General features: G+C 43.7%; 1 protein-coding gene across 1 annotated transcript; it reads left to right on the top strand.

Annotated features, from left to right (window-relative positions):
• Positions 1–23,901: 23,901 nt before the first annotated feature.
• On the top strand, positions 23,902–55,292 carry LOC130120516 (solute carrier family 4 member 11-like). The gene is made up of 18 exons (XM_056289088.1): positions 23,902–23,978; positions 37,973–38,016; positions 38,190–38,409; positions 38,657–38,738; positions 41,904–42,027; positions 42,265–42,474; positions 43,417–43,501; positions 43,742–43,867; positions 44,278–44,391; positions 49,583–49,715; positions 50,069–50,142; positions 50,889–51,168; positions 52,128–52,234; positions 52,389–52,554; positions 52,804–52,977; positions 53,196–53,391; positions 53,987–54,156; positions 55,211–55,292. Exons 3-18 carry the CDS (start codon positions 38,202–38,204, stop codon positions 55,275–55,277), a joined length of 2,316 nt encoding a protein of 771 aa, XP_056145063.1. The 5' UTR covers positions 23,902–23,978; positions 37,973–38,016; positions 38,190–38,201; the 3' UTR covers positions 55,278–55,292.
• Positions 55,293–72,089: the final 16,797 nt, after the last annotated feature.

Here is a 72,089-nt window from a genome sequence, read left to right as displayed (position 1 = left end):
ATGTCAGACAATTGAGATATTGATGTAAGAGATTATTTTTGATATAAAAAAGAAAAGAAATAAGAAGATGAGATGAATAAAGAAAAGATTAGTTTATGATTTTATGAGTAAATAAAGACATCACCAGCCTGCTCAACAAGTCAACCATGTCTCCTGTTGTATGCTTTCTTTCTGTTTAAAACAGACCCACTTTCCTGTTACTGGCCCCGCCCCTTACCTGGGACCTGTAACATAGACTCTCTGGAAGTCTGCAGAAAGTCTGCTTGAGGACTCTTGTGAATTGGATGAATTGTGGATTTGGACAGTCTTCAGCACTCACAGACTTCCCAGGAACACAACTGCAAAGTCCATGAGTCTGCAAGTGCAGTGACGCCCTGACATTCAGCCACTGTCTGAGTGATCAGTTTGACATGGTTGGGCTGCTGGATCAGGTGACCAACAATGTCACTGAAGTTACACAATTAGTCGACCAAGCACCGAGAGGCATGAGGGAGAGTGCATCGTTGTTTTAAAGTTAAAAAATACTGAGATGATTAAATATGTTGTTCAACATGGGTTTCCTACATAAAAAGTAAAAAAAAATTTTTTTTTTTTAAAAACTGAAAAGGAGCTGGAAGCACATCTACTTTTTCTCCCTCATTTCACCTTTTTTTTCTTTCTCGAACATAGCTTAACCATGTCACATGATATGCTACTTTAGTACACTTAACAAATATTACTGGTACTGCTACAGAACATTGCAGATGAACATTTAATATCCAGGGATTCACATTATAGACACTACCACTGACTTTCCCTGTAACAAATTGGCCACATTTTGGAACACTGACCACACATGGTCCAGCCATATACTAGGTTTTGACCTAGTGTTGTTTTGTGTGATGTTCTCTGGGGTTTAAACGAGATTGATGTGGTGCAGATGCATCCTATTCAGTTGTCTCACCCTGCTAAAGGTGTGATACCACATGGGTAAACAAAAGTGTAAGCTTGTGGTTCAGGAGCCAGGGACCTCTCCACAGAGATCTTCAAGAAATGAACCAGAAAAAGTGGACAACAGTTCTCTCATTGATGTGACGCATGCCGTTTCAAAGGATATGAAAAGCTTAGGAAACAAAAAGCTTGACAATCTCTTGTACAGTCAATGCAATGGTTTATATACACTACATGTACAAAAGTATTGGGACACCTGGCCATTACACCTACTGGAGCTTTTATGACATCGCATTCTAAATCCATAGGCATTCATATGGAGTTGGTCCCCCCCCCCTTTGCAGCTATAACAGCTTCCGCTCTTCTGGGAAGGCTTTCCACAAGATTTTGGAGTGTGTCTGGGAATTTTTGCCCATTCACCCAGAAGAGCATTTGTGAGGTCAGGCACTGATGTTGGATGGGAAGACCTGGCTCACAATCTCCATTCTAGTTCATCCCAAAGGTGTTCGATAGGATTGAGGTCAGGGCTCTGTGCGGGCCAGTCAAGTTCTTCCACACCAAACTCACCCAAACATGTCTTAATGGACCTCGCTTTGCGCACTGGGGCACAGTCATGCTGGAACAGAAAAGGGTCCTTCCCCAAACTGTTCCCACAAAGTTAGAAGAATAGAACTGTCCAAAATATCTTGGTATGCTGAAGCATTAAGATTTCCCTTCACTGGAACGAAGGGGCCTAGCCCAACCCCTGAAAAACAGCCCCGTACCATTATCCCTCCTCCACCAAACTTTACAGTTGGCACAATGCAGTCAGGCAGGTAACGGTCTCCTGGCATCCGCCAAACCCAGACTTGTCCATCAGACTGCCAGACAGAGACGCGTGATTCGTCACGCCACAGAACACGTTTCCACTGCTCCAGAGTCCAGTGGCAGTGTGCTTTACACCATTCCATCCAACGCTTGGCATTGTGCTTGGTGATGTAAGACTTGCATGCAGCTGCTTGGCCATGGAAACCCATTCCATGAAACTCCCGGAGCACAGTTTTTGTGCTAATGTTAATGCCAGAGGAAGTTATTGAGTCAACAGAGTGTTGGCGACTTTTACGCACTATGCGCCTCAGCACTCGTTCACCCCGCTGTGTGACTTTACGTGGTCTGCCACTTCGTGGCTGAGTTGCTGTTGTTTCTAAACACTTCCACTTTTCAATAATACCACTTACAGTTGACTGTGGAATATCTAGCAGGGAAGAAATTTCACAAACTGACTTATTGCAAGGGTGGCATCCTATGACAGTACCGCACTTGAATTCACTGAGCTCTTCAGAATGACCCATTCTTTCAAAATGTTTGTAAATGCAGCCTGCATGGCTAGCTGCTTGATTGTATATACCTGTGGCAATGGGTCTGAATGAAACACCTGAATTCAATGATTAAGAGGTGTGTCCCAATACTTTTGTACATATAGTGTATGTCTTGCATTGCACTGGTCGACAAGGCTACTGTATAACCACATATGGCTCCAGTCAAGTTTTAACATAACAGTTAGGTGGAAAACCGCTGGGAGAGGGATTAACATATGAAAGGCACTATAGGTTTAAAAAGTTTCCTTTTACCGCTACTTCCATCTCCTACCCCTCCCCCACCCTATTACCATCCACCTCCCCCAAATACCCAACTTCCTAATTACCTTTGAAAGCACAACTCAGCTACATTCTGATTGGTAGGGAAGCCATTAAGGTGTTACTCATTGGTAGTGACCCTGTCCCTGCTACCTATGGGCCTTCATCCAGAACCTCATGCACAGCTGCAGGAGTCACACTGCCTCACCATCTCAGCGCTACATAGTGGTGTGGCCAGTCTGTTTCCAAAACACCCTTTATATTTATTTTCCAGTTTTTTGGGATTTTTTTCTCTCTTTTAATTCTGTTGATCAAGCAATGAACCCCATGGCGAGATGAAGACTGAAAAGGAGGCCCCGGAGATGTCGCAAGTGACAGTGAATCGTTTTTCTGAAGGTAAAGGTGATGACACTACTGCAAATATAAAGTTGAGGCAAACAGTATTTTCAAATATCAGCGCTCACTCTTTTGTGCTTTTGCTGCTCTGAGTATGAAAAGGGTTAGGGTTGGTACATCAGGTTAGTTTGACTATTTATACAGCGAATTAAATCCCATCTGTACTGCATGGTCTGGTTCGATATTGTGGTAGCAATCATGTGTTTTTCCATACATTTTCCTTCTATGTGGTTTGATATGATGATGAGTGTTGATGTGTGTTGGGTTTAGAGACAAAGACAAAGTGTCCACAGACAAAAGTCAGAGCATTTGATAATTAGTTTGTGTGTGTTGCCATGTGGTGTGAGTGATATTTCTGCATCTGCTTCACAAGACAATCACAGAGATTATACAAGCTCCAAATGTTTATTGTCCTCCGTGAACAAAAAAAAGCAATTTTTTTCTTGTTTTCTTTCATTTTGAGATGTCATTTTACAGCAAATCAAATCTGTAAAGATCTGGAGACATTTATGGACAGAATCAGAACAATATAAGTGAAACAAATGTGCCAAGGAGAGTGTGCTGTGATATGTCAAGTTAAGACAAATTGATTGTGAATACTTCCACTTTTTGTTTCTCAATAAATTGATATCTTTTAGCATTAAAACAATATGGCCCCAAGCTATCTTTGATATAGAATCTGAGTTAATGATTCTATTAATGCCTTTCTTTCTGTCTGGTAATGGGTCATATTTGAGAGTGCTTGTTCAACTCAAAAAGTCCAGTAAATGTGGTTTGATTGAAACTTCTCTTAGTTATCACACAGTTGGTGTTCACATTTGCCTTCATTTAATGTGTGACTGTAAATAAGCCTCCTGTAAGCGTCACCATGCATCCTGTTACACATTAATAGTGCAGTCAGTAAAATATTTTCAGTTGCATCCCTTTGATGGTTATGGTATATTTATAGTCAAATAATGCATTGGCTTCACTATTGCTTGGTTACAGATGGAGTTTAATGTTTCACTTGTTATTTTATGAATATTTTCTCAGGAAATCAAGTTTTGATTGTTTTTATAGAGAAGTAGAGCAAACAGCTATTTTGTATTTCCCTCAATCATGCCCCTTGGGTTCTCCTGGGTTTGGATTAATGTTTCACAGTAGACAAAGAGAAACACATTGTGCAAGCGCAGTGAAATTCTTGACTACGGACCATTAGATTATTGTGAAACATTTCATTTCTCCAAAGGCTGTCCAGCCTATGTGTCTGTTATTGTTACGTTGCATTCACTATTCTGACTGGTCGTATTCATGGTCTAATAACATGCCTTGCTATTCACAAAGCATATCAATATTGCAGAGGTAGAGCAGGAGAGTCGATGTTTAGGGTAAGCTGTGAATCCATTTCAGATATGAGGAGCCATGCCCTTTAACTGGAGTCACTGGTGGTGAATTAGCTCTGTAAACTCAGACGGGATTACATTGATAGTGGTCATTTTCACTGGATCCAGCAGGAGTCACTCGCTTGAATTTAACACCCTTGTGAATGAGGGAATTTTCACCTATTGCTTTAAGGTCCTATTTGCAACACGTGTCAGAGAGCATCTATTCTTCAGTGGGATAACCAAACAAGAGGCGAAATCAGATAGGAACAGCCTTAACAAGCATGGTTAGAAAGGGAAAGACTGGAAAATGACAAAATGACAAATATTTCAATTACCTTAAGCTTCATTTCTGAGATTATATTGTCCTCTTATCTTTTGAAAAACAACAACAACAACAAACAAACAGGGATATACATGAGCTATGGGGGAAAATACGAGTATAGTTATGCTCCTGAACACAGGACTACGTCGTCATCTAGTGGTAGACACAGGGACAGCCCACTGTTAAAACATCTATTAATTTTCCCTTATTGCTCCTGGCCAGAAAGCTGCTGGCCCCAAACCTCTAACCCCAATAATCACGACGTAGGTTAAGAGATTATTTTTTTTAAACTCGAGACTTGCTTTATTACTTTGTTTATTTATGTTGCATCCTACCTCCCACCCATTCACAAACACAAGCTGCTCTGCCCTGTGTGAAATCAAAATTTACTGAGAGCCCAGGGTGTGCTGTGGAGCCGCTTTTGATGTCAATTACAAAGAGCGAGTCAAGTTTTACAGGGTCTTGTAACCTCTAGAAAAAAAAAATTACAAGCACGTACGTTGTGAGTAATTACATCCTGCAACAAGGACTTCAATAGATAGGGTCCACAAGGAGGAGGGTCCAGCTCCACCCAGGGACAAAACCTCGTTATTTGCCTCAGCAAATACAAGAAACATTTCATTGCACATATTTGTTTTTCACAACTTGCCCTAATATAAGTATTTTGCAGTCCAGATTATGTTTTTTCCATTTGAAGGTACCACAATATGTCTCTCATGTGAACTTGCCAGATATAGTTAAAACAAAAAGTAGTGTCCCCCAAAAAGTTTTTTTTTGGGAGGGGTGGGGGTTCAAAACCACATTTAGTAGCATCTTTTCAGATTCAGTCAAAAACATCGGGGTCTGTATAAACAAGAGACCATCATTTCACTTTGCCTCTTTCCGTTCAGTTCCATTATTTACAGTCAAACCAACTTTTTTTTCTGGGAGCCCATTACTGCTCCTAACTCATACAGTGCATGAGAGAATACACGAAATTAGAATATCGTCTTGAGGCCCAGTCAATGCATTTCTGTCTTCTGTGGTGAGCATTATAGATTCGGAGCTGTAGCTTCCAGACTGCATGCTACCAGGGAAATTCCTAATCGATCTTCAAGAAAAAAACAAAACAAACATAAGCTTTATAACCTCTACAACAGGTTTACAACGAGACCATTTGAAATTGAAACAGAAGGTGCAAAAGTTGCCTGACAACTAAATTTTGACCTCTTCTTAAGTCCTGAAATATCACATTAAATTATATCTTTTTAAAGTAAAATACCTCTCTTTTTCCTTGTGTGTTAGGGCCCAAGGAATGCGTTCAGTGAGATTTTAGTGAATCTGTACTTTTTGAAGCATGAAATGCAAGCCCATTTTATGATGTCCACTGTAATGGACACTGGGTCAAAAAAAACCAAATCCGCTTTGAGCATTTGCACAATGAGCTCAGAGCTCACTCCAGTTGGTTTTAATGAGCCTCGGAATGGATATTCTGTGGGGCAAGGCTGGCTTTCAGTGTGTGTTTCCAGGCTAACAGCTGTAGTGCACCCCGGTGATGGAGGGGAAATACAGCAAATAGTCGAAGATTTATCCTGCTGTCCAATGCAATGGGCATCCTGTATGTCTATGTGTGTGTGTGTTTGTGTGTGTGTTACGGCCCTAGTGCCGTGTGTCTAATTTTCCCTCTCCAGGTAATGCCCCGCCTCCTGTGGAACTGCTGATTGAGCCCAGGTGACCCCAATTCCTCATCAGCTGGGTATATAACTTGGAGAGGGACACCCAACAGTGCCAGTGGGCCATTTTTGGTAGCAGTGTGTGGAGAGAGACGGCCAGTGGGCCATTGGTGTCAACCAGAGAGCAAGCTCTTGTGTCTAGACTCCTTGAGAAGGAGGGTGAAACTTATTAGTGTTCTTGTTTCGGTTTGGTTTGATCTGAGTTTTTGTTAAAGCCTGGTTAGTTAAGAGCCAGCATCTTTAGTTGCCTGTTTATTCTGTAGTTTGACTAAGAGTTCATTTTGTTAATAAATCTGTTCTTACACCTGGTTCCGCCTCCCACCTTTCTTATTCCCCCGGGATACTTTTTATTTTATTTGTTACTTCCCCTCATCCCCTGGACCTTTAACGGGGAACGTAACAATTGGGGGCTCGTCTGGGATTTTGGCGGCTTTGGTCTGGCTAGTTGCTATTTCCTGTTGTGTGCTGTGTTAAGCAGTGTTCATTATTGTTTGGTGTTGGTGTGTTCTTGGTTTGGTGGTGGGTACGGCTGTGGCTGCTGGTCCACTTCCTTTCATCCTCTGCCATGGTGTTGGTTCTGGTGGCAGAGCTTCGTGCCGACACGGACGAGGTCCGATGCTTGGGCGGAGCTGCCGGCCAGGCTGTTGTGGTTCGATCCCTGGTCCCCTGTGTTGCACGCGGCGTGGGTGCTGACGCCCGCCTGAGAGGCGGCTGAGTCAGGCCTCCAGTGGGAGATTTGGGGGGCGGGATTTGTGGCAGAGAGAGACTGGAGGGGAGTTGCAGACGGTAGACCTTTAAAGCTGTGAGTGCGGGGTGCGTTGCGCTTTCTGCTTCCACCACCAGCTGGTCCATGCTGGCACACCTTGTGTTGTGACTGTTTGGTCACGAATTGTAGCTGGTTCACCTGCGGGTCGAACGCAGCTACGTCATTTGGCGTGGGTCGCCATCGTGACTGTGTGGTCACGAGTTGTAGCTGGTTCACCTGCGGGTCAACGCAGCTACGTCATTTTGCGTGGGTTGCCATCGTGACTGTGTGGTCACGAGTTGTAGCTGGTTCACCTGCGGGTTGAACGCAGCTACGTCATTTGGCGTGGGTCGCCACTGTGACGGTGTGTGTGCTACTTGGCGTTGTCTGTCAGTAACTTGTTGTTGTTGACCATGTGTTGGTGGGAAGGTGCTGGCCATATTTGGGTCACGTTTTGGATGTAGCGGAGCTACTTGTTGTGGCTGAGGTGCTGCACCTTTTTGTTTGGTCATATGTTGCTGTTATATAGCACATTGTCAGGTTTTTTTGGTTCTTGTGGGGTTTTCTTTGTTGACAAGCCTGGGGGCTTGTTTTTATGGGTGGGGGTGTTATGGCCACGGGTGTGTCCGTATAGTTTTGTGTTGCCTCCTGTATTTAACTGACTCTACATTCAGGTATCCGCCAGGTGCTCCTAATCAACGGGTCAACGAATCCAATCTTCATCAGCTGTGCAGTCTCCCATTTAAACCCCCACATGTCTTCAGTTCAGCGGCCAGCTAGTTTAGTTTGTGTGTTGTAGCTACTTTGTGTTTGTAACGTCTGGCCTGTTTTTGGTTAAGTTTGCATTTTGACTATTTTGAGTTATGTTCAGTTGTTTAGCTCTTTTGGGCGAGGGGATCAAGGTAAGAGGCCTATGGGCAAACACCCCATCACGTAGCTTACCTCTGTTAGACACACTAGGTTAGCAGCGGTTGCCACTTTTTGTCTTTAGGTTTGGTGCTTTTCAGCACTGTCAAGGGTGGGTTACTTTTGTTAATAGTTTGTTTTGGCAACCGTTCGGTTCCCTTGTCCTGTCATTGTGTTAATAAATATTGATATTTTATTATATTTAAACGTTTGTCTCACTGTGTTGCACCCTCACCTCAGTACACTAATTGTTGCACCCTCTCTAGACCGAGGGTCGTAACAGTGTGTAAATTAAAAAAAAAATGTGTATATACACACAATATCTCCACAGGGGTACAACGCCATCAAACTACAGGCTGATAACCTGCCTCTCCACAACATGGAAGATCCTGTCAGGCATCACAGCAGCTAAGCTAAATGGGCACATGAGTCAATACATGAGCAAAACTCAGAAAGGAATTGGGAACAACAGAGGGTCAAAGCATCAGCTAATGGTTGATCGAACAGTCACCCAAGACTCTAAGACCAAACAGACCAACCTGAGCGCAGCCTGAATGACTACAAGAAAGCCTACGATTAGATGCCTCACAGTTACTGGAGTGCTTGACACCATACAAAGTGAGAGGCTGCCTGAGGAGTGGAGAAGAAGCATACTGGTACTGATTTTCAAGGGCAATGTGCAGAACAGCAACTGCAGAGGTATAAAGTTGATCAGCCACAGCATGAACATATGGTAAAGAGTAATAGAAGCTAGGTTAAGAGGTGAGGTGACAATTAGCAAGCAGCAGTATGGTTTCATGCCACGAAAGAGCACCACAGATGTGATGTTTGCTTTGAGAATGTTGATTGAGAAGTATAGAGAAGGCCAGAAGGAGTTACATTGTGACTTTGTAGATTTAGAGAAAGAATATGACAGGATGCTGAGAGAGGTGGTGTGGTATTGTATGAGGAAGTCGGGAGTTGCAGAGAAGTATGTAGGAGTGGTGCAGGATATGTATGAGGGAAGTGTGACAATGGTGAGGTGTGCAGTTGAAATGACAGATGGGTTCAAGGTGGAGGTGAGATTAGATCAAGGATCGGATCTGAGCCCTTTCTTGTTTGCAATGGTGATGGACAGGTTGAGTGAGAGTAGGATGCAGGTAGAGGGGAGCCTGGAGAGGTGGAGATATGCACTGGAGAAAAGAGGAATGAAAGTCAGTTGGAGCAAGATGGAATACCTATGAGTGAATGAGAGGGAGGACAGCGGAATGGTGATGATGCAAGGAGTAGAGGTGAAGAAGGCATATGAGTTTAAATACTTGGGGTCAAATGTCCAAAGTAACGGGGAGTGCAGGAGAGGTGTAGAAGAGAGTGCAGGCAGGGTGGAGTGGGTGGAGAAGAGTGTCAGGAGTGATTTGCGACAGAAGGGTACCAGCAAGAGTTAAAGGGAAGGTTTACAAGATGGTAGTGAGACCAGCTATGTTGTATGGTTTGAAGACAGTGGCACTGACGAAAAGACAGGAGGCGGAGCTGGAGGCAGCAAAGTTGAAGATGCTAAAATTTTCATTGGGAGTGATGAAGAAGGACAGGATTAGGAACAATTTATATTAGAGGGACCGCTCAGGTTGAGCGGTTTGGAAACAAAGCGAGAGAGGCAAGATTGAGATGGCTTGGACATGTGTGGGGGAGAGATTCTGGGTATATTGGGAGAAGGATGCTGAATATGGAGCTGCCAGGGAAGAGGAAAAGAGGAAGGCCAAAGAAGAGGTTTATGGATGTGGTGAGGGAAGATATGCAGGTGGCTGGTGTGACAGAGGAAGATGCAGAAGACAGGAAGAAATGGAAACGGATGATCTGCTGTGGCGACCCCTAACGGGAGCAGCCGAAAGTAGTAGTGGTAGTAGTAGTAGTAGTACTAGTAGAAGAGTGTCAACAGAGAAGCTTTCCAGAATGTTCCAAATCTGTGGCAAAAGTGAAACTAAGGCATAAGTAGGTAGGTGGAAGAGAAATATGCAAATGAAAGGAGGGAACGTTTAGGAACACTTTGTCTTTTTTTTTTTCATGTACGGAAGTCCATGAAATGAAATGACAAAGTGACAAAATATAATTTCCCCCAGCCCCCAGCAGTGCAACACAAAGACAAAAACACATATAAAAAAAATACCAGAACTTCAAGAACATACAGTGCATCTGGAAAGTATTCACACCCCTTCACTTTCCCCACATTTTGTTATGTTACAGCCTTATTCCAAAATGGATTAAATTCCTTTTTTTTTTCATCAATCTACACACAATACCCCATAATGGCAAAATGAAAAAGGTTTTGTAGAAATTTTTGCAAATTCATTAAAAATAAAAACCTGAAATATTGCATATACATAAGTATTCACACCCTTTGCTATGACACTCAAAATTGAGCTCAGGTTCATCCTGTTTCCACTGATCATCCTTGAGATGTTTCTACATCTTGATTGGAGTCCACCTGTAGTAAATTCAATGGATTGGACATGATTTGGAAAGGCACACACCTGTCTATATAGGGTCCCACTGTTGACAGTGCATGTCAGAGCAGAAACCAAGCCATGAAGTCAAAGGAATTGTCTGTGGACCTCCGAGACAGGATTGTATCGAGGCACAGATCTGGGGAAGGGTACAAAAAAATGTCTACAGCTTTGAAGGTCCCGAAGAGCAGAGTGGTCTCTATCATTCGTAAATGGAAGAAGATTGGATCCATCAGGACTCTTCCTAGAGATGGCCGCCCAGCCAAACTGAGCAATCGGGGGAGAAGGGCCTTGGTCAGGGAGGGGACCAAGAACCCCATGGTCACTCTGACAGAGCTCCAGCATTCTTTTTTGGAGATGGGAGAACCTTCCAGAAGGACAACCATCTCTGCAGCACTCCACCAATCAGGCCTTTATGGTAGACTGGCCAGACGGAAGCCTCTGCTCAGTAAAAGGCACATGACAGCCCGCTTGGAGTTTGCCAGAAAGCACCTAAAGGACTCTCAGACCATGAGAAACAAGATTCTCTGGTCTGATGAAACCAAGATTGAACTCTTTGGCCTGAATGCCAAACGTCACGTCTGGAGGAAACCAGGCACCTCTCATCACCTTGCTAATACCATCCCTACAGTGAAGCATGGTGGTGGCAGCATCATGCTGTGGGGATGTTTTTCCGCGGTAGGAACTGGGAGACTAGTCAGGATCGAGGGAAAGATGAATGGAGCAAAGTACAGAGAGATCCTTGATGAAAACCTGCTCCAGAGTGCTCAGGATCTCAGACTGGGGCGAAGGTTTACCTTTCAACACGACAACAACCCTAAGCACACATCCAAGACAATGAAGGAGTGGCTTCGGGACAAGTCTGTGAATGTCCTTGAGTGGCCCAGCCAGAGCCTAGACTTGAACCCCATTGAACATCTCTGGAAAGACCTGAAAATAGCTGTGCAGTGACACTCCCCATCTAACCTTACAGAGCTCGAGAGGATCTGCAGAGAAGAATGGGAGAAATACCCCAAATATAGGTGTGCCAAGCTTGTAGCTTCATACCCAAGAAGACTGTAATCGCTGCCAAGGGTGCCTCAACCAAGTACTGAGTAAAGGGTGCAAATACTTATTTACAGGCAATATTTCAGTTTTTTATTTTTAATAAATTTGCAAAAATTTCTACAAAACCTTTTTCGCTTTGTCATTATGGGGTATTGTATGTAGATTGATGAGAAAAAAAAGGAATTTAATCCATTTTGGAATAAGGCTGTAACATAACAAAATGTGGGGAAAGTGAAGGGGTGTGAATACTTTCCGGATGCACTGTACATACTAGAAACACATATCTAAACTAACACATACATCCAAACTAAAAAAAAAAATTAGCCTGCCCTGCTTCTGCGTCTTGTCAGATCCCCCCTCGGTGCTTACTCCTAAGGCACAGCTCCAGGCCGGGGCCTTGGTCCTTGGGCCCACCAGATGCAGCAGACAAGACTCCCCCAGCTGATCCAACGCCAACTCTCCCAGCCAGACACCCTCGACACATGTCCCTGCACTCCACACAACAACATCAAAAACAGCAGTCAACGCCAGGCGAGGCTGCCGCCAGACCGCCCTCGGTGTTATCGGAACTCCCGGTCTGCATGGGATAGCAGTTACCTTAGCCTGCCCCACTTCCGTGTCCAGTCAGACTGCCCTCAGTGTTACCACCTCGGTCACAGCTCCGGGTAGGGACGTGGTCCCTGGGCCCACAAGATGCAGCACAGCTCTCCCAGGTGCTCCAGCGTGAGCTCTGCCAGCCATCAAATGAAGACAAATCTTAAAGCAGATGTGGACAAAGACATTGCATGGACAGTACTGGGTGAGGCCGCCACAAACGTGAATTCGCGCTGCCATCTTCCCACATGATACACATGTATTGTTAATTTGGCAAATTCAGGGGGCAACTGGGAAACAAACCCGGGTCACCTGCACCACAGGCGACTTGGCCTGTGGTGCCAGCTCTGGGTATATGTGCTTCCGATGGCCTCACGGTCTCACCATCCCACTTCTGATGCCAATGTAGCAAATTCGGGGGCAGCCGGGAATCGAACCCGGATAGCTCGGCCCACGGGTAACTGCGCTAACCAGTCAACTAAAGGGTCTGACCCGTTAGCTAAGGGCTAGCAAGTCTAGTCATCCATGGTCGTTACCCTACCTGCCCCCCCTCCCCTTTGGGAAGCATATCTCTGTACTTCAGCATATCAGCTCCCTCACGCCTCTGGGCGCATGCACTTCCGATGGTCTCATGGTCTCACCCTGGACGTGTAGAGAATTCAGGGGGCAGCCGGGAATCCGACACAGCCGAGGATCGAACCCAGCTAGCCCAGACCACAGGCGAATGCACCAACCAGTCAACTAAAGGGTCCAACCCGTTAGCCAAGGGCTAGTGAGTTTAGTCATCCGTGGTTGTTACACTACCCCCCCTCCTTCGGGAAGCGGGTCCATGTGCTTCAGCATATCAGCTCTCTCACGCCTCTGGGCGCACATGCTTCTGATGGCCTCATGGTCTCACCCTCCCACTTCTGACACCAATGTAGCGAATTCAGGGGGCAGCCAGGCAGGGGCGTCAATTCACCAGAAGCCAAGGTATGGCAAAGTCAGATGGTGTCACATCTGACATCACGTGACATCAAATCAAGTCCCTCAAATTCTCATTCCATCTCAACAATGTGGCTCTGTGCCGGTAGTTAGCTACAACCATTTATACAATCGCGCCATCCTAATCAGGGCCTTGACTGATTCACCTAGACATTCCTCATCGCCCGCAATGGAATTTGTATCCCCTGCCACAGGTGTAATGCCTTGGCCCTGCTACAGATTATAATGTGCCGAAATCAGAAACGTTTGGTTAGTTTGTGATAGATGACTGCTTTGCGGCGCTGCTGCACCTCCCCCCCGTCTCTCTGTCTCTCGGAGCACGCATACACACACAGATTCTCGCAGTTATACAATGCGCTGATAGGCTGCTGTGCGCGTGAGTTGATGGATAGAAATTGTCTTATGCTGCTGAGCTCAATTGGTATATTTTACAAGAATTGGAATACTTATTACCAGTATTTGAATACAAGTGAATAAGTTATCAACATAAAAGTCATAATCGATCTAACTGGAATGAGATTTTATGAGACACTAACGGCACGAGTTCACTTACATCTTCAGACAGGCTTAGCTAATAACACCCACAACCAGCATACAGAAATACAAATCACAGAAAACCAAACCAACTAATTAGGCTACTTCTTACGCACAGTGGTCCAAATCAGCAACACATAGGCTAGTAGTAGCCTACACACTGCTAGGCATGGCGGCCATCAGAAAAACACAGCAGTATAATAATAAACCATTTTTTCATCTTACCTTGTTTGCAGCAATTCCAATAAAGCACTAAAACGTCACCCACCGAATGACTTGACATGGCAACGGTTCAATAATCCAATCTTTGCAAAATGAACATGGCTGAGTAACAGTTCACAAATCATCTTCGCCAACTGAACTTGATCAAGGCAACAGTTAAAACAAGTCAGACAATTACTGTTGTCACAACGAGGTCATTCTGTTTCCATAACGAAGCATTGCCTGACTAATTTGGGATTTTAAGAAGCTCTCCATTTGAGAGTTTTCGTTTAATTTCAAAGTCATCCATTGCGTATGCTGCAGGTATTAGCTAGCTACACAGTACACATGCTCTTCTTCCTCTCCGTTTCTGGTGCCCGCGTCGGTTAGCAACACGTGACACACGCGCAGAGAGAGGAGGAGAGAGAGAGAGCGACAGCTACTCTCACTATTGAGTCAGTGACGACTGAAAGACGAGTTGAGCCGAGTGAGGTGCTGATTCACTCGATTTTATTCTACTTCGTGCAATGAATGATTTTGCTACAGTAATAGGATCATTTAAAACACTGAGAAATGTGTAACTGAAATATATTATTTCACATTGACCAGACAGCCAAGGTATGGCAGCTGCCATACCTTGCCATACCAAATTGACGCCCCTGCAGCCAGGAATCTGTCGCAGGTGGGACTCGAACCTGGATAGCCCAACCACGGGCGACTGCACTAACCATTCAACTAAAGGGTCCGACCTGTTAGCCAAGGGCTCGTGAGCCTAGTCATCCATGGTAATTACACCCCCCCCCTCGGGAAGCAGGTCCCCACGCTTCAGCATATCAGCTCCCTCACGCCTTTGGGTGCACGTGCTTCTGATGGCCTCACAGTCTCACCCTCCCACTTCTGACACCAATGTAGCGAATTCAGGGGGCAGCTGTGAATCTGTCACAGCCGGGAATCAAACCCGGATAGCCCGACCATGGGCGACTGCACTAACCAGTCAACTAAAGGGTCCGACCTGTTAGCCAAAGGCTGGCGAGTCTAGTCATCCATGGTCGTTACATTAACATGTGGAATGAATGAATAGACCTAGTCATTATGAACAGACACATTAAGAGATTTAAGATTGTGTTGAAATGCATATTAGTTTACTTGGTTGTCATTTGTGACAACATAAACGTTTTCACATAACGGACATTTTCATACTGATCTTTGTACGCAAGCTACTGGGTCTAGTTGTCCAGCTGCATCTATTCTTAATGCAATGTGTAAAATATTGTCTGGTTGTAAGTTGGAACATATAATTTTAATGGATTTGTCTCAGTATTATCTGATTAAATCAATTTACTGTGAATGCTTTTATAACTAATCTATTTTTGAACAAAGCAACTGGGTATTGAATTTATCTTTCATCCAATCTGCAGGGTAAACACATACAATATTTGCTTTAAAATAAGTGTAGTTGTATAAATATCAAGTTTCAATACCATAGATACCTATGTAAACCACGTGTGTGCTTAAATGTAGCACACCTGAAAAGTCACTTTTCCAAAGGTGGATGTTTTTTTTTTTCCAATATAGAGAAGAGCAGAGAGATCTAGAGGAACATGTGCAATCTGTGTACCAATCTATGTATATGGATTAGGTATAATGTATTTATGGTTATGTAGTTCCATATATAATCATGTGTATATGCACAAAAAATGTATTGTGAAAAGCAATAAAAATTGTTAAAAAGAGATCTAGAAGAACAACTTAGAATTAGAAAAATGGGAAACTTGATGGATGCAACAATCGCGAAATTGTTCATGTAGGCAACACAACAAAACAAATGACACAACACAAATGAAAAAAAAAATGAAACGGTCCAGCAGTTATAGACATGAAGACCCAGCAGCAATCCTCCCTTTCACCCTCCCACCCAATCCCCCCTCCCTTCTTTCCCTCCCCATCCTACTGTACTGCTGTAGGAGGGACAGTGGGGAGGGATTAGTTTTACTTCAGTATGTTGGTGAACTGACTGCAGAAGGGACCATTAGTGCATGCAAGGTGTTAGGGAGCAGAATGATGATGGGTTGACCTGAGCAGAGCGTCTCACCTGAAAACCAGGGAAATATGGAAGCCAAAAAAGTCCTCCATTTTGTGCCATCTGGTAAGTCTCACATGGACTGGGTGGCTGAGAGGGTCTTTCAGTGTAACCTGAGCCACATGTGCTCTCTCTCTCTCTCGCTCTCTCTGAACTATTTAAAAAGCTTAATGTTGAGGGGGGGGGGGTATGAATGGTAAACTATGTAGGTTTTTCCCCTTAATAGGTGTAGTAGACCTTTATTTCACTCAGGCCTTACACCAAGAGTTTTTTGATGTACTCACTCTCTTCTGCCAAACAACATAGCTGAATGTCTACTATTTACAGTACTGAAGCTATTTGATTTTTTTCTTCTTTATGTTCTCGCTATTAAATCCACTGAATAGAAGCTAGATGCCATTATTAAGCTCAATATTTCAAAAGCAAATGGCATGGGTCAATATTTACTGTATGGCTATAAATGGGACACGTCTGGCATGGGAAGTGTTATCAACAGACCAACGAATAAGACTCGGTAGTTTTTTTTTTAAACATACTTGGAGTACAAGAAGGGTACATTTGCAAATGTACACAATGTCAGCTCTGCAATTGTCTAAACCTTCTGCTAACATTTGTCTTCTGTCGTACACCCCACACACACAGGTAGATTAAAATGAGAATTATTTGCAAAACTACAACACTTTATTAACTATAACGCACAGCCACCACTATGCGCAACATGAAACTATTTCTTATATCACTCCCACTACTCACCATAGGACAACATAATCAACAAGCCCCCACCATTAACTACACTGCAAAAAGACAAGCTTATCAAGGTATTTTATCTTGTTTCAAGTCTCATATGCTCATTTCCAAGATCTTACCAGTAAACCTTTCCTACACCACTGACAGATAATGTTGCTTGTTTCAAGAAAATGCACTTGTTGCATGATAATAGCACTTATTTGTCTCTCAGGAAAAAAATTGTCTTAAATGAGGTTTGTTCTGTTGAGAGTTCTTTTACTGTTTAGTGAAAACTGATGAAAGTTGTATGATCATGAAACAAGTACACTATCTTGCAACAAGCAATATTATGTCGTTTTTTCTTTTTTTTCTTTTTTTGAGTAATATGGTGTACACTTACACAGCTATGGGGGGAAAACACCATTCTGATTGAAAGCTAAAGAAGTTCACTGCAAAAATACACATTTTCTAGTAAAATATCGCTTGTTTCTAATGCAACATCACTTGTTTCTAATGCAACATCACTTGTTTCAGGAGTTCTCTAGAAAACTCTGGTAATATCTTGAAGGAAGTCAAGAAGTAATGGCATGCCACTAATGACATGATAATGATACAATTAAAAACAAAACCTAGGAGCAAGTCAATCCCCATTACATGTCCACTGTAGAAAAAACTTGTTTAAAGCATCTGACATGTACATTTGGTACCATATAGGCTATCTGACATCATTTGGAATGTGATTGGTTATTCAGTCTATTTATTGGGTTAACCCACCTTGGCTGAATTTTCTCAGGCAGGGGATTAAGAGGATTATCCAGAAGAAATATGTCCAGTATTCTAATGCCCTGCATTTCAAGGCTTTGCATTTCACATCCAGTGCATTGTGAGTTTGCAGTTGACATACACTGAAATGATAGAATTATCATGGTATTTGAAATTCAATTTCATACTCAATCTTCCTCACCCTTCCTTTGTCATTTATGATGAAACCATATCAGGCATATCCCAATTCCTTGAGCGCTTTATTTTAAATTATTATCCTGAGGCTTAAGAAGGCATGGCATTTTTTATTAAGCCACTTAAAGGGAACATCATTAGAGAAGTCCTGTGTCTGAAATTGTCCTCCAGGAGATTAGTGCCAGCCATGTGTCATATAGAAAGAAAGGCCGTCACTGAGACGTGGCTCTTTCTCATGGAAGGGTGGGAGGAAAAAACAGACGTGTATGCTTTGGCTTGGAAAGTATGACTTTGTGTGACTGTAATCACCAGTGGTCCAGTGGTTATATCCACTGTCCTAGATAAACAAACACCTGGTAGTCTTTAATGCACTCTCATCTGCCTTTGAGGTGTTGAAGTGGAATGAGTTGTACTTCCTCCTTCCTGTTTTTGCTTTATGATGATTTAGCGAATGTGTGCATTGTGACATCGGCCAGTGTTGACAACATTATCCTGCGTTAAAATCATAATGTACAGCTGCATGCAGAGTGGTCATATTTTGCCTCGATACGGGTGATGAAGGTTCAGTGGCAGCAGCTGCTCTTATACATTGATTTATATTTCAATTGGATATTATAGAAGAGAAAACATTTTCAAAAAGCAAGGTTGCAGTGATCCTCTTCTGTTCAGAGACAAAACGTCTGTTTCACCTTGAGGATGCGGCCTTGTGGCAAAAAGGATAGAGTCTGTTCAACAATTCAAAACATCTCCTTGCTTTGTGCTGTAGTTTAGTATACTTACTCTGGAAGACTTAACAACGATTCTGCTGTTTTCTGCTCCTCAAGGACATCCGGCACAAACTGAAGTTGAGATAATCTATCAGCTGCGCTGGTAAAACACACCCTAAGGTTTGAGCTCAGCCTTGGTCACGCAGTGAGGTGGTGAATGTGGAGACATTAAACAATCTTTTAAAGGGGTAGGGTTTTGTTAATTCACCAAATGGTGGAACGCAAAAGAGGATGAGAATGTGAATGAAAACTAAGAGAAGCATGCATGAATTAGTGGTTGGTACTTAAAAAAAAAAACTAAAGCAATTCAATTGAGTCGGAATTCTCTGCACCATACTATGACAAATTACAACAGGTTTTCAATCACTCAGTCCCCAAAGTGAGAAACAAAAAAGACATGCATGTTAGGGTTAATACTCCTGTCTGTGCCCCTGAGCAAGGCATTAGAAAGAAGAACTGGTGTTGGTCCCCAGGCACTGTAGCTGCCCACTGCTCCTATACAATAGGATATGTTAAATGCAGAAGACAAATTCTTGGAAGAATACAATGAAAAAATAAAGTGGCTTTCTTTCTTTTGTTTCACTGAAATTGGATGAGAGGGGTTGACTTTTTTTCTTTTTTTTTTTTTTTGCAACAGTTCAAGAGCAGGGGGAGGAGGTCAGAAAGAAGACTACTTGAAGGACTGGTTTGATGTCCAAGTTACTATGCCCTCTGTGGAAAGCCTGAACCTTCACTTAAAATTTCTGCTCCTTTTATCATCACCAAACAGCATCTCAAGCAGGACAATCTCAGCAGCCTGCCATCAGGAAAACCACAGGCCTGGCCCTGGAAGAAAAACTTGGGTGAAGGGACGGTGTGAAACATAGAGAAAAATAGACTTTTTAGTGGTCCGTGCCAGAGAAGGAAACAGGGTTTTATATGATCCAAAGTGGAAAGTGGAGTCCAAAATGAAACATCCCTTACCTATCACATATTTAGAGTCAAATTTATTTTTTCCATAGAGAGGCAACTGAATAAATGCTTACTTGGTTGTCTGCCATAGTGGCTGGCAAATTAGAAAAGTTACAAGAACTTGGTCGCAATTTCCCACCCCGGCTAGTAAAAGTCACAGTCACAATCTCTAACTGAAAATCAAGAAGGAACGCTTTGTCATTTCACTTCATTCACTTCGGTACATGAAATGAAATGAAATTTCTCCCAGCAGTACAATACAAAGACAAAAACACATCCAAAAACTACAAGAAAACACACATCCAAACTAACACATATATCAAAAAAAAAAGTCCTGTAAAGTAACTGCACTATATAATCATTAGCATTATCAAGCATATCAGAATCTCTTTATACGCCAGGATAAGGATAGATAGGACTTTGTCTTGTTATTTGTGCTACAACATACAACGATCCGCAAGTGGATTTTTAGGCAGCACAGTGGCCCAGTGGTTAGCGCTGTCATCTCACAGCAAGAAGATCCTGGGTTCGAACCCCAGGGTTATCCAACCTGGGGGGGGGGGGTCATCCCAGGTTGTCATCTGTGTGGAGTTTACATGTTCTCCCTGAGTTTGTGGTGGGTTTTCTCCGGATCCTCCAGTTTCACCCACCATCAAAAAAGACATGCATGTTAGGGTTAATACTCCTGTCTGTGCCCCTGACCAAGGCATGGCAAGAAGAACTGGAGTTGGTCCCTGGGTGCTGCACGGCGGCTACCCACTGCTCCCAGCTACACAGCTAGGCTGTGTTAAATGCAGAGAAACAGTTGCCCCACGGAGAGTAATAAAGTCGTAAAAAAAAAGTGGTACAACATACAACGTACATCACAAGGACATAGTACAACGACAGCACACCAACAGTCAACACACTATACTAAATGTAATAGAATCAACATGAAGTTAGGAATATCTGTTAGGATCGAATGAGTTTGTCAGTCAGCCTACACTCACTGGCCACTTTATTAGGTACACCTTGCTAGTACCAGGTTGGACCCCCTTTTGCCTTCAGAACTGCCTTAATCCTTCGTGGCATAGATTCAACAAGGTACTGGAAACATTCCTCAGAGAGTTTGGTCCATATTGACATGATAGCATCACGCAGTTGCTGCAGATTTGTCGGCTGCACATCCATGATGCGAATCTCCCGGTCCACCACATCCCAAAGGTGCTCTATTGGATTGAGATCTGGTGACTGTGGAGGCCATTTGAGTACAGTGAACTCATTGTCACGTTCAAGAAACCAGTCTGAGATGATACGAGCTTTATGACATGGCGCGTTATCCTGCTGGAAGTAGCCATCAGAAGATGGGAACACTGTGGTCATAAAGGGATGGACATGGTCAGCAACAATACTCAGGTAGGCTGTGGCGTTGACACGATGCTCAATTGGTACTAAGGGGTCCAAAGTGTGCCAAGAAAATATCCCCCACACCATTACACCACCACCACCAGCCTGAACCGTTGATACAAGGCAGGATGGATCCATGCTTTCATGTTGTTGACGCCAAATTCCGACCCTACCATCCGAATGTCGCAGCAGAAATCGAGACTCATCAGACCAGGCAACGTTTTTCCAATCTTCTATTGTCCAATTTTGGTGAGTCTGTGCGAATTGTAGCCTCAGTTTCCTGTTCTTAGCTGACAGGAGTGGCACCCGGTGTGGTCTTCTGCTGCTGTAGCCCATCTGCCTCAAGGTTCGATGTGTTGTGTGTTCAGAGATGCTCTTCTGCATACCTCAGTTGTAATGAGTGGTTATTTGAGTTACTGTTGCCTTTCTATCAGCTCGAACCAGTCTGGCCATTCTCCTCTGACCTCTGGCATCAACAAGGCATTTTCGCCCACAGAACTGCCGCTCACTGGATATTTTCTCTTTTTCGGACCATTCTCTGTAAACCCTAGAGATGGTTGTGTGTGAAAATCCCAGTAGATCAGCAGTTTCTGAAATACTCAGACCAACCCGTCTGGCACCAACAACTATGCCACGTTCAAAGTCACTTAAATCACCTTTCTTCCCCATTCTGATGCTCGGTTTGAACTGCAGCAGAGCGTCTTGACCATGTCTACATGCCTAAATGCATTGAGTTGCTGCCATGTGATTGGCTGATTAGAAATTTGCGTTAATGTGCAGTTGGACAGGTGTGCCTAATAAAGTGGCCGGTGAGTGTATATCGCTGTAACTGATTAGTGACAGCAAATGACATCCCATACAGCAGTATTTAGTAATTGATTCCTTTATAATGACAAGAATTGTACTTGTAACCAGAGTGTGTCCATTGTTCAATATACTGCTATGAGTGGACTCGGTCATATAATACTTTGACCTTTAGCACATTAAGATAACGCTTTAAAGGTCTCTGTGGAGTAGACTATCATTCTTCTCACACTCCAGCCCAGAAACGAAGGGCTTCTGGCTTAAGCTGCGAGGCACCCTCTGGTGCAAGCGAAACCCTGTGAAGTGGAAGAGGCATGGGAACATTCGCTCTAATCTGCTTTGAGGTGCAGCCTATCGCAGGAGCCCCTTGAGCCAAACTCTGTGCCTCAGGCAAGAAAAAGAGGCTCCTCTCCACAAGTGGGATAGTGTCTCAGAGATACCTGAGATAACTGACCACATACACAAACATCAGGCACAGCCAGAGACTGACTTTTGTTGTAACAGGACAGCTTTTGGGCTGTTTTTTTTTTTTAAGAGACTGAGATAGTTTCCTCTCAACCTCCTACACTGGGTTGTTGTTTTTATGGTCCTCTCCAGTATCAGATGACTCCATTCCTAATATATATTTTCTCGTTCTTTCTACAATCTATAAAATTGCATAAACTTTGAACTGCTGTTGATTCTGGGGGCAAAGGTTAGAGAGTAACTATCAACTACAAAGACATTGTATCATAGGAAGCAATGGCTCAAAAATGTTATAAAATGTATGTAGTAGTGCACCTTTTCCAAAAGAACCAATCACCCTGGGCAAGCGACAGCAGCTGACATGGTTGTCATCTTACTGCTTGGAAGTTGTGAAGGTCAGCTCAGTGTGTCAGCTGTGTAGGTCAGATGTTGCTTTTAAGATGTCTGCATAGTGCAAAGGCACAGAGGGCAATGGCTGTCAGTCTTCCAGAAGTCTAGTTTTGATGAGTTTTGTGCCGTCTTAGTATATGCATCAGGCAAGACCACAAAAAAAAAAAACTGTTGAAGGTAAATAGGCCTCAAAGGAACTATTTGGTCCATCGACCCTTGGTTAGATACAGTACAAATGTGATACAATGCCATGTGGGTATTCACATTACTGAGTCCCAGACATGAGTTAAGAGAACTGATTAATGCCTCTCCATTATAAATAATATCTTGTGTCACAAAATATTAACTCAATTTTAATATCATGTCTGTTTGTCCACTGCAGATGCGCCATCAACTGGAAGGTCCAAGAATGGATATGTTTTCCAGGAGATGGGTATGTAGCCAGAATATGTCTTTCTCTATTGACTTTGACACAATACCTCTTCTCCATTCTTGTCTTAAATATTACAAGACATGTCATATTTTGAAAATGCAGAAAACCCCATGGAAGTTTTCTCATGAAGGGTGAAACTTTTACACAATACAAGTTTTATTTCAGCTTTCTTGAGAAGTAATTTAGAGAAAAAAAAGTGACCAGGTGCGTATTGATTGTTATTTATGCTAACACCAAAGAACCTGCACACGGTGATGATGACCCATTTCACAAGCTAACGAGCACAAAATATATGTTCCTTCACCGGTGCTCACTGAGCACATAATTAATGGGTACATAACAAGATAGATCATCTAGGAGATGATAATGAGAGAGTTAATTTTCATGGATCAAGGGCAAAGCCACAGATGGGCAGGCCTATTTTCAAAATTCAGCTACAGTTTTGTTTATGAAGGCAATCTAATTCTCTAGCAGTTTCATCTCCCCTCATAAAACAAGCAGTGCAGCAGCCATATTTTTCTTCGATACAATGAGGGAATTTATGAGGGGCTGCTGTTGTTATATTACTTCTCCTCTGGTTTAAAGGGGATTTTTTTATTGGTTCTCTCTCTCTCTCTCTCACTCCATGTTTTGCTACTCTGTGCTGATCAACAGATGGCATTGTGGAGGGCCAACTGGATAGTCTCTTAATGTAGACAGTGTCACATCTGGCGAGCATAGCACCATAACCTTGAGACAGAGACAGTGTTCTCTCAGGATGGGTGGCAAATACATGGCAGCAACTGTAGGTTGATGTCTTGTATTTTCCTGTGGATGTTGCTTTGTACAGGAAGATAAACAGTTGAAAATGTCCTTAAAAATGGCCTTTGTTATTGCTGGTTGTTACCTGTAATTCGCCAAATTGTACACAAAACTAATTTTCAAGTGAAACTGCTACAATCACCTTGCCACGGAATTACTTCAGTCTTATGGACATGTCCAAGTTTTATAGCGGATGATGAGTGATTTGCTTTTCTTTTCTAAGCCAAGGAATTGTATAACCGTTCAACTTTTAAATCCTTGACTAGTTGCATGGTGTGTCCACAGAGCTCTGTGACGGGGAGCAGGAGGATTGTGCACAGGGCAAAAAGTCCTCTGTCGCTCACAAGGACCACATCTATGACAACCAGTTCCAGAGCAGTATTTCAGGTGTGTGTGTTTTGCTGACATCTACAGCTTAGAAAACCATCTAAACACTAAAAGTATATCAGGCTGCTCTTGGTACTCTGCGATGTAAGCATAGCAGGATAAACAAAGCTGCATGTAATAACATGAATAATGGGCAGTGACGCTGGTGGTGATATTGGATGAGTGGGCTAACAAATATAGTATACCCATCTATAGTTCACACTGCAGTAACAGCAACATAACATAACATCTGAGATACCAAGTTAGAGCAAGTGCTCTACAACAACACTACAGAGAAGTATAAGAATGGCCTGATGCCAAAAAATTCTCTTTCTCACTCACTCACTCACTCACTCACTCACATACCATTTGACTATTTTTCTCTGTACACGTTAGCACATGCCATTTTTAACAAGAACAACATATAAGCAAGAATGATGGAATGATATGCTACATGATAGAACACATTGCAGAATCATGTAGCCTAAAATGTCAGAAAAGGGCTCACGTAAGGATGCACAACAAAATGTGTCCCAACTGAATCGACTGCCAATAAATACTGCAGCTGTTTTTATTTTGCAACACATTGTGTCAAACATGTCCCGAATAAAACAATTGGGTAAGCACAGCAAAAATAATGGTCATTACAGAAGAGAGACAAGCAATATGTAGACAGGAAAGCTAAACGTGTCTGATGGTCTTTTAAGAGGTCTATAGGGTTGGGCCTACCTTATTTGAAGAAAAGGTCACATCAACGACCTGCAAACAGGTTAATCACCATGTCACTGAAGTCCGGTGATTTTTGGATGAAGTCCTGCTCAATAAACAGCATAGCCAGGGCGTTCAGCCTATCCTGTCCCATAGTACTTCGGAGGAATGATTTGATCCTCTTAAGTGTACTGAAACACATCTCTGACTCTGCAGATGTCATGTGGGTTGTGATGGATATTTGTGTTAATTTCAGTGTTTCAGAAAAAGTGCTCTGAAGATTGTTCTCACATTGTTTCCTGAGCACAATCACGCACTGGCTTACACATGCCACATCGGTTGTTTCGTCAGCTTGCACAGCCACAAATGGTGCCTGCGATATTTCATCAGCCACTTTTTGTCAATAAACAAGTAACGTACATCAAGCAACTCATTTTGGCTTATCTTAGACGTGTACTTGGCAACCTGTGTTTGACAGGTGATCGGCTAACTGGCTATCCAAAAAGGAGAGCTGGTCAACGAGGTCAAGAAACACGCCCCGCTGGAGTGAAGTCGGAGATTCGTCGGACCCCGCAGAGCTAGCTCACGTGCCCCACAATGTTTAATACAGTTCAAAATCCGTGATTTCTTTCTCAGCTCATTGTGTCTCAGTATAGAAAGGCGGTGGCCCTCATCAAGTTGACAGGCGATGTTAACTTTGCCCAGCATTGATAGCTTTACGCTATCAATGCTGGGTAAAGTTGTGTGACTTGTGCTTACGGTTGGGCATCGTTTGGATTTTAACGATTCCGATTCTGCTTTTCAATTCCGGTTCTTAACGATTCTCGATCCCGGTTCTTTGAGAGGCGGGGTCAAAACAGGTCACGCGCTAGTTTCACAGAATAAAAATTGATTTAAAAAAAACTTAATACAAGCCATTCTGTTTTAAGAACGGGTCATTCATGTGAATGTCTCATTCTTATATTTACATTTACAACAACCATCTTCATACATGAAGATGAAGAAATAAAGACAGTCACACCCTGACTCGCACTACCAGGTATTAAACTCCTTAAATTAGAAACAGTTCTTGTTTAGAAAATTGAGCGTATCTGCCTATTGTATTTTTAAATCACGTCAGGACACAGCGCTGTCGCTCGACACAACCTCTCCGTGGCATTCTTTATTTAGACTGACCCAGCATCAAAGGCAGACCCGATCAAACAACCCAGAGCCCGCAGGCATCACCAATCGATCCCAGCACAATAGAACAGCACCAAATCAAATGCAGCACTGTCGATGTGTGCATACATAACATTGCCTTCTTAGGCTGTATACGCCATATAAAATGGCGGCTATGCATGTAACGTTGAATGCTTAGCGATCTCAATAAACATTTTCTTAACATTACCTGCTGTCGTTATTGAAATCTACTACGATACCACACATTGGCGGCGAGGATCCCCAGCGTTTTGCTGCTGACTGGCCAACAAAATGTCACATTTCAGTATATGCTTACAGTTTATAGCAATTCGCTCATGTATTTTGTTTGCTGTCTCGCTGTTGCGAAAAAGATAAACGTTATTAATTTTCACTTACCCAACTGCGGCGATGTGCTGCTTGCTGTTTGCCCAGCGTTGGCTGAAGAGGACGCCGAGGCAGGAGATGGGAGACCGGCGCAACGTGTCAAACAGGGTATACTGGTTAATTTGTACACCGTGTGGGCGAAGATGTTCGAGCATATTTGTTGTGCATCTTCCCTTGCACGAAATAACTTTGCCACAGGCGTTGCACTGTGCCAACCACACTTTCGACCGCCGCTTATTCTGGTCCATGATGGCGCACATTTACTTGCGGAGGCGGAAACTACGGAAGCCGCATACCGCCACCACGGACGGAAACTAGCGCGAGTGAAATTTATTTAGGAACCTATAGAGGAATTACTTGTGATCGAACACTGGGGATGCGCGCGCAGCTTGGCTGCAGGAAGAACGTTACTCGACTGATGATTACCGTCTCGGCTTGGTATGAAGACGGCCAGCGACTTCCAATATGTTACAACGGTTTGATTTTCGTTTTAAAATGTTTTTCGCCTACTAAAACAGCTTGTCACCCAGTGATAAGACCAGTTATGCTACGAAATTAACCTTGGTGAATGGGATACGCCTTGGAGACCCATATGATTTAGGCGCAGGTCAGTGGATTAATGACGAGACAAAATATTCACGAATACCTGATCGACACACCAAGTCTTTATTCCTGGGAGAACTTGAAAGCGTACACATCTCTGGATGCATACAACTGTTACTAGCGGTCATGTCCAGGACATACTATTTCATTTTTACTAATTTGAAATCAAAAGAAAGGTTGTGGATTGGTATTGTGAGCAGTGCAAAAAAATTAAGTCAAAAATATGTACTGCGAAACAAATCATTTAATGCAGCAATAAATTGGCATTGCCTGTAGTTGTATCTTACATTAAAAAAATTGAATGTTGAATTAATCTCAATATTTTTTTTCACAATAAGTGTGCATCTTGTAAAAAAAAAAATTACCTCATGTCTGCTGCTGTACCTGCACATAAACATATGACTAAAAAAACCTTGAACCTTGAAATTTATCTTTGACTCTACATACTAGAAAATGTAGATTATAATTTCATGGATCCTTTATCAAAAACATTGACAAGTTATATTCTAGGGAATATACATTTACAAAGGTTTGTTAATGCTGCATACACAATCACCATGTCATCTAAGAGGTCTACCTGTGTGAGTGGAGTAACAGTTGTCAGAATTTTGGAAATTCTTCCATCTACCTATTACTCTTTCAATGTGTATTCTCACATTAGACAAACGCCTTGATGTTTCCACTTCTTGAGCAGAGAGCTGCTTTTTACCTTTGGTAAAGTGAGGGATTCTAAGGGTGGCACCGTGTACGGCAAGCTCAAGTCTGATGGTAAAATCACAATCTGCTAGTATCTCATCATTTACTTCTAGAGGTCATAAAATCCAGACTCAGCTGTAAGTTGTTTATCAGAAACATGCCCAGCCCCAACCTGCAGACAGAAAAGTAATGGCTCCTGCAGGTGACATGCCAACCAAATACTTACCTGTGTTGTGGCTCTTATAATTCAAATATGTTTGGGCTCAGGAGCTTAGATTTGTGGGTCTGTTAATAAAAAAATCAGTGCAGTCAATAATGCATCTGCAATGCGTGTATTTAAAACATTTTAGCATATTCCTTAATATTGCATGCTTGCTTGGCCACTTGATGAGAAGTTTCAAAACCTGAGACATAACAGGGAGCCAACTTCTCATAATTTTAGAGATGTCACATTCGGTAACATTCAATCTGAATGCAATATCCTCGTTGCTGAGCCCTAATCGGAGTTTCATCAGGATAGCCAATAGATGGTCGGCCAGGGTCAGAGAGCCACACACAACTTCTACACTGTCTTTAACTGTTTGGAGCAACCACTCAAAAATGACACTGGTCAGACCTGTGAAAAACAGAACCTGTGCTGCTTTGCATTTGATAGAGCTAAAGGAAAACTGTGTTCCTGAGTGTTGCTTTTAGTTGTTCATTCTCGGGTTTGAGTTTGTTGATGTCCACAAGCAGGTTGTCACATTCAGTAGAAAGTTGGCTGTACTTCTGTTTGAGGTCATCATGGAGAGCCTTCAGGGCCATGGCTTCTGAAAAAAGAGATTAGATATAAACATAAATAGAAATTTCACAGTCCTATTTTTCATATCCGGGAAACGGCTACACTCTGGGTGATCTTTCAGACTGTGCCAAACAGAATCATGGCCAAATACTTTTTCACAACAAATATATAAACAGAACAACCTGATTAATCCTGGTAGTGACTGTCCTACTGTACAATAGTTAAGATGTTAGAAGTTCTTACCAGTGCAATGACCAGCACCAGGCTCCATTCCGCAATCATTTGGGGAGAGGGAAGCGTGTGTGGATTCTGATGCAGCCTCATCAACAACTTCTCTGGACTGATGTCCATTGTCTGGCCGTCTGTGGGGGGTTTCATCCCATCATCTTTTTCTCTCATATCTAATACACACAGAAAAGAGCAAGCATTAACTGTACAAAACAGTTAATTTACTCAGTTGACCATAGGTTTATCACATCCTCAATTCAAGTCAGTGGAAATCACATAGCATGCCTCAAAGGGCTTCATGAGATAATGTAAACATAACAGAAACTATCTGGCCTAACAGATAATCCTGACAAAAATATAGCTTTCATTAAATTACTCACCATTTCTTCTCTGCGCTTCGAGTCATGCTATATCGAGTCATGCTGGGTGATCACAGAGAACAACAAATCTCAAGGAAGTGACCATGTCTACCTCTCATGTTTTGCATCGTCTTTGCTGGACTGGGTTGAGTAGAAGACAGACGGGACAAAGTCAGGACTGCCGAAGTCCTCAGATGCCTCTCCTGTACATATAAAGTGTATTCCAGGGACTTACAGTAACGTTAACACACCAAATCAGGTCATTGGCCTACCATTACTACATTAACAGTTACTAACAACACAACTTTAGCAAAATTGAACCAAGGTACGTTAGCTTTTAAGCTAGTTCAGCTCAACTTGAACATAATTACTCTGTTGCTTGCGAAGACTGTTATTTATATATGCACAGGACTCAATAATTACGTTATTTAATGTTTGTTGTTCTAAGTTGAGCGATGTAACATTATAGCTGATTAGCCTGTTAGCTGAGGCCTAATGTTAACTTACCTGTTATGAAGTGATCACTGCAAATGCGGGCATTTTTAATTAGTTCCACGCTCCAATCGCTTCTTCTGATTGCTTGCAACTAAAGACGTCTCCGGTTAGCCTTAAAAGGGGTGCGAGTTGACGGAATTAGGTAAAACTTGAGCGCTTTGTTTGTCAAAACGATTCTGGCAACCGACTGCACAACACGACATGATGATGCCATTCGCTTCCTTACTGCAGCCGACATGCGCAGTAGAACCTGCGTACCGTCAGAGTGACGTAGACTGATCGTTCCTCTATAGGCAGAAACGAAATTGAATTTCTTAACGATTCCTTTGGAATCATTTTTTAGAACTGGTTCCAAACGATGCCCAATCCTACTTGCGCTGCATTCATGTTTCCTAATTTTGTCGGATAAATGTTTCAAATTCACAATTCCTTGTCGGGTGCAAGCCGTGTCTCCCCACAAAAGCAAGCATGGGAAACAGAAAAGTGAATTCTTCGCTAAACTTGCCATTAGCCAGTCCTTTGGTTGAAACCAAGTAAAACAAAACGTACGATTTTGTCGCTTGCCGTTTTCTGTTATTTGAACATCGTTTGGACGATGTGTCCCCATTCTCTTCACTTACAATTTTTCCTCCAAAGACATTGAAGACTAATCCACCTCATTCATGCTAACGCCCGCGGCCGCCATTGCCACAGTCGCTCACTTTTCTCCCTTCCCACTCTCACACAAGTAGCACTTCAATGTATGTACTGTCTGTGCTGTCACTGGTCAAAAATCAGTAGCCGGTGGGCTGGTTGAATTTAGCCCAAATGATCAGCAAATCAAGGGGGCGTGCCAACACACCTGTCACTCACGTAACACGAAGAGGAATGGAAGCTGATGCAATTGTGTTTGGGCTGTAAAAAATTAGCCCATTTAGATGTATTTTCTGTTTTTCTTGTGCCTATTTAGTGCTGTTGCTGCTCTTAGGTTCCACCAAAATTTAAAATAATATGTTATATCAAGTTTTTTAACAATAATATTATCATCTTTATTGTAAAAATGTTATGGGACACTCAGGAAGGACTCAGGCACAAACACAAAACTTGCTTCCAACTGACTTCGGCGTTTATTACATGGGGCCAGCTAAGGCGACAACACAATGGTGGAGGGAATTGGGCTGGGCTTCCTTGGGCTGGGGAAACAAGACCGGGGGCAGAGACCGTGGGTGGTGGGGAGAGCAGCGATCTGGAGCAGGTGAAAATCTGGAGAACAGCGACCGGAGGCAGAGCAGGATGACTGCAGTGAAAAGGATGTTAGTCAAACAGCGGGTTCAAAAATACTGACAAAAACAGATTTAGCGAGCAAGGGCTGGATGCAGCACACCGACGGATCAGAGGCTACGATCTGGCAGGGTGGAAGTGGCAGTGCTGGTCTTATATAGCAGGTTAGCTTGATTATGGAATGGGTTGCAGCTGGTGAGGCTCTGCTCACCTATCTCCAGTCACACACAAACAGAGAGAGAGAGAGAGAGAGAGAGAGACTGACACTCGGAGAGTGGCTCAGGTTAAGCAGCCTTTGAGGTGGAGGCTGTGGAAGGAGGGACAAATGTAACGGTACCCCCCCCTCTATGGGTGCCACCTGGCGCCCGACTAGGCCTGCCAGGGTGCTGGGTGTGAAACTCTCGGACGAAGGAAGCATCCAGGATGTGGCGGCGGGGCACCCAACAGCGCTCCTCAGGGCCATATCCTTCCCAATCCACCAGAAATTGCCATCCTCGACCCCTTCTGCGCACATCCAACAGTCGCCGGACAGTGTAAGCAGGATGGTCATCAACAATCTGGGATGGAGGGGGAGCTGCTGCTGAGGGGTATAAGGGACTGGAGCGAACAGGTTTGATATGAGACACGTGAAAGTTGGGATGGATGCGAAGGGAAGCAGGGAGTTTCAACCGGACTGCAGAGGGATTAATGACACGGTCTATCTCAAGTGGTCCTAGAAATCGTGGGGAAAGCTTACGGGACTCCACTCTCAGTGGAATGTCCCGGGATGAGAGCCATATCTTCTGGCCAGGGGTGTATATAGGGGCTGGAATACGGCGACTGTTGGCCTGGGTTTGGGCTCTGGTGGAGGATCTCAGGAGAGCTGCACAGGCTCTTTTCCAGGTGCGACGGCAACGGCACAAGTGGTCCTGAACAGAGGGAACTGTAACCTCCTCTTCCTCGGCCGGGAATAATGGAGGTTGATAGCCAAGGCAGCCTTCAGAGGGTGACATTCCTGATGAGGCAATTGTGGGCATACTCCACCCATGGCAACTCGGAACTCCAGGGGGATGGGTTAGCAGAAACCATACACCGTAATGCCGCCTCCAGCTCCTGGTTTGCCCGCCCGGTCTGGCCATTAGTCTGGGGATGAAAACCAGACGAGAGACTGACAGTGGCACCAAGAGCAGAACAGAAAGATTTCCAAACCTGGGAAATGAACTGGGGTCCTCGGTCGGACACTATATCAGAGGGTATGCCATGTAACTGGAACACCTGATTAACCAGGAGATCTGCAGTCTCCCTGGAAGATGGGAATTTGGGTAGGGGAATGAAATGAGCAGATTTGGAAAATCTGTCAATGATTGTGAGAATAACTGTATTACCGCTGGAAGGAGGAAGTCCAGTAATGAAGTCCAAGCCTATGTGGGACCAGGGACGGTTAGCCACTGGTAATGGAAGAAGTAACCCGGAGGTTGGCCTGGTAGAAGTCTTGTTTTGGGCGTAGACCGAGCAGGCAGCGACAAAATCCCTGGTGTCTCTCTCCATGGTGGGCCACCAGAAGCGTCGACGGAGGAAGGTAAGTGTCCGATTGATTCTAGGAAAGTCTGGTCGAGTGCCCCCACTGGAGAACCTCAGAGCGGACAGAGTTCGGGACAAACAGGAGGTTAGGTGGACCGTTACCTGGGTCAGCCTGATGTTGTTGGGCCTGGCGGACACGGGACTCACAATTTCCCAGGTAACGTCAGCAATGACGCAGGAAGGCATCTGGTTCTGAGCTGGTCTCCGCAGTGAATTGATGAGAGAGGGCATCAGGTTTGATGTTCCTAGAACCGGGACGATAGGTTAAAGTAAAGTTGAACCTGCCAAAAAACAGGGCCCACCTGGCTTGATGGGAGTTCAACCTCTTGGCTGTACTCTAGATTTGTGTGATCGGTCCAAACGATGAAGGGGTGTTTGGCACCCTCCAGCCAGTGGTGCCACTCTTCCAGGGCCAGTTTCACCGCCAGAAGTTCCCGGTTGCCAATGTCGTAGTTTCTCTCTGCTGGTGAGAGCTTACGGGAAAAGAAGGCATAGGGATGCAGTTTAAGATCCATTGTAGAGCGTTGAGAGAGTACAGCACCTACCCCGGTATCTGATGCATCCACCTCAACAATGAACTGAGCCTCCGGGTCTGATTGAATCAGAACAGGAGCCGTAGTGAAGCGCCGTTTGAGTTCCAGGAATGCGGTCTCCGCCTCAGGGGTCCAACGGAATGGAGTGGAGGTGGAAGTGAGAGCCGTGAGGGGTGCTACCAGGTGACTGTAATTGTGGATAAAACACCTATAAAAGTTGGCAAATCCCAAAAATCGCTGCAGTTGCTTCAGGCTGGTAGGGGTTGGCCACTCAGTGACGGCAGTGGCCTTTGCCGGGTCCATCTGTAAGTGGCCCTCTGAAATGATGTAGCCTAGGAAAGAGATGGTTGCAGAGTGAAATTCGCACTTTTCTGCTTTGGCATACAGTTTGTTCTCCAACAACCGTTGGAGTATCTGACAAACTTGCAGCTGGTGAGTGTCGAGGTTGGGGGAGTAGATGAGGATATCATCTAAGTAAACAAAAAGAAAGCGTCCGATCATGTCTCAGCACATTATTCACCAAAGCCTGGAAGACAGCGGGGGTGTTAGTAAGGCCGAATGGCATGACCAGATATTCAAAATGGCCCAGAGGTGTCTTAAATGCTGTCTTCCACTCATCCCCCTCTCTGATGCGGACAAGGTGGTAAGCATTCTGGAGGTCAAGCTTGGAAAACACTGTTGCTCCATGGAGAGGGGAGAAAGCAGAGGTGATGAGTGGCAGGGGATATTTATTTTTAATGGTGATATTGTTCATACCCCGGAAATCAATGCACGGTCTCAAAGTCCCATCTTTCTTTTTCACAAAAAAGAATCCAGCACCCACCTGGGAGGATGAAGGCCTGATGATACCTGCAGCCAGGGAGTCCTGGATGTATGTCTCCGTAGCCTGATGTTCTGGGCAAGAGAGATTGTACAACCGGCTGCTGGGAAGGGGAGCTCCTGGCTGAAGGTCGATGGCATAGTCATAGGGCCGGTGGGGAGGTAAAGACAGGGCCTGATGTTTGCTGAACACAGGAGCTAAGTCGTGATAAACTGCAGGTACCGAAGACAGGTCTGGTGGCTCGGAAACAGGTGAAGGAACAGACAAGGCAGGAGCAAGGGCAGAACGAAGACAGTTAGCATGACAGGATAAACTCCAAGATGTTACCTTTCCAGCAGCCCAGTCTATGTGAGGGCTATGGAGAACCAACCAGGGATGACTGAGGACAAGAGGAGAACCAGCACAGTCAAAGATATGGAAACTAATCATCTCCCGATGATTACCAGAGACACAAAGGCTGACTGGCTCCATTCTCTCGGTTACACGGGCGATGAGTTGTCCGTTGAGGGCTCTGGCAGTGAGGGGCCTTTCCAGTGGAATGGTCTCCAGTGCCAATTGGGTCACAACATTGCGGTCCAAAAAACTCTCACTCTCCCCTGAGTCAACAAAAGCAGGTAGTGGGAGTGTCTGATTCAGCCAAGAGAGGGTGGCATCTAGTGGAATTCTTGGGGGAGAGGAATAAGAGGAATCTGAGGTCTGGCCCAACAGGATCTCTCCCACTACTGTTGAGCCCCACCTTTTGCTGGGTGTAAGGAACAAGTGGAGAAGAAATGGCCGGTCTGACCACAATACAGACAGCTCCGGGTGCTTAACCAGCATTGCCTTTCCTCAGGGGTGAGTTTGGCTCTGCCTAATTGCATAGGCTTGGACTCTGGAAGAGACTGAGAGACAGAGGTAGACGGTGGAGAAGAACGAGGTAGGGTGTTAGCGGAGGATATCTTACCCGTTCTCTCCCTCCGACGCTCCCTAAGGTGGTTGTCCACTCTGATAGCTAGGTCAATAAGCCAATCGAGTCCGTCAGGCTCTTCCCGGGATGCCAACTCGTCCTTTATGGTGTCACTGAGGGTGTTATGGAAAGTTTCCTGGAGCGCCTCCTCATTCCAGCCACTCTCAGCTGCAAGGCAGCGGAACTCAACTGCTAATTCAGCCACCGAGTGACAGCCCTGACGAAGGGAAAGCATTCTCTTGGCGGCCTGTTTACCTCAAACCGGGTGATCAAAAATTTTCCTCATCTCTTCCTGAAAGTTGGAGTATGAGGAACAGATCAGGGACTGTTTTTCCCAAACTGCCGTAGCCCAGCTGCGTGCTGGACCACGGAGACAGCCTATCAGGTAGGAAATCTTAGCTCTGTCAGTGGAGTAGGTACGGGGCTGTTCGTCAAAAACTAATCAACATTGCATTAAAAAGTCTCTACAGGTTCCCAAATTGCCATCATATGGCTCTGGAGGTGGCACATATGGTTCGCGTGGTGGAGGAGAGGGGCTGCGGACCAACTGGACAGGCAGGAATGGTTGGGAGGGGTTCAGGGTGGAGAGTTGTTGCTGCAGGCTAGCCAGGGCCTGGGCCATCTCCGTAACCTGTGAGGACAACGTTTGCAAAACCTGATTATGTTATCCGAGCAGAATACCCTGGCTGGCGATGGCTTGATGAAGGGGATCTGTGTCTGCCGAGTCCATCTTTGGCCAGATCGTACTGTTACGGGACACTCAGGAAGGACTCAGGCGCAGACACAAAATTTGCTTCCAACTGACTTCGGAGTTTATTGCAGGGGGCCAGCTAAGGCAACAACACACAGTGGAGGGAATTGGGATGGGCTTCCTTGGGCTGGGGAAACAGGACCGGGGGCAGAGACCGTGGGTGGTGGAGAGAGCCGGGCAGAGCAGCGATCTGGAGCAGGTGAAAATCTGGAGAACAGGGACCGGAGGCAGAGCAGGATGACTGCAGTGAAAAGCAGGATGTTAGTCAAACAGTGGGTTCAAAAATACTGACAAAAACAGATTTAGCAAGCAAGGGCTGGATGCAGCACACCGACAGATCAGAGGTTACCATCTGGCAGGGGTGGAAGCGGCAGTGCTGGTCTTTTATAGCAGGTTGGTTGATTATGGAATGGGTTGCAGCTGGTGAGGCTCTGCTCACCTATCTCCAGTCACACATAAACACACACAGAGAGAGAGAGAGAGAGAGAGAGAGAGAGAGAGGCTCAGGTTAAGCAGCCTTTGAGGTGGAGGCTGTGCAAGGAGGGACAGATGTAACAAAAAAATAGGGAGGGCTTAGCTCTGTTAGCCCATTTATACCAGCCGTCCTTGATAATGGGTCTGTTTGATTTAGGTGTGCCAGCAAATCTGTCATCATTGACAGACATACAGACAGGGCCAGCACTAACAATTGTCAATAGTATTGTAGATGTTTGTTCTTTAGCACACCTACATCCAACAGACCTATTATTAATGTTATTATCTGCAGCTGTGTTTTTCCGCAATGCTAACACTGTAGAGTAAAACACCATGGATATCACTGAATTGGAATGTTTTTAACCTTTACATGGTTTTTAACCTGTTGTCAGCAAACTCGCTAAAATGGTTTATGGTTCAGTTACTCTTTAAATTTACATAACATTTTCAATTCAATTCCATTTATTGTCATTAAAAACAATGTGCAGGCACATGTTAAAAATGAAATGAGGGATATTTAACTATTTTAACATTTAACTAATTTTTACTTATTTTACCCAAAGCAACTTACAAGGGAGTCAGCAATTAGATTAACTTGAATGTTACCTTCAAGTAGGGCTGGGCAATATGGACAAAATCAAATATCATATTTTTGACCATGCAACATAAATATTATTATTATTATTATTATTATTATTATTATTGTGGAGAATACTATTGGTGTTCTCACAAAATATTCATACAATGACATTTTTGATAAACACTCATTAGCAATGTGGATATGATGCCCAAACAGGTAGAGACAAGTGATATAACAGCTAGAACAGTCTAATAAGTCAAAAGATTATACACTACCGTTCAAAAGTTTGGGATCACCCAAACAATTTTGTGTTTTCCATGAAAAGTCACACTTATTCACCACCATATGTTGTGAAATGAATAGAAAATAGAGTCAAGACATTGACAAGGTTAGAAATAATGATTTGTATTTGAAATAAGATTTTTTTTACATCAAACTTTGCTTTCGTCAAAGAATCCTCCATTTGCAGCAATTACAGCATTGCAGACCTTTGGCATTCTAGCTGTTAATTTGTTGAGGTAATCTGGAGAAATTGCACCCCACGCTTCCAGAAGCAGCTCCCACAAGTTGGATTGGTTGGATGGGCACTTCTTTGAGCAGATTGAGTTTCTGGAGCATCACATTTGTGGGGTCAATTAAACGCTCAAAATGGCCAGAAAAAGAGAACTTTCATCTGAAACTCGACAGTCTATTCTTGTTCTTAGAAATGAAGGCTATTCCATGCGAGAAATTGCTAAGAAATTGAAGATTTCCTACACCGGTGTGTACTACTCCCTTCAGAGGACAGCACAAACAGGCTCTAACCAGAGTAGAAAAAGAAGTGGGAGGCCGCGTTGCACAACTGAGCAAGAAGATAAGTACATTAGAGTCTCTAGTTTGAGAAACAGACGCCTCACAGGTCCCCAACTGGCATCTTCATTAAATAGTACCTGTTAGAGCCTGTTTGTGCTGTCCTCTGAAGGGAGTAGTACACACCGGTGTAGGAAATCTTCAATTTCTTAGCAATTTCTCGCATGGAATAGCCTTCATTTCTAAGAACAAGAATAGACTGTCGAGTTTCAGATGAAAGTTGTCTTTTTCTGGCCATTTTGAGCGTTTAATTGACCCCACAAATGTGATGCTCCAGAAACTCAATCTGCTCAAAGAAGTGCCCATCCAACCAATCCAACTTGTGGGAGCTGCTTCTGGAAGCGTGGGGTGCAATTTCTCCAGATTACCTCAACAAATTAACCGCTAGAATGCCAAAGGTCTGCAATGCTGTAATTGCTGCAAATGGAGGATTCTTTGACGAAAGCAAAGTTTGATGTAAAAAAAATCTTATTTCAAATACAAATCATTATTTCTAACCTTGTCAATGTCTTGACTCTATTTTCTATTCATTTCACAACATATGGTGGTGAATAAGTGTGACTTTTCATGGAAAACACGAAATTGTTTGGGTGATCCCAAACTTTTGAACGGTAGTGTATGTCTTTACTGTAATGCAGCCTTTAAAACCAGGGAAAGACAGCACTTATGTCATATCACGATATTAAGATATCCAAAATTCCAGACGGTATCTTCCAATGTGGAGGACTATTAGGGGACAGCAAGTCAACTGACTCAACTGCAGTGACTTCAAAATAACAATTTCCTTGTGTGCTTCTTTTTTGCAGATCCTGATGGTCCTGGTTACGGGCTTTTAAACATAACCAGAAAAGTAAAATCCTTCTTTGTGACTCATACCTAACAATTTATTGATGTAAACATCAGTCCAGAGATGCTCCAGTGAAAAGCAATATTTATTATTTTTGCCATATAACCAATTTTTGTGTTAAACAATCAATGAACTCACCTTTCCCCCTCTCTTTCCCTGGTCTTGCCCACTAATAGCACATAAAGCCAATGAACTTCCAAGAAGAAGTGCGAGCTCACAGAGACCTGGATGGCTTCCTGGCTCAGGCCAGCATCCTGTTGGACGAGAAAGCTGCCACTCTGGACGAGGTCCTGAAACGCATGCTGACCCATGTGATGGAGGACGGACATGAAAGCTGGGACACAGATGAGGTCATGGGCTCTCTCTTCACAGATGCTGGTGGAAAAGAGGTCAATGGTGAGTGACAAGAAAAATACAAGCTAGTGTAGTTAATGTTGTGGAAGTTCATACCATAGCCCATGCTGGGCTTGAAGTTCAACCTTCACCATAAGTTGTAAAAAAACATTCACTGAAATAACTCTTAAAGATATGTTTGTGCCTGCATCACTGGGGACAGTTGTCTAAAATATTGGCATTATAGCTACTTTGGATGTTTAGTGGAATATCTTAATCATAATGGTTCCTTGCTTTAATGCTTCCACAGTGCACCTTCTGTCAGAGACTATTCAGGGTGTAACAGCTACTTCCACTGGCATTCGGTACCAGCAGTCCTGGCTTTGTATCCTGTGAGTCCACCTTCAGTTACATTTATTTCGGAGGGTTGTCATTATGTTTGAACTGTGCTCACTGAATCACTAACATACTTACTAACCAGTTACTCAGTCACAATTATGATCTTAAAACAAATCATCCCTCAAAATCCTCTCCCAATGGCATGGTCATGACATTGATTTCAACAGATCAAGGATCCAGCTGGGCTAGATTTCATAGTCTTTCATGAGTTCAGTGAAAATCATTAACTTAAACCACATTGGAGGCCATATGGAGGACACCACAAGAGTTAATTTAGCTGGAAAACCATCATGTACAGAACCCATTTAATTCACAATTTTTTATTCCAACATCTTACTGTAGCTTTGAAGCTCCTATGGCTTTAGAGTTTATCGCGAATAAGTAAAAAACTAATCAGGATCTAGCTTTTAAATGCATCAAAACTTATTCTGGACTGCCATATACACTACTGGCTACTCTTTGAACCAGTATGCAAGACCCAGAATTAATCAAAAAGTGAACAAAGTCAGAAGATGTGTCAGTAGCCCAGTAGGAAAGCTTAACTTAAAGTGACATTTTATCCTGCATTGGACAGGACAGTACATATGTCATAAACATCATCTACTTCACTGATTAATATAAAAGTACAAACCCCAATTCCAATGAAGTTGGGACGTTGTGTAAAACGTAAATAAAAACAGAATGCAATGATTTGCAAATACTTTTCGACCTATATTCAGTTGAATACACTACAAAGACAAAATATTTAATGTTCAAACTGATAAACTTTATTGCTTTTTTGCAAATATTCACTCATTTTGAATTTGATGCCTGCAACACGTTCCAAAAAAGCTGGGACAGGGACATGTTTACCACCGTGTTACATCACCTTTCCTTTTAACAACACACAATAAGTGTTTGGGAACTGAGGACACTAATTGTTGAAGCTTTGTAGGTGGAATTCTTTCCCATTCTTGCTTGATGTACGACTTCAGTTGCTCAACAGTCCGGGGTCTCCATTGTCGTATTTTGCGCTTCATAATGCGCCACACATTTTCAATGGGAGACAGGTCTGGACTGCAGGCAGGCCAGTCTAGTACCCCGCACTCTTTTACTACAAAGCCCCGCTGTTGTAACACGTGCAGAATGTGACTTGGCATTGTCTTGCTGAAATAAGAAAGGACATCCCTGAAAAAGACATCACTTAGATGGCAGCACATGTTGCTCCAAAACCTGTATGTACCTTTCAGCATTAATGGTGCCTTCACAGATGTGCAACTTACCCATGCCATGGGTACTAACACCCCCCCCCCCCATACCATCACAGATGCTGGCTTTTGAACTTTGCGCTGATAACAATCTGGACGGTCCTTTTCCTCTTTAGCCCGGAGGACACGACGTCCATGATTTCCAAAAACAATTTGAAACGTGGACTCGTCAGACCACAGCACACTTTTCCACTTTGTGTCAGTCCATCTCAGATGAGCTCGGGGCCAGAGAAGCCGGCGGCATTTCTGGGTGTTGTTGATTATATGGCTTTCGCTTTGCACGGTAGAGTTTTAACTTGCACTTGTAGGTGTAGCGACGAACTGTGTTAACCGACAATGGTTTTCCCAAGTGTTCCTGAGCCCACGTGGTAATATCCTTTACAGAATGATGTCGGTTTTTAATGCAGTGCTGCCTGAGGGGTCGAAGGTCACGGGCATTCAATATTGGTTTTCAGCCTTGCCGCTTACGCGCAGAGATTTCTTCGGATTATCTGAATCTTTTGATGATATTATGGACTGTAGATGATGAAATCCCTAAATTCCTTGCAATTGTACGTTGAGAAACGTTGTTCTTAAACTGTTGGACTATTTGCTCACGCAGTTGTTCACAAAGTGGTGAACCTCGCCCCATCCTTGCGTGTGAACGACTGAGCCTTTCGGGGATGCTCCTTTTATACCCAATCATGACACTCACCTGTTTCCAGTTAACCTGTTCACCTGTGGAATGTTCCAAACAGGTGTTTTTTGAGCATTCCTCAACTTTCCCAGTCTTTTGTTGCCCCTGTCCCAGCTTCTTTGGAACGTGTTGTAGGCATCAAATTCAAAATGAGTGAATATTTGCAAAAAACAAAGTTTATCAGTTTGAACATTAAATATCTTGTCTTTGTAGTGTATTCAACTGAATATAGGTCGAAAAGGATTTGCAAATCATTGTATTCTGTTTTCATTCACGTTTTACACAACGTCCCAACTTCATTGGAATTGGGGTTTGTGAATGTATGGGTGTCCAGGTAGCATAGCGGTCTATTCCATTGCCTACCAACACGAGGATCACCGATTCAAATCCCTGTGTTACTTCCGGCTTGGTCAGGCATCCCTACAGACACAATTGGCTGTGTCTGCGGGTGGTAAGCTGGATGTGGGTATGTGTCCTGGTCGCTGCATTAGCACCTCCTCTGGTCATTCAAGGTGCCTGTTCAGGGGGGAGAGGGAACTGGAGGGAATAGCGTGATCCTCCCCATCGCTACATCCCCCTGGCAAAACTCCTCACTGTCAGGTGAAAAGAAGCAGCTGGTGACTCCACATGTATCGGAGGAGACGTGGTAGTCTGCGGCCCACCCTGGCTCGGCAGAGGGGGTGGAGCAGTGACTAGGATGGCTCAGAGAGTGGGGTAATCCACTCTGTACATCACTCTAGTCCACTGACTTCCGATTGCTACTGCAGCGGTCATACCAGTTTCCAGTTTGTTGGCGTGTGCTATTGACAATGGCATATTTTTTCACGATGCTTGCAATATTTACCATGGATAAATTTCAACAGAATTGTCGACAAACTTTCCGCTGCACCTACCAGCAAAGGGGTACAACTTGAAACTTTTCACCCGTTTACTGGTAGGTGTGGGTGAAAGGTTGTTGACAGTTCTGTGTATGTCATTGACATTTATCCATGGTAAATCTTGCAGGCATCGCGAAAAATATGCCATTGTCAATAGCACACACCAACAAACAGGAAACTGGTATGACCGCTGCAGTAGAAACCGGAAGTCAGCAGACTACAGTTATGCACAGAGCCGATTGGCCAAGTACAATCGGGAGAAAAAGGGGGGGAAAATCACCTCCAAAAAAAAAAAAAAGTAAATTTACGTAAATATTTGTATGTCAAACAATACACCTGTCTCTATGTCCAATTTAGGTCCAATGTGAGGAGCCTCCAAAGACGTTGTATCTGCATTGCCCGTTTGGAGAGGCCTCAGAACTGGGGAGTCAACTGCTGTGAGGCTCGTTACGTCATCCTCATTCTTGCTCCCCCCAGAACAGTAAAGCCGATTTCCCCTTCATTCTCATGTGTCTTCTGGCTTCACTGGCATTTTGAGACTTTTTTAACTGTCATTTGAACTATCAGCTTGTTATTTTGGGGCAATATCTAATGCATTTTTGCAGCCAGCATTTTCAGAGCGCTGCCTTGTTAAAGGAATACTCTTGATCTACTATGAAACAAGGCCCCAGTGATGGAAATCACTAATCTCATCAATTTTTTCCAATTTTGTTTACAGAAAAGCACCAAGACAGCCATTGAGCTGGGCAGGACATTTGCCACCATGTTCTCAGACATCTCTTTCAGGCAGAAACTTCTGGAGACCAAGACGCAGGAGGAGTTTAAACAGGAACTAGTCTACCAGCGACAGCAGCTCTCCATAGCTAATGAGAAGCCCGTCGTTGAGGAAGTGGAGGATACAGACCCACGTAAAGGCAGACCACTTCAGGTCTGAATGCCTAGCAAAGGCCTAACTGCAGAAGTACCAGTGTTACATAGAGTGCCAGAGCAGCAATCTATTTAGAAAAATGGCAAGGCCTGCTGTAGACATTACAGATACTTTATTCCTTGAATATTGAGAGAGAGAGAGAGCCACTGGATTAAGAGTGACGTAAAATGGATAGAATACCACACCAGGTATCCATGATAGCCCATGCGCAAAAATATGGCAACTTTATGCCTTGCAACCAAACATACGTACTCGTAAACCCTGCATTTATCTTCTCTATTGGATGTTATGAGATTTCGCCGCATGTGGAAATCACCCCCATGTTTTTCCATTCCATTCTATCCAGGCATATAAAGATGTGGTCCAGTAAAGACAAGTAGTAAAGCCAGATTATTTGATTCTGTGTCCACATTCTGTCAGCCAGTCATGAAGAATGAAAAGCACCTGGGCAGCAGATTGAAAAAAGCTGCCAAGCTTGCTGTGGTTCCCTGGCAGCAGAATGCATGGGCTAGGGCAACATAGTGATAAAGTATTTCATTATACCCAGTGTTTAAATCAAGAGGAAATGTTTCTGCATAACGAGGGGAAACCCAAACCCATTGGCCAGCGAGAGGAGAGAAAGCATGTGCTTTGTGTTGTAAAAAAAAAGAAAAAGAAACAGTAAGCAACAGCTTTTGGCTGCACTACATATCCCAATCAAGTTGAAATCCAAGTTTCAGAGTGAGTCTGCTGCTGCCAAACTAGCTATGGGAAGCCATCTCAAATACAAGCACCAGTCACCTAGCAAGAGTTTTAAGAATGTGTGTGTGTTGGGATGGGGGATAACTTCGCAGCTGAGCAAAGCAGCAGTGGTTGAATATGGTGTCCTCTGACTTCCCCTATAGTCCCGGTAAATCTTTTTTCTAGTTGACCATCTTCGTGTGCTTTGCCTTTTCTTCACAGTGCACAGATTTCTTCAAAGTGGGTAAAGGTATCTATGATGACATCCGTCGCCGACTGCCTCTCTATCCCTCAGACTTCACTGATGGTATGGACACTGGAAATGCACTTAGACACTTGGAAATACCTTCTGACAAGGCATCCTCTGTAATTATGTATTTAACTGACAGATTTAGTACCACTAGCATACACACTTTTCTAAGTCTTTATCTACTGCTAAATGACAACTGTTGCTATATGCTACACATTTGGTTTCTCTGTTTCACATCATTCGTTGGGCTGCAGTGTACAGTAATAGTTTGAATTGTTCTCTGACTGGTCCAACCAGGTATCATTGGGAAGGACCGCTCCCTACTGAAGTACACCACCACTGCCATCTTCCTCTACATTGCCATTCTACTGCCTGCTATTGCCTTTGGGTCATTAAATGACGAGAGCACAAGAGGAGAGATAGGTATTGACGTCTATCTCAGTATGTCTGATACTAAACATATTTTTTCCAAGACAATTCATCCAAAGAAACCAGAAGTATGCTGAAAAATAAAAACAAACCAAATATTTGTATTCAGAATGTTTTCAACAACTTATTGTGAGTGAACTCACATCTCGTTTTGTTGTTGTTGCTTTTTTGTCCTTACTGAGATAAAGTGTCAGATGTGTGCGGTTCACCACACACTTCTAAAAATACAAACATTCCAATAGCAACATCAGTTTACTGTACTCTGTGATTGAGATATTCCACACTGTTAGGATCCAGTGAGCCCCAGCCATCTGGTATTCCTTATGGGTTAGAATATACACCAAAACTTGACATATAGTATAGAAAATGCTATTTAGCACATACTTATGCGCTTTTTTTTATAGATGTCCAGAAGACCATTGTAGGCCAGAGCATTGGAGGAGTGATCTATTCCCTGTTTGCTGGCTCGCCGTTAGTCATCCCACTGACTACAGCACCACTTGCCATATTCATAAGCGGTATGTATTATATGTTGCTGTTAGAATAGGAATTAGAGGTGACATATATGAGAATATTTTACAGAATAATACACACACACACACACACTATATATATATATATATATATATACACACACACACACACACATACACACACATACATACACATCCATTATCCAAGTCACGTATTCGAAATCGGGTCGCGGGATGCTGGAGCCTATCCCAGCAGTTACTGGGCAGCAGGAGGAGAGACACCCTGGACCACCAGTCCATCACAGGGACGACACACACACACACACACACACACACACACACACACACACACACACACACACACACACACACACACACACACACACACACACACTTGCTTGCTTGCTGGTTGTCCATCGTGCCCGATGATGACCATCTTCTTCTATTTGTGGGTCCTTTGGTGGCTGAATAGTCCGATCCTGGATGCCCAGTTGCGGTTGCAGACTGGGCATGTAAAAGTGGTGCTGGAGGGGGTAGTGGTAGCTTTGCGAGCATGCCTCTTTGCACGCTTTGCTACACGGTGTTGTGTGCGCTGGTTTTCCATGTACTTCACTCCCTCTGAGATGTGAGAGCGCCAGGTTGTGCGGCAGAAAGCAAGTTCCTCCAAAGAAGAGGGGTTGATCTGACATCTTTTTAGTGTGGTCTTCATTTGGTCTTTGAACCGCTTCTTCTGCCCACCAGCAGTGCGTTGACCAAGGCGTAGTTGGCCGTAGAGGACTTTTCGTGGGAGTCGTTCGCTGGGCATGCGAATAACATGCCCAAGCCACCTGAGTTGATGGTGTTTTAGGGTAGACTCCACGCTGCAGCTGCCTGCCCGCTCCAACACCTCTGTGTGTGGCACTCTGTCCTCCCAAGTAATGCCAAGGATCCTCTGGAGACATTTTACATGGAAGGCCTCCAGGCTTCTGAGATGGTGGCTGTAGATGGTCCATGCCTCACATCCATAGAGTAGTGTGGGGATGCACACTGCTTTGTAAACAAGCACTTTAGTGTGGAGATTGAGGTTGCTGTTTTGGAAAACCCTTCTCCTTAGATGGCCAAAAGATGTTGAGGCTTGTTTGAGGCGGTGCTGGATCTCATCGTCTATTTTGCAGGTGTCGGATAGCATACTTCCCAGATATTTGAAGGCAGGAAGAGTGGCCAGTTGTTGCCCTTCTGCTGTGAAGGTTGTTGGGTGGTTTGGGAGGCCGGCAGTCAACTGACAGATTACCTCTGTCTTTTGGGTGTTAATAACCAGTCCCATTCTCCTATATGCAGTTACAACTGCCGACAGAGTGTTTTGTAGAGCTTCTGGTGTGTGAGCTACCAGGGCACAATCGTCGGCATACTGTAGCTCAATAATGGTCTCAGAGGTCAACTTGGTGGTTGACCTCCTGATGTTAAATAGGTTACCATCAAGCCTGAAGTCAATGGTGACTCCAGCCTGCTTCTCCAGCCTCCTTCGTAGCAGTGTTGTAAGAGAGACTAAGAAGATATTGAACAGGACTGGGGCTAGCACACAGCCTTGTCTGACTCCAGTCTGCACACCAAAGGGCTCAGAACTGCGGTTCCCCACTACCATTCGGGCCATCATTCCTGAGTGAAACTGTCCAAGAATGGTAAGAAACTTGGGTGGACATCCAAATTTCTTCAGGACTTGCCACAGCAGGGCCCGGTTAACTGTATCAAATGCCTTTGAGAGGTCTATGAATGCTATGTATAAATCCTTGTGCTGTTCTCTGCATTTCTCCTGGAGCTGGCGTGTCACAAAGATCATGTCAATGGTCCCTCTATCCTTTCGGAAGCCGCGTTGTGACTCTGGTATGACCTGTTCGGCTATTGCGAGTGTTAGTCTGCGGAGCATGATCTTGGCTAGAACCTTTCCTGCAATGGCCAGCAGTGAAATACCCCTACTGTTGGAGCAGATGGATTTGTCGCCTTTGTTTTTATAAATGGCCACAATGTTGGCATCTTTCCACTGTTGGGGGACACACTCGCGAAGCCACACCTCAAGGATATAGAGATACAGTGTCCTCGTACAGAGGTAGCCTCCTTCCTTGAGGATTTCGGCTGGAATATTATCAGGTCCAGGGGTTTTGTTGTTTTTTAGGGTCTTGACTGCATGTAGGATTTCTTTAAAAGATGGTGGGAGGTCTAGGTCTTGCAAGGTAGGCTGTTGAGGGAGTTCTGCCAGTACAGTTGAGTCCACTGGGGTGGGCTGGTTGAGCAGGGTGTTAAAATGCTCGGCCCACCGGTCCACTAACAGGGCCTGATCCTTGATGAGAGTTGTTCCATCAGCAGACCTAACGGGTGTCAGGGAGCAGTTTCTGGGGCCATAGATGGCCTTAACTGCATAATAGAAACCATGCATGTCGTTCCTGTCTGCATGAGCCTGGATTTCGTTGGCTTTCAAAATCCACCACTCATTTTGCAGTTTCCGCAGAGTTGCTTGGGCCTCAGAGCGGAGGTCTTGCCATTTTTTCTTGAGAGGTTGGGATAGTGGGTTGCTGAGGGCAGCTCTGTGTGCCTTATGCATGTTGTCCAGGAGGGTGGAGATCGTTCCGGCATTGTCATCAAACCAGTCCTGGTGTTTCTTGGTTTTGAAGCCAATGGATTGGGCTGCATTGTCAAAGAGGGTGGTGCTCAGAGAGGTCCACTTTTCATCCATCCCAGACTCTGAGTTGATCAGCTGTTCAATGTCAACTAAGTTGTCGGCTAGAGAACGACGGAAGGTGTTTCGGGTGTCGCTGTTGGATAGTCTGGCGCAGTGGAGTGGTTTCTTTTTTGGCCCAGATTGGCGTCTCAAGGGTCAGACATGTACTCTGACTTTTGTCAGGATCATACGGTGGTCTGTCCAGCAGCCTGCTCCTCGCATAGCTCTTGTAAGGAGCACATCTTTAAGATCAACCCACCTCACGATAGCATAATCAAGCAGGTGCCAGTGTTTGGATCTGGGATGCATCCAGGATGCCTTGTATTTATTCTTTTGTTGGAAAATGGTGTTTGTGATGGTGAGGTCATGTTCCGAGCACAGACTAAGAAGTCTTATGCCATTGGGGTTGACTTTTCCAATGCCGTGGGCGCCAATCACTCCATTCCAATTTTGCATATCCTTCCCAACTCAGGCATTAAAATCACCAAGCAAAATGACTTTGTCGCTCCTTGGGATGTTGATGAGTACATCATCGAGTGCCTGGTAGAAGCGATCTTTCTCTTCATCATGAGATGGTAAAGTTGGAGCATAGGCACTTATCAAGGTGATGTATCGACATTTTGCAAGGGGTATACGGAGAGTCATAAGCCGCTCATTAATGCCCACTGGTGTTTCTTCGAGTTTGGGTAAGAGACTGTTCTTAATTGCAAAACCAACTCCATGGATGTGTTGACCTCCTAGGGGGTATCCTTTCCAAAAGAAGGTATAGCCCTCTCCTACTTCATTGAGCGAGCCCTCTTCAAGGAGCCTGGTCTCACTGAGTGCCGCCACATCCACACAATAGCGCCTCAGCTCGCTAGCAATAAGTGCTGTTCTGCATTGAGGTCTGTCCGTGCCATGGCTGACGTCCAGGAGTGTTCTTATGTTCCATGCTGCAAATCTTAGTGGTATAATGTTTGTTTTTCAACCGCATAGTGGAATGGCCCGGCAGGTGCGGTTTCCTGCCCAGGCGCAGTGTTGAGTGGGCAATTTTTGGGCCACCTTTTCTAGGCCGTTCCCTGAAAGGGGTGAGCAGTGCGGTCCCTAAATAGGGCTGCTCAGACGCACAGGGGTCTGCCGGAAACAGATGCCACTCAATCCCAGCTGCTAACGACCGTTGCCCTGTGCCGCTGGCGTGCAGAGTTCCAACTAAGAGCTCCCAGCTCATTCAGACCTGCTCCCATCATTGGATACTCCATCGCCGCCAGACTTTGTGAGGTCGGGGACTCAGATAGCAGAAGATACCTGCGCAGAGATGGTTTTTAAAGTGGCATGGGGGATGCGCTTCTCCCAACGCCACATGACTTGATTGTAGAGGAGATGGTTCCGATGGCAAGGGGGATCCCTAGACGACCGGCACCTCCACACAACTGCAGGGGGCTGCCGGAAATCCAGTTTTTCGGGAACCGCCTCGAAGCGTGCCGCCACAGCTTGCTTTTCTGTTGGGGTAAGCTCCCTTAGCCTTATGTCTTCCAGACTCACCCACAAGGCAGCGGGGCAGTGGTTGATAGGTGCCAGGGCGTGTCCACCAGGGTGGGCCTGCACACCATATCTCTGGGGCCCACTGCTGCTCCGAGATCCCCTACCAAGTTAGCCTGGGGCCGCAAGACCCCAGTTACCATGTGTGGCCACGGGGAGGCCTGGCAGGAGTCTTGGTGAAGGAGAGGCTATGTACTGGCAAGGGAAGGCTTACACGCTAGGATGCTTCCCTATTCGCCACAAAGGCTAGCCAGCGGCAGCAAGCTAAGGGCAGGAGGGACACAAGCGGGTTGGAAGAACACGTGCACCTTCCCTCCAACTACACGCTGCTGCACTAGACGCATCACAACACACACACACACACACACACATTCACACCCAGGAACAATGTAGTATGGCCGATTCACCTGAACTACGTCTTTGGATTGTGGGAGGAAACTTGAGCACCTGGAGGAAACCTACACAGACACGGGGAGAACATGCAAACTCCACACAGAGGACGACTCGGGATGACCCCCAAGGTTGGACAACCCTGGGGTTTGAACCCACGACCTCACTGTGAGGCGACTGCGCTAACCCCTGTGCCAATCTGCCATAGTATATACATATATCATTTTTTTTCAGAAACTGTCAATGGTGTTGATAAAAGTGCTCAACAAATTAGTAGTGGAACATCAATATCATGTTTCACTCCTCGCACGAAACAAACTTGTACTGCTATGTATTAAGTTTTTTTTTTGCTACATCTGTAGTGTATGTGTGTGTGTGTGTGTGTATGTGTGTGTCTGTGTGTGTGTGTGTGATTATGTCCTTGTGTGTGTGTAGTGTAGCCTATAAGTTGATGCGGGTTGTATTTCCTATTACATTGTTATTAGAATGCAATCACATTGACTGTATGTGTGATTATGTCCTTGTGTGTGTGATTATGTCCTTGTGTGTGTGTGTGTGTGTGTGTGTGTGTGTGTGTGTGTGTGTGTGTGTGTGTGTGTGTGTGTGTGTGTGTGTGTATCTCTGTGAACTTCACAGTGATCAGAGGGATCTGTGATGACTACGACCTTGACTTTGATGCTTTCTACGCTTGCATCGGTTTATGGAACAGTCTCTTCCTCATCCTTGGGGGCTTATTTAACGTCAGCCTGCTGATGAGACTCTTCAAACGGTTAGCAGATAACCCATCTATCATAATCCATTCGTTACTTTCTCAAATGACAGACAAAAGTCCTTGCACTCATTATACCATTAATGAAACGCGTCACAACTTTGAGCCACGCTCGCCATGCACTAAAACGAGTGGATTTGAAAAAAAGAAAAGAAAAACAAAAAAAAATGGTCTTGTGTTTTGGCTTCCAGTTCTCTCTTGCAAACATCAACCTTGTTGAATGTACACTACTGTAATCTTTAGCCACTGTTTTACCTTGAATGGACTGTTATGTCTGCGTGCATACAAAAAACACTGTTTTGATAAATCATGAATATTCACACTGTGTTTTGTTCATTCTCTGTATCTCCCAGCTCAACGGAAGAGGTCATTGCATTGTTTATCTCCATAGCCTTTGTCGGGGATGCGGTGAAAGGCACTGTCAAAAGTGAGTCCTCTCCTGGCCAGACTACCTTGGAATTATCCTGCCAACATATAGAAGAATACATCAACTGCTTGCCAATCATTCGTCATGGCTAATTTAGCCATGCAGACACCTATATATATCCATCATGGAGTGTTTAAAGGGGAGGCAAGCATGCAATCCAACACCCCGAGGCACCGTGAGGAAATTGACAAGCTAATTATGTTAAGATAGTGTAGTCTTTCACATCGTCCCTGTTTACATCTGTTTCTAAATGGTTTACAACAAGCCAAGGAAGTGAAGACATGGAAAACGGTGAATTTATTTGAAGCTTACTCTTATATATTTCTTTTAGCTTAAAGCTCTTTTATACTGCTGCCAAACAAAACCAAAATGAACAAAGCTTTATCAAGTGCTACCTGGAACTGTACAGGGAATGACAATGTTAAAAGGTATTCATTGCCTTGGACAAAGCAAGGTGGAGGAAAATAGCCAGTGTAGCATGAAATGGACAGATTGTGTAGTTTTTTTTAATTATTATTATGCCCTCTACCCAGGCATTTGAAATTATTTGTCGAGATCATAAATAGGCTTTGGGCCTTTTTGTTTATCACATGAGAAGTGTGTCAAATAAGGATTTGTCCTGGGGCAAGAATAAATGTAATCCCATTGAGCCCCAGTTTGAAATAAAAGTTGATTTAATTCCTGGCCTTTCTTGAACGTATCCTTTCATGTACCATCTCTATCTTCTTTCCTCCCTTGTTCTGTAGTTTTTAACCATTTCTACCATGGGCCCACACTGGCTACCACCAACAGCACTTTGGTGCTTCAGCAGATTAAGGATATTCTCGAACAGGCTCAGAGTAGGACGGGGTCAAAGCTTGGCCATGGGAATGAAACAGAGATCCTGACGGAGCATGTGGAGGGACACATGTCTGTGTTTCTGCCTGAGACTCTGGTGCTGACTACCAGGGAGAGACCCATCCTCTGTCTTCTGCTCATGCTTGGGACTTTGTGGCTGGGCTATGCGCTCTACCTCATCAAGAGAAGGTAAGATAAAGCAAGTCGATTCCTTCAGCCAACTAACCCCTTAAAGGAAAACTGTTCTTTTTTAACCTAAGCCTAATTTTTCTATCGTTAGGAGTCAAATTGAGTGATGGGCTGCAGAATCTTTTAAATGTGTTTAATACTAAGCAAGCTTGCATTAGCTGCCTGCTGCACAGTGAGCTGCAATGGGATCCTTCAGGGTAATGGTGTTCCCCAAATAACATCCTCAAAAACAACTTTTTTGGCACTGACAGGCTCAGAATTTTATGACAGGAGTTTTAAAAGCCTCTACAGGGGTCTTGCTTTGTAAACTTACAAGGAGTGAGTTAGTACATAAAGACATTTGCAGGGAACAACCCCCCCCCCCCCAAAATAAATTGAACCCTGCGCTGACCGACTGTACTGGATTTGTATTTTCATAATGGAAGGCCATTTTCAGAAATTTCTCAAATTATTCTGATCCCGTTAGTACCAGAAAATAACTCTTTTAGTGGACATTATTTTGCTATCGCCCCAAAGGATTACATTGCAGATTTGTGCAGGGTAGCCTGCTGACGGTAACTTGCTCAATGCATTAATAATTTAGAAGATTCTGCTGCCATTAGCGGTTATGATCCGAATGATAAGAAAACAGGGCTTAGGTTAAGAAATACTGGAGTATTCCTTTAAATGAACCTGTATGCTTTCACTGACACCACATCAGACCATGACACACTATGCAGCTGTACTGCAGCACTTTCAACTACCACAAGTGTAAAAATACTGCAATAAACTGATAGAGAATTCTATATTCTGGTATCCCCACGTCTCCCACCTTTGGTTGCAAAGTTTCATGACATAACGTTAGTTTAACAGCACAGAGAAAAGCTATGCTGCAAAAAGCACTTCTGCAGTTCATCAAACTCTTAAGTATATTTTCATCAAGCAGAAAGCTGAAATTTACCTCGGTTTCATTCCCACAGCCCATATCTGAATGACAAAATCAGAGAGGTGATATCTGACTGTGCGTTACCCATCTCTGTGGTGATATTCTCATTCATTGGCTCCTACCTTTTCCTTGACATACAACGTGAGTAGAAATGCTTCTCTCAAAAAAAATCTGCATCACTTGGTCAATATAAACTTTGTACCAATTTATTTTCTGCCTTGTACCAGAACATAAAGCTCTATACTCAATATTCACTGCATTTGTTTTCTGTCTGTATCTCCCCTGCTTCCAACAGTTCCTGTTTTCAATGTCCATGGCGGCCCAGTCTTCAATTTTGCTCCATTCAACAAGCTGACAGGAATGAACACTCTAAGTGCAGTGGGCCTGGGCTTTCTGCTGGCATTGCTGATCTTCATAGACCAGAACATCGTCATTTCACTCACACACGTGCCAGAGCACAAGTAAAACCCAGATTATATTTTCAATAGCTGGCTTGACATTTATTGTCATTGGTTCTGTCACTGAAATGTACTGGATACAAGACAGTTTCTCTTTCACTGTGAATACGACTACTATTCATATGCACAAGGCTCAGACATTATAGCTAACTTCATGCTCTTTTTGCATGTATGTAGGCCTCTCCTTTCCGTTGTGTGCGCCACCAAAAAGGATGCTTAAAAGCTACTTTGTGTGAATGTCATTGACGCTAGGTTGCTAAAAGGCACAGCATTCCACTGGGACCTGATGCTGACTGGGTTCATCAACATCCTCATGTCTTGTCTGGGTTTGCCGTGGATGCATGCGGCCTTTCCACATTCGTCTTTGCATGCCCGTCAGCTGGCCAAAGTGGAACAGCATGTAGAGAACGGACACCTCTACACAACGTGAGTTGAAGATGAAAAGAGCAGATGCGATGTTAATTTGCAAGAGTAATAGACTCAGATGATCCTGGGAACACTGAGACATCTGAGGTGATTCATTTTGGTTTAGGTGACAAAAATTTAGTCAGGTGACAGCCAATAAAACCTTATGTGGTCTTAGCAAACAAGATGACTTATTGCAGTCTTCTAAGTGCCCTCCCTTGCCCTCATATCCCCCACAGTATTGTCAGTGTGAAGGAGACACGTCTTACCTCGCTGGTTGCCAACATCCTGATCGGTCTGTCTGTGTTCATGCTTCCCGTGCCATTGCAGTGGATTCCCAAGCCCGTTCTTTATGGCCTCTTCCTCTACATCGCTGCCACCTCTCTTGATGGAAACCAGATGGTGGACCGCATGGCCCTGCTTCTCAAAGAACAGGTGAGATGCAAGGACACATAATAAGACTGTTGTTTGGTGGGTTGGTCTCAGAGGTCAGTGATCAGTTTTTCTCCTGAGGAAAGCTGTCTGTCTATCTGTCTGTCTGTCTGTCTTTCATCTTTCTCAGTCAGTCTGTTTGTGTACATTTGCATTATGAGGGAATTCTTTATTGTATTCTGTTTTGTGCATCTTTGCTTTTATTCTAATTTGCTCTTGCTTTCTTTTATTTTACTTATTTCTGCTTCATATGTCTGTCTTTTTGTCTCTGTCTTGCTTCCATTTTTCATTTATGAATGAATCCATACCTGGTCTATTTGTTAACTGCATTACTGGATAATTTGCAAGTCTTTACCACTTATCTCTGTGTCTGTCCTTTTGTCTGCTATTCTGTCTGCCATCTCTTCTATGGAAGTTAGTCAAACAAAAGTCATATTAATGCATGCCATATAAATGTGTCCCTGATCAGTCTAGTTTCCAGACTGTTGACTGTGAAGCAAATGCCAGATGATGGCAAAAGAAATAAAAACATGTAGAATCAAATGTCACATAACACAGCCTTTTTGCCATACCTTAAAACTCCCAATTCTCTTGGCAGACATCATACCCTCCAACGCACTACATTCGCCGTGTGCCTCAGAGGAAGGTCCACTACTTCACTGCATTGCAGATGATCCAGCTGATCATTCTGTGTGCCTTCGGGATGTATCCTCTTCCCTACATGAAGATGGTCTTCCCCCTGCTCATGATCTTGCTCGTCCCAGTCAGGTGAGATAAATCAGGCTATAAGGGGAATGAGCTGGACTACTGAAGGCTTGCAGTTGGACACCAAGATTTTTTTTTCCAAGTTCCCAATGGGTAAAATGCCCTCTCAATAACCCCTCCTACACACAATACCAGGATGCAAGGTCAGTCGATGGCTGTTCAGTCCATTTATATTGTATTCAGGCGGCGGGTTACAGCACACAGTGAAATGTTCTGCAATTACAGGATCAGACTGAGGATCAAGGTTTAATGAATGCAGTCAGAAGCAGAGAGTCTGGTTCATTAACAGAAACGCATAACACGTTCATTTAGTGTGTATAGCTCATATTAGTTTAATAACAGAAAGCTTAGTCCAGGGTCCTTGGTGTGACAGTCATCCCCCCCGATGAGGACTCCCTGCGTGTTTGCACTGCCAAGCAAGAGATGCACTATTTTTTTGTTTAACCTTTGCTGTCGGCAGGCTTGGCATACAATACAGGGAATTTGTATGCCAATGTGTTCTAGACAGTAAATCTGTAGTTGGAGTTCAAATTCTCCACCTGCAAAGGTACTGTCTGTTGTATGATCTCTGGGGTGACAAGAGGACAGGGTTTTTATTATACATTTATAGCTACCACTGGTCACCAACAGTCCCCCTCTTCAGCATGTTTGATCAGCAAGAGATACACTTATGACATTTTGCGAGCACAATCTTGCAAAAAAGGGAGAGAGGACAGAGGGGTTGTCAAGGAAAGCAAGAATATTGCAGATGATTCCTCAACAACATACAAATGTCACTGCTTGAAGACTCCAAATGGGACTGTTGTGTGTGTACATTAAGTTTAAATACAGGCAAGAATGCGTGCTATTCAGGTGATGCATTACACTTAAAATGATGGGCGTTGACTGTACAACTGCATTACTGGACAATGTTGGTTGAAATAATTTCAAAACAGACATTATAGCTCTTCATCTGGAGGATTCTTTGCATACATATTTGCATATGTATTTCCATGCAAATAATGCTTGAAAAAATATTGCTGTATCATATGTTACCTGTCTGCGCTTTTCCTCATAGGACCAACTTGCTCCCAAGAGTGATTGAAGCCAAATACCTTGACATCATGGATGCCCAGCACATGTAGAAAAAAATGGAGCAATCCTGTGAAGTGACAGACTTGTCTGCAAAATACAAGGGAAAAGAATGTGCAAATCAATAAATGTGTTGCTAAAGTGAAATGCACTTGGACTGCAAGATTTCAGTGGTGTGAGTTGAGTTAGAGCTCTGTACTGGCAAATGGCTGAAGTGAACCACTTTCAATGGATGACCTGCTCCACAGCTCATTTGCTTTCATACATTTTTGAATTGAACACTTCGCACATTTACAATCAGTGTGGTTGCCTTTTATATTTAACATATTCCTATATAATTACTATATTTAACAATATTTCCATGGAGGATTTTTTTTCCTCTCTTTTTCATTGTCCTGCCTCACATATATGCTTTCTGAGCAGAAGACTTTTGGTCACACTTACTCAGTTCAATGCCAAAAGGGGGGTTGTAACCAACAAAATACTGTGGGGAAATCTTTCAACTGAGTACAGGCCGATAGTATTTTAGCATGTAATAAATGCTGCTTAGTCAGGAGCTTCTACTTGAATTAATCTATAAAATCATTGACGATATGGCAATTTAAATATAATCTAATGCTACTGTAAAATATACAGCAATATTTTCACACGCTTTCAGCATCGGCACTGTGATAGCAGAGGGTATAATTAAAATCAGAATTTAATAATGAACTTAGAAATTGTGGAAATTTCAATATCTGACAGTGAGGTCTGTTTTAACAGCACTCTAGCTCGATTCATTCTGATATGAATACACACCCACTGCATGCACATAACATGCTAAAGCTCATTAGTGTAAACTTAATTTGACTCAACGTTGCACTTCTAATTAATGTGCCCACTAAGGAAGGAATAAAGACCTTTGAGTGAACTGAACATTTGTTTTCATTTTAATGTAATACTACATCTCACTGGATAATGTTGTTGGATTACTGAATCAGAATCATATTTACTGGCCATGTAGGTTTGCACAAACATGGCATTTGACTCTGGTTTCGTGGGTGTCTCAGTGTACTTAACATAGAATAACAACACTACAACACAACAATCTTCAGATATATACACAAGGATTGACTATATATAGGTGAAATAAGCGGTGATAAAATGCAGTGGTGCAGAGAATATAGCAGAGATGCTGAAATAGATGTTAGCAGGTTACTTACATACACGCCTGAGATAGGATGGACATGACAGAGCATACCAGTATATGTACAATGTACAGTATAAACAAAATGGCTAGATTTACTTGACAGTGTTAAGTGTTCATTTTAATGACAGTCCGTGGAAAGAAACTGTTTTTATATTTGGTTGTTTTGAGGTATAGTGGCGCCTGCCAGAGGGGAGGAGTTGGAACATACTATACAACCATACCCACCATTTTCCCTTGGCTTAACATACAGCTGTACATTTATCCACAACATCAGCTATCAATTCCTACTGTATCTGAAAGTCACGGTAACAGTAAGCAGTCACAGTAAAACTGATGTATTCTCACCTCATAATATGAGATCACCCACTAATACGTGTTTTGAAAGAAATTTATCCAGACTTTTCTCACCTCGTCCCTAAATGGTGGAATGAACCTCTATCAGATCTACTGACTTGCCTACTTCCTTCATGAAAGGCCTAAAGAACTTCCTCTTCCAGGCCTACTTTTATCTTTAAATAGTCTCTTAGCAAGACTAAACTGATAAGTGGTACTTTCCAGATAATATAAATCATCTTTACTCTTAATAGTGTCTGCTGCTACAATTATGCCCTTGCTTTCTCCTACATCAGTATCAGCAGTGTCTACTGCTGTACCCTTCTATAACCCACACTTCACCTTATAGGCATTTGTGACAGTGAGATACTAGATGTCTGTCATATAGATATGTGGCTTTGTCCATCTACTTTGCAACTTGACTCTCCTCTCTTGATGATCTAAGGCAAACTGATGATAAATACATTCAGTATGGCATGCACTCTAGGCTATGATATAACACCTTACTATGCTATGATGTCTGTTGGTAGCACTCAGATGTATCTGCTAATCACCGACTGTCTTGCAAGTCACTTTGGATATAAGCATCTGCTAAATGAGCCAATGTAAATGTAATGGTAAGGAGCAGTTCGAATGAATCAAAACTAGTCAATGGTAATTAATTCAGGTCTGATTTGTCATGGAAAAGATCTACTCGATCTAACTCATGAAGAAGAAAGGGTTATGTAAATGGATTTTTATCCTAAATACAGCCCCAACAGTTGTGGAGCTGTGGATGTATTTTCTCCAGTAGATGGCAATAGAAGCTCACCTTGCTGGTTCCAGACATGGTTTGGCTGATGAGAAAAACGGAGAGTCCCCACCCATGATAATGTTTAAGGGCTTTAAGGATGATAGACAACGTTTTATTATATCTTAAATGATGCCTTTATTTTTCATTTAATTATTCTAAACTTTAGCACTGTAGGAGGGATTGTACTCCCTTGTCCTGACGTCACTCTAGTCATGGTGCAGCACAACCACTCTTTAAATCATTATTAAACAAAACAAAAAAAAAACAGATTTAATCAATGCTTTATAAGAACCTTGGATGTTGGAGTGAAAAGTATTGGACACACAACAGAGATTTGGAAAGGCTAAACATGAGGAGAATGTCCCAAACTAACCATCAACAGCAGATGGTTTGTTGGGCAATTTCCTTTCATCTGGTGCCTCCTGTGAGGACCAGTTTTATATGCCAACATAGCCCTCTGTTTTAACATGAGTTTAATGAGCTCTTTTGAAAAGAGGCTGAGTTTAAAATTATTCTTCCAGTATTACTTTATCAGCTGGTTCATCATGGACAATTTCAAAGCATGGGCTTGAAATCCTAATTGTCTGCAGGTGTATGCATTACACACCATTTGAAGGTGTTGCCGCTCATGCATATTATGTATACAGCCTAACTAGTGCGCCTCACACGCTTGATGCGGAAACTAATGGGAAATCTCCAATTTCCAAACTAACCATTTTTGATTTTTATCTCATCTCAGTTGGCAAACGAACAAAAGCTGTCTTGTATAAACTGATACACTGATGAGCCAAAACATTATGACCATTCACAGGTGAAATGAATAACGATCATCTCCAAACGAGGACACATGTCAAGGTCTGGGTAGACTAGATGGTAAGCAAACAATCAGTTCCAACGTCTTGGATGCAGGAGAAATGGGCAGGAGTAAAGAAATGAGCGACTTTGACAAGGGCCAAATTGTTATGGCCAGACGACTGGGTCACAGCATCTCTGAAACATCAAGGCTTGTGGGGTGCTCCCAGTTAGCAGTGGTGAGTACCTACCAACAGTGGTCCGAGGAGGGACAAACCACAAACCAGCAACAAGATATTGGTACCCACGGCTCATCGATGGGCAAGGGCAACGAAGGCAATCCCGTCTGATCCGAACCGACAGAAGGTTTACTGTGGCACAAATCACAGAAAATGTTTAATGATGGTTACAGGAAGAATGTGTCACAACACACAGTGCATTGCACCCTGCTTCATATGGGGCTGTGTAGCCGCAGACTAGTCAGAGTACCCATAATGACCCCTGTACACAGTCCAAAGCCCCTACAAAGGGCATGCAAGCATCAGAGCTGGACCTTGGAGCACTGGAAAGTCACCTGGTTCAATGAGTCCCATTTTCTTTTAGAGCACGTGGATGGCCATGTACATGTGTGCCGTTTACCTGGGGAAGTGATGGCACCAGGATGCACGATGGGAAGACAAGCTGGTGGACGGAGTGCGATAATCTGGGCAATATTGTGCTGGGAACACTGGGTGCAGCCATTCATGTTGACATCAATTTGACCCATGCCACCTACGTAAACATCGTTGCAGACCAAGTACACCCATTCATGGCAATGGTATTCCCTGATGGCAGTGACCTCTTTCAGCAGGATAATGTGCCCTGCCATGCTGCACATATTGTTCAAGAATGGCTTGAGGAACATGATGAAGTGTTCAAGGTGTTGCCCTGACCTCCAAATTCTCCAGAGCTCGATTCGACCGATCATCTGTGGGATGTGCTGGACTGACAAGTCCGATCCATGATGGCTCCATCTCGAAACTTACAGGACTTGAAGGATCTGCTGCTAATGTTTTGGTGCCAGATACCACAGGACACCTTCAGGGGTCTTGTACAGTCCCTGCCTCGGCAGGTTGGTGCTGTTTTGTAAGCACACGGAGGACCAACAGCATATTAGGCAGGAGGTTTTGGCTCATCAGTGTAGTGCAACAATAAACTGCAACCTTTTTCTCAAATTTCGTTCTTTCATTTCAAGTATTGGAGCAATGAATTCTCAATAAAATAGCACTGCACACTGCAGCAGAAGTGCTTGATGACATGAACGTTATATACTACAGTGAGTTTGTTTATAAACTATGAACAGTTAAACACATGAAAGCAGTTCCACTGTCTCTAAGGGTGTAACAGATTCACATTAATTTCACATCATGACTCAGGCAGGGTAACAAACTGCACGTCCATGTTCTAAGAAATTTGAATCACTCAAACTATCAGCACTACCAACAGAAAATGATGTAAACAGATTTCTATCTTCTTTTCATTTCAATACGATCCACAATCTAGATGCACATATGAATCGCTCTATATTACTTCCTTTGCTGTCCATTGTTCACATCAAAAAAGGACAGCATAATCGTGGCACTTTATTGAAGCATAATCGAATACTCACAGATCTGAAATCCCTAAATGTAGAAAATGACTACAAATCAACCTTATTGCTGCATCTCGAGCACACTGAATACCATGGTTCATAGAAAAAGCAAGGCAATACTTGCATTTCAATTACAGGGTTGTACAAAACGAATAGGCAAAAGAGGAACCAGAGGGTTTGGCAGTGTAAACTAGATCCCGACGACCTCCTTATAGCCCCTCAGTTCTGGCCTGACAATACAATGAGCCAATCGCAGGATCATAGATAGTAAAACACATCTCTGAAAAGACAACAAGCAAACACCGTGGCCTCACACAGACTGATGTCCTAGGGGACTTGAAAAAGGATTTTGACTCCTATGAGATGAGAGAGATTTCATTAATGTTTCCGTCACCAGATTAATATCTACCACCTTGTCACCACAAAGTGTCTTTGTTGTCTTGTGTGTCTGTAGTGTGTGCCACATACCAGCAGGCTCCTGTAGAGCCTATATGCTCTTAATTCCCTGAAAGGCACTGAAGATCCAGTGTTTCTCCAGACTGGCTCCCACCCCTGTCTGAAGGTGCAGGGCAGCCGAGACAGCACGGCCTTCACCTCACTAGGGTTGATCTGGGACACACACACACACACACACACACACACACACACACAGCAGACAGTGGTTAAGAACCAACACAAAGATATAAGCTATACTCATCCCATTAACACAAGTACATACACATATACCAATCAGCCAAAACATTAAAACCACTGACAGGTAAGTGAATAGCATTGATTATCTCATTACATTGGCCCCTGTCAAGAGGTGGGATATATTAGGTAGCAAGTGAAGATTCGGTTCTTGAAGTTGATGTGTTGGAAGCCTGAAATCTGGGCAAGTGTAAAGATCTGAGTGATTGACAAGGGTCAAATTGTGATGGCTAGACAAGTGGGCCAGAGCATCTCCAAAATGGCAGGTCTTGTGGGGTGTTCCTGCTATGCAGTGGTCAGTACCTACCAAAAATGGTCCAAGGAAGGACACCCACTGAACCGGGTACAGGGTCATGGGAGCCTAAGGCTCACTGATGCACATGGGGAGTGAAGGCTAGCCCAACTGGGCTGATCCCACAAAAGAGCTACTGTAGCTCAAATTGCTGAAAAAGTTCACGCTGGCTATACAGGTGTCAGGACACATAGTCCATAACAGCTTGCTGCGTATGGGGTTGTGAAGCTGCAGATCGGTCAGAATGCCCATGATGACCCCTGTCCACCACCGGAAGCACCTACAATGAGCATGTGAGGGTCAGTATTGGACCATAGAGAAATAAAAGAAGGTGGCCTGGTCTGATGAATCACGTTTTCTTTTACATCATGTGGACGGCCATGTATGTGCATCGTTTACCTGGGGAAGAGATGGTACCAGGATGCACGATAGGAAGAAGGCAAGCCAGTGGAGGCAGTGGGATGTTCTGAGCAATGTTCTGCTGGGAAACCTTGAGTCCTGTCATTCATGTGGATATTACTTTGACATGTGCCACCTACTTAAACATTATTGCAGACCAAGTGCATTATTTCATGGCAATTGTATTCCCTGATGGCAGTCACCTCTTTCAGCAGGATAATGCACCCCGCCACACTGCACTGCACACATTATTCAGGAATGGTTTGAGGAACATGACAAAGATTTCAAGGTGTTGCCTTGGGCTCCAAATTCCCCAGATCTCAATCTGATCGAGCATCTGTGGGATGTACTGGAAAAACAAGACCGATCCATGGAGGCCCAACCTCGCAACTTACAAGACTTAAATGATCTGCTGCTAACGTCTTGGTTCAAGATACCAGAGGACACCTTCAGAGGTCTTGTGGAGCTCATGCCTCGATTCATCACAGCTTTTTTGGGAGCACGAAGGGGACCTACAAAATATTAGGCAGATGGTTTTAATGTTTTGGCTAATCGGTGTATACATAGACCTCCAGCATTGTCAAATATCTAATTCATTCTCATTATACACGCTCGCTCATATAGTCCACAATTCCTCTGCATTCTGAGAATCACAGGTGTATTTGCTGCTAAGGATGAGAAGAATAATTAAAACTATATAAGCCACATGACAATACATACAATACATAAAGGTGGCTCAATCTTCCCAAGTGGGCTGAGGATCACCAGTATATAGATAGACAGATAGATAGATAGATAGATAGATAGATAGATAGATAGATAGATAGATAGATAGATAGATAGATACTTTATTGTCACGCAACAGTGTTGGAGAGAAAAACAAGCATTGAAAGCAATGGGTGAGAGTAGAGAGCAAGATCTGCTGTATGAACTGGTGGGGACAGTGCCTTACATTAATAAGGAGACTGGTCAGACCCTGCACTGATGTCAGGACACATTAAGGCCCATCATAAAGATATGACTGCTGTGTCATGACACACAATGGAGCTGTGCGTGTGGAGCAACTAGATAAGCTGAGAGGATTGGGCTTGTTGTTAACAAGTCTAGCCAGTACTACTGACAAACTGTGGGCTGTTTGACGTGTGCTGTGGTGAGGCAGTGTTGGGACTACAGACGCCCGCACGCCCACACGCCCACACACACACACACACACACACACACACACACACACACACACACACACACACACACACACACACACACACACACACACACAAAACACAACACAACACAGCAAAAACTGGGAGAAAAGGCTACCACATCCCAAGTAGCCCAAGGGTATTTGACAGGATAGAGCCAAACCACAATAGAAGACTGTTATCATTTTCCATCTGTCAATGCAGCAATGAACCAGAATTTTCACAAGTACAAAGGTTTTAACAAGCTGTTATTGGTGGCCTCCTCAAGGAGGGGCCAGTGTGCCAGGTCAAAAAAGGAGAATGAGAGAATAAGGAGAGGAAAAGGAAGGATAAGAGCAAGAGGATAAAATATGGATAAGAGATAGAGGGTAGATTAGTACAGACTAGAAAAAGAAACACTTTTCTTTTTTTTGTCTTTTTAAAACCAAAATTTACAAGGTGATGATAAACCTACTGCTCCATTAAAGACATTGTTTCACCTCTAGCTTGTCTTGGCATCAAGGGAAATCAGACGGATTCACAGCCTAGCAGCAAACCAGTGCAAATGTGGCTTGAATACCCACATCAATAATTAGTAAAAGTGAGGACTAGTGAGAATATAATGATATGAATAAGCCATAACTACAAGAAAGGGGATTTCATGAAGACAAAGGGATATGATGAAGGACTTAGTCTTAGAGCGTAATATGACGCATACAATTAAATCAGTTTGGGGGAAAATGTAAAAATTAAATGAGTAATTCTCTCCAGCGACACAGTCACTCATACATACAGTAAACCCTACACCATGCTGTTCCAACAACTGAGCCAGTAGCTGCTCGGTGGTTAAAATTACAAGACACTGGTTGCATGGACTCACTATCAGGTATAAATGTGTGTGACTGTAGAAATGTAAATTGCGGGGAAAAGAGATTATGTATGCTCTGCAAAGCTTTGCTTGGATACTAATAGGTGAAAAAAATACTTTGAAAGATATTCTGCCCATAGCCTCCACTGCACCGAGGAGCTGCTAATGACTAGGAGTTTAAAATGGCACAGCGAACACTGGCATTCAGCAGGCCCAACAGGAAAGTTTCATTTCTGTCACTGTGCAGCCTGTGCCATTCTATGTATGCATGATTATGTTCTGGTGTTTGTGTGTGTGTGTGTGTGTGGGGGGGGGGGTGTGTGTGTGTGTGTTTGTCAGTCACCTTGTTGTCCAGATGTGCAGCTAGGAACAGATGTACTCGATGGATGCTGGCTTCAAACCTAGTAGTAACTGGTGCTATTCTGTGTGGGTGGGGCAGTACTTATCCCCTCCAGATTCCCCATTATGCCATCCAAACAACGAAATATATTCATTCACAATTTTACATGTACAGAAGAAGCAGTGTGAAATAGTGTGATCCTCCCACGTGCTACACCCCCCTGGCGAAACTCCTCACTGTCAGGTGAAAAGAAATGGCTGGTGACCCCACATATATCGGAGGAGGCATGTGGTAGTCTGCAGCCCTCCCCAGATTGGCAGAGGGGGTGGAGCAGCGACCGGGATGGCTTGGAGAGTGTGGTAATCAGCCAAGTACAATTGGGAGGGAAGTGTGTGTGGGGGGGGGGGGGGAGAGGTTCAAATTCTGCAATGACTCTTTCTTAAAAAGTTTCATAAATGTTAGTGAGGTGTTGTTGTTCTTCTATCTCTCCAAAGACAGCATGGCCAAGCATTAAAACAATCCTGGGTCATCTTGTTCTCGCACCATGATGTCATTTGCACCATGGCATTCACACCATGTCGTCTCGGAGGGTGGTGTGAAGGATTTCTAGGAGCATCAGTCTCTGAGAAGGTGTCCTGAAGATTTCTCTCCATGAATATTCGGCAGAAAGCCACGGCACTTCTGTACTTGTTGAACTCAACAGATGCAATATCATAAGTGTTCAACAAAATTTGAATAGTACAGTTGAAAAACACAGAAAAAAAGTATTTAAACATAATTTCATGGGATGGCGTTCATGGAGGAATGTTGAAATGATCCAACGATCCCTTTGGGTTAGGATACACAGGTCACAGGGTGAGGTGTTATTCGAACCAGTGACATGTCATATCATATATCCTTTCAAACAGCTCCTGCCAGCCATGGCGTTTCTATTACATGTCCAACATCACATTAAACCAAACTTTAGATTTAACACCAGTCAACCCAACTCTTTTCTCCTCAGACTGATTATAAAAATGAGTGAGGAGGCTTTGAGTGTTGTCTCCTAGATTCCCAGCACTGTTAAAAGCCTCTTGTACTTGATGGCTCTTAATTAGAGGGAGTGTTTAATGAAGGCTTTAATGGATACTGCCTCTCAGCAAAGATGAGTACAACCAATACTTTCCTTCAGGTCAACAAAACCATCTGCTGTTTATCAGTTTACTGATAGCAATAATCAGGGGATGGATAACCTTCAGTCGGATGAACAGCAATTCTGATTTCTTATTTGAATCCAATTCTTTCGGAGCACCAAGGAGCAAGCTGAGAAGATAAACATGCTGGTCACCAATACACACTGACATTGTCTTACGATAAAGGGGGGGTGTGTGTCTTTATAGTTTGATACTATACTTCCTTTGCTTACAGACAATTGGAAATACACATACTGACATGTGGACAACCATCGGGAGCACCGGGACATTTCCCGGTGGCCTGGGGGTCATTTTGGCCTGCCTTGAACAGTCAACTTGACCATCTGATAATATACCAAACAGGAATCACTTGATGGACCTCTCAGGATCCACACATCAGGTGACACTCCAAAATGCAAAATGAGCCAAAAATGACATCATCACATCTGTCAGCGACACACATAGTAGCAACCATCTACCTGTTTCTCTACCGAAGGAAAGAAGGTCCAGAAGACTCCTCTTCTGACCTTCTTTCCAAAAGAGGAGTCCTCTGGACCGATAACACTTTAGACAAGTTGTCCAGGGAAATGGACGGTCAGAAGAAAAGGAAAGGTGGAGCAGAGCAGGATAAAATCAAAAAAGAGAATGGCCCTTGTCACAAAATAAGCAACATGTTCAACAGTAAGGGACCAAGTCAGTCGGATGAACAGCAATTCTGATTTCTTATTTGAATCCAATTCTTTCGGAGCACCAAGTCAGCCACAAGCACTAGCTAAAACACACACACACACACACACACACACACACACACACACACACACACACACACACACACACACACACACACACACACACACACACACATTGTTGATACTTTTGATATGTTTGATGCTTGAAAGATAATCATTTGAACATTAGCACTAACTGTGTAACTTCTTCTCTTTTTAAAAAGTGTAGGCTAATTGTTTTGTGCGTCTAGCCTGGTACGTCTTGGATCGCCACCTTGTGATGGAGAAGCCTGTGTGTACCAATGATCCCAAGAGTTATGCCGTGCGGAGCTTGGCTCCTGGTAGGGTCACCCAAGGTGGATAGGTCAAGGGGGAGGTTCCAAGCGAAGGGCGATCCAACAAAGACCTCAACGGCAGAACTGTCAGAAGATGTCTCCAGATCACAAAGGCAGTGAAGAAGGATGAAGACTACAACAGAGGGTGGTCCCCAATCATCTTGGTTCTCCATGCCATTGGACTCTGGCCACCCCCTGCCAAGGACCGTGTGGTGGCTGCACGCACATCAGCCTCTCCATGTAAAAAGCTGTCATGCGTAGGTGTCCTCCTGCAAGGACCCAGAAGGAGGACAGTCATACTCGACCCCGAGTGACCGTTGATGATGATGATGGTACATTTGGTATTCCTAGTGAGTTTTTGAGGGTGCACCCATAGTCATAGCATACCTTGAAAACCCAGTATTCAGATAGGCTACTTGTTGTTTAGTTCAACATTGTTGTATTTTGTAATCTGGATAACTTTCCTCCCAGATGAACACAACGGCCAAATTTATAACTTAGCTGGTACCCGTTACATCACCAAATAGGGTTAGCTTACAAAATGAGCAGCCTGGTGGTTTGCATGAACAGGGTGGTCTGGGATGGACTCAAATTCCCGGCCTGAATTATTATTTCAGTCTGCCCCTGCTCAAACTGCATAATTTGAGGCTTGTCCTAAATATTCATCCCATTATGCAGAAATTGGGTTTTCCATATTAAAAGGGTTTTATTCTAACTGAGATAACGTAAAACACCCGAAAAAAGATCTCTGCAACACTGCAATAACAACAAAACAATCAGCTTTCATCTTTTGTGTGTTTATCAGTTTTCTCAAAGAGAATAGTGCAGAGATTATGCAACTGTTTGCTGCTTGTTTCAAACGTTCATCTGTATTCACAGCAAAGGGAGACGCAACCCTTGGTTTTCCAATAAAAACAAATCCCTCGAGGATCGAATGTCCCCCTTCCCCGCACCCTCCCCCTGCAGTGCTCACTTGGATGGAGCATCAAACAAGACATCAACAAGAGCGATTCTGACAAAGAATATTCCCAGGATCCTCAGTCGCACCTCGTCTCTGCTTCAGTGAAAAGCTAGACTGGGCGCTCGAAGAGGATGTGCTCCATTGACTACCTAACTACCTGTGAGCCAATCACATGGTCACTTTGGTATGTAAGATGGTGGACATTGGAATTTCTAGCACAAAAAAACAGGGGGAAGCAGACCCAGACTGATTGCTGCTTTTTATGCTCCGTAGACTGGGGCAGCATTTTCTGTGTGCTCTAAACAATCAGACACAGCCACAGTAGTTTTATCTTACCCACTTTGAGCCAGAGAATGTCCATGACAATTAACATGTGAAAATGCTCTGCGCTGGAAAATAAGCATCAAAATAAGACAAGCCTTTGTTTTCTCCTATAAATACCGTGGCTGATTACACACATGGGAAATAGATGCTCGCCATATTTTCCATTATCATAATATCATATCGTGTTATGTAATCTGAAGGGTAAAGTGGGTCTCGCTCCCTTTGTTTTCTCTCTCCATATCCTCCTCCTTTCTCTCTAATGGCTGTATAATTATGCCCATTTCATAAGTTAACCAGCTGAAGTGAATCACAAGATTCAAACTGCATTACATTGGTGGTACATGTCATGATTACGTTTTAATGTTTAAGTGACTGTCTCCCAGCTAAAACGTCGCAGGTTTAACACTGAATACTAGTGTAAAAGTGTAATGACCACGGATGTGTAGACTCACTAGCCCTTGGCTAATGGGTCAGACCCTTTAGTTGACTGGTTAGCGCAGTCGCCCGTGGTGCGGGGAACCCAGGTTCGATTCCCGGCTGCCCCCTGAATTCTTGCTACACTGGTAACCCTTACCACCCTGGTACTGTCCTCTCCATACCAAACACCTGGAAGTAATACAGTAAGATGCTTTAGCTGCATCTAACAAGAAGGAAGGGCAATTTACATCATGAACATAGTGTGTCACAGCACTTCACACTCAAAACTCACACAATGACAGATCCAGATGTACAAGCACTTCCTAGAATTTATACCAGGGCAGATTCTCAAATTCTGTTGCGGTTACCAATGATAGTAAATCTCACTAAGTCTGAGATTTGTCCATGGATTTCTTCTCCTTCTTGAATGGGTAGAAGCCATTAACAAACTAAGTGGGCGTAGGGAATTCCGTATTGATCGTATCAGATCATCTCCCCGATCTTATTGTTTTTTCGACTTTCTCGTTTTGGCGTTCTCATTTTGACCCTTTAACACTGAGGTCAACCTGTGTATTTCCAACCTCACTGCTTTGTTGTGAAAGGAGTGTCAGTAACTTTGGAAAGGCCAAATGTCTAAAATCTAGAAGCTTTGGTGATTATATCATTGTACCAACTATCAGCGCTGCTCTTTGACAGCGGATTGGAAGGACTCTCCTCTGGAAACAGTCCCTTCCCTTGACTGCAAGATTCTGGAAAAGACACAAAAGCCTTTGTGCAAAACTGCTGAAGTGGTACAAACTTCTATAACACACACAACTTGAATGTTGCTGATAAGTCCAGCACATGGAGAAAAACACTTGGAAGGAAAGGTTTTCTCTTTATGCATGCACATCGGTGTATTTGCCCGTCCTATTCTGGGTATAAGTTTGTGGGTAAAAACACACGTGCACACGCACAAAACAAACAAACAAACAAACAAACATATAAGGATATGGCCATATTACTTGGTGGATTAGCATTGCTGCTGTGAACCAAAACAAAAATAAACACAAAAAAGATTTACATAAAAATGAAAAAGCAAAGAAACTCAAGTGATACAGAGCAAGTAGGGATATAGGGGCAAGACAATTTAGCCAGCAGCTTTGGATATGACAGCAAGAAGCAAGCAGCAACAAAGCAAGAGAGAAAGAAACAAAGAGAGAGGGAGATGCAGAGAAGTGTTAGGGTTACTAATGATCAAGCTGTTGTTTACTGTGAGCCTCTGATTGATATGCATGAAGAAAGCGTGTGTTTGTGTCTATGACTAACAGTAAAGGAGAGAGAGAGAGAGAGAGAGAGAGAGAGAGAGAAAGAGAGAGAGAGAATATTTAGTAGAAAGACGATCATGGCAGCTAGAGAGAATGAGTTAGGTATGATCTGTATGGGTTGCCTCGCCAGTCTTGACCACTGTGATGTCCTCTATAGGGTCTCTTGGGCTACTTAGGAAGCGGTGACCTTTCCTCCCAGTTTTTGCTCTGTGTGTGTGTGTGTGTGTGTGTGTGTGTGTGTGTGTGTGTCTTTGTGATGTGGTACAGGTTTCTTGAATTCCTACCCCAGACTAACCCAGTTGTGTCGGGGTGATTTATCCAGGGATAAATATATTTCCTATGAACTACACTGGCCTATAATGATGTGTCATGTCAACAAAACAGAGCAGAGGAAAAGAGAGGAGCATGGAGGAGAGCAGAAAAAGGGATTAAGACAAAGGAAAGGGGAAGTAAACTGAGAAAAAAAGAAGAGAAGATTGAGTGGAGAGGACATAGTGAAGAAAAAACATTTAGCATGGAACAGAGGGGGCCTAACTTTTATCCACTTCCATTGGCTTGATTAGTGCTCTGCTCCCTCCCTCTGCCATCTAGTTTTGACATCTCCAGCTACAGTCAATTAGAAAAATGAGAGGAAACATCAGTGGGATCCAAGTCATCCACTAATGCATTCATACAAACCAAAACTTTGTCTCACTGTCTTTCTCTCCGTCTATCTGCATGCCTCTCTCTCATACACATCACCAATATGCACATGCATGCATGTCTACCCATGCACATACATTGCAACAAGAAGAAGGCTTCATTTCAGAGAGACTTTGCTGCCAATGCCCTTGAGATGAAGACAGAAAGAGCTAAGCAAAGTCAAACATAATGAGTGAATACTATATGGCTCCTCATCCCAGCATAGCAACCTAAATAATTGGTTATTAAATCTGTCCCCCTGCTCAGCGGTGCCTGCATGGAAAGTCATTGTTTTCTGTAATCAAATATATTACATTAAAAATGCAATGAAAAAAACATTGACAATGTATTTAAAAGCCACAAAATGCATTTGAAATTTTCAAAAAAATAGCCTTTTTCAAGGTTGAATAGGATGAGAACATGACAATGTACAGCGGTGTTAGGTGCAAGGCATCTTGAGAATGCAGGGCTGATGTGACAGGTACAGTATATGAATGAATGTGGACTTTCATGAAAAAGTTTTGAAATGCTGAAAAAGGACCGACTGTTGACTGCTGCGGTGGTAGTGTATATCACATTTCTTGAATGCACACACCAATTAAAACTGATGGCAAGGGGAAAAGTCCAGTGTAGCAGGTATTGTGCAGTGTTCATTTGTATTGCATGTCAGAGATGGTGTTCCATGTGTCAGTTGTGCATTGTGTTACAACGTCGGCTGTCAATATATGTTTCCGCACCACTACCAAGAGGTAATCTTTTCTATTTATTACACTTGGTGAAGAAAGGTGACTCTGGTTGTGACGCTGATTTAATATGATGATAGAGAAATTACGAGACAGTGGTTTGTCACATGGCTGACGCAATAAGATGGGATTTAATAGTCAAAGTGACCTGAGCTGATGTGGATTCAGTAATAAGCAGTGGCAGTTCAGTGACTGTGGTGACAGTGATGGGACCAGCGATGGTGCACTGACGGAAAGAGGAGATCTGTCCAAATCACCACACAATGGCCACTAATCTAGAGAGAAACTCCCCCAGCCAATTGATTTCTCTCTCTCCTTTTAATGAGACTGCCTCCCATGATTCATGTGAGTCCCTGTGTGTGGATTTAATTACCATATCTCCAATGGATTCCTCACATTTTTTGCATTGCGGGACATTCTAATCACAGCCATCGACATTAAAGCACATATTGACAGCTCTGTCACCCCAGAGTTGTTCCAAATGAATGAGTACCATGTAGAGGTCCGGTCAAGAATGACTAAATCATCGCTGACTGTGAAATCGGCAGACAAAGCCAAACAACCTAGATCAGACTGAGAGAGGAGCTCTGTATGTAGGCTGATCGAAAGAGATGCCTTGAGAGCTAAAAACCGACCATCAGAGTCAGCAGCATGCCCCATTAGACTTTTTCATATTTGTATTATCATTATCCAATTATATAGCTGATTGAACCTGAAGCTCACTCTCATATCAGCCCTCCTCCTTGTTTCCATGCTGAGCCAAAATTGGAGCAACATGCAAACAGAGGAACAAACCTGCATTGAGAGGACATACACGTTCAAAGAAGTGAGCTCATCCCATGAATGACATCTCTGTATCACCACTTCAGAAAAACTCTTTAAAAGTGGTAAAAAACTGAATTTCACCAACGAAATATATATATATATATATATATATATATATATATATATATATATATATATATAATTTATTTATTTATTTAGTGGATTTCCCCCCCTTTTTTTTCCCCAGTTGTGCTCCAGCCCCTCTGCCGACCCGCAGAGGGCTGCAGGCTACCACATGCCTCCTCTGATACATGTGGAGTCACCAGCTGCTTCTTTTCACCTGACAGTGAGGAGTTTCACCAGGGGGACATAGCACGTGGGCAGGATCATGCTATTCCCCCCAGTTCCCCCTGCCCCCCTGACAGGTGCCTCGACCGACCAGAGGAGGCGCTAGGGCAGCGACCAGGTCACATGTCCACATCTGGATTCCCATCCTACTGTCTGTAGGCGCCCGACTAAGCCGGACACAAAGACACAGTTGTATAACACCCAACACGGGGATTTGAACCAGCGATCCCCGTGTTGGTAGGCAATGGAATAGACCGCTACGCTACCCGGATGCCCACGAAATCCTTTTTAATCTTCATCAATACATCCATCCATGCATTATCCGAACCGCTTATCCTGCTCTCAGGGTCGCGGGGATGCTGGAGCATATCACAGCAGTCACTGTGCAGCAGGAGGGGAGACACCCTGGACAGGCCACCAGGCCATCACACAGGGCCCACACACACACACACACACACACACACACACACAGGGACAATTTTAGTACAGCCGATTCATCTGACCTACATGTCTTTTGACTGTGGGAGGAAACCGGAGCACCTGGAGGAAACCCACGCAGACACGGGGAGAACATACAAAC

Source organism: Lampris incognitus, chromosome 1 (genome assembly GCF_029633865.1).
Source record: "Lampris incognitus isolate fLamInc1 chromosome 1, fLamInc1.hap2, whole genome shotgun sequence".
In the NCBI taxonomy this organism is placed as follows: Eukaryota; Metazoa; Chordata; class Actinopteri; order Lampriformes; family Lampridae; genus Lampris; species Lampris incognitus.
The sequence above is the reverse complement of the archived record's forward strand: the minus strand, read 5'-3'. Positions and strand labels throughout refer to the sequence as shown.

Excerpts from the sequence above, each read along its gene's own strand:
- LOC130120516 (XM_056289088.1), top strand. The coding sequence starts at position 38,202 with ATGAACTTCCAAGAAGAAGTGCGAGCTCACAGAGACCTGGATGGCTTC. Across the intron at positions 44,392-49,582 it reads ACTTGCCATATTCATAAGCG|TGATCAGAGGGATCTGTGAT; the intron begins GTATGTATTATA and ends TGAACTTCACAG. Across the intron at positions 53,392-53,986 it reads CCCTGCTTCTCAAAGAACAG|ACATCATACCCTCCAACGCA; the intron begins GTGAGATGCAAG and ends TTCTCTTGGCAG.